Source organism: Acanthopagrus latus, chromosome 5 (genome assembly GCF_904848185.1).
Source record: "Acanthopagrus latus isolate v.2019 chromosome 5, fAcaLat1.1, whole genome shotgun sequence".
NCBI lineage: Eukaryota > Metazoa > Chordata > Actinopteri > Spariformes > Sparidae > Acanthopagrus > Acanthopagrus latus.
Window position 1 is genome coordinate 10,203,177 of NC_051043.1, and position 72,089 is coordinate 10,275,265.

At 39.3% G+C, this 72,089-nt stretch overlaps 2 long non-coding RNA genes across 4 annotated transcripts; one reads left to right on the plus strand and one right to left on the minus strand.

The window, feature by feature from the left end:
- Positions 1 to 1,383: 1,383 nt before the first annotated feature.
- Positions 1,384 to 4,827, minus strand: LOC119019942. The gene is made up of 4 exons (XR_005075193.1): positions 4,700 to 4,827; positions 4,251 to 4,360; positions 1,973 to 2,105; positions 1,384 to 1,813 (listed from the first exon to the last, which is right to left on the minus strand). It is a non-coding gene; the product is annotated as an uncharacterized LOC119019942 (long non-coding RNA).
- On the plus strand, positions 4,708 to 38,874 carry LOC119019941. 3 transcript variants are annotated; one of them, XR_005075190.1, is made up of 5 exons: positions 4,708 to 4,917; positions 5,022 to 5,234; positions 25,375 to 25,430; positions 37,039 to 37,177; positions 38,645 to 38,874. It is a non-coding gene; the product is annotated as an uncharacterized LOC119019941 (long non-coding RNA). The 3 variants fall into 3 exon arrangements; XR_005075191.1 differs by lacking the exon at positions 37,039 to 37,177 and having other exon boundaries at positions 4,718 to 4,917; XR_005075192.1 differs by lacking the exons at positions 37,039 to 37,177; positions 38,645 to 38,874 and adding an exon at positions 35,010 to 35,089 and having other exon boundaries at positions 4,718 to 4,917.
- The last annotated feature ends 33,215 nt before the right edge of the window (positions 38,875 to 72,089 follow it).

A 72,089-nucleotide genomic window follows, 5' to 3' on the forward strand; every position in this document is an offset into this window, starting at 1 on the left:
CTGATTCATCCATATGAACCAATCAATCCAGTTTAATTTTCACATAAGGTACGATGGCGTGTGTTCATGACCCCTGCTGAGACAAATCCCAGCGGCGCTGTTAACGGTGCTGACAGGTGACGGAAAAGTCTAGTTTTTCCTTCTCTCTTGAATTTTGCCCGGTAACCTTGATTCTATTGTCACATGTTTTTGTGCTTAAGTGACTAATGGGGACAGCAATTTTTGAAATTGGTCCATTATTGAGCAGGACCGATCCTGTAATCCCTGCGGGTGACCGAGTCAAAGATTTTCAATTTCGAGTGCTTGTTTGTGCCACTGACAGGCTCTAGGTGTTGTTGTAATTGTCCTCCAACATTATGGAAAGGAAGAGTGAGATACCTTTTGTTTGCCAAATCCATCTGACACCATTGCCACAAACATAGAAAAGTCATTTTAACTCAACAGAAAAACAAAAACAAAAAAACAACCAAAACCAAGTATTCTTCTTATTCACCATATTAGAATCTGACATGGTGGATAAAAGTTTTACTCAGCATGGCAAAATGAAAGTTACAGACACATTAAAATTTGAATCATTCTTATGGACATGTTCAAAAAGATTTCATAGTATTGATTACTTAAACGTTTGGGACATGTAGGAGCTGTAACACCAAGAAATGTGAAATGTACTTGTAGCTGTGTCTGCCGTGCAAGAAACAAGCTGGAGCAATACAGACTTGTACAAAGTAATTATGAGTAATATGAGCTATTTAAAAAACAGCTCTGCAGTTATAAAACCAAATGCTGTGAACTCCTTTTATTCTTGCTGAAATGATTAATTCATAAACTCTGACCGATGATAGCAGCAACAATTAATGGCAAAACATTTGTACAGCGAAGTGTGGTGAAACACAGTCTTTGTTCTTCTCTTTTCTCACATTGCTTGTTCATGTGAGTGCAGACCTGAGTGTTGCTTCATGGGTCAATGTTCTGCACCTTTGCTGGTCCACTGCATTATTAAAGAAGTGTTGCAGTTTTATGCCATTTGTGCCTACTGCCCACATTTTTAGAATACAAGGTAAATGTATTAAAAAGCAAGGTAAATGTATTAAAAAGCATTCAATACAGTGAAAATACAGTGAAACAGCAATATATATGTATATATATATATATATATATTTATATATATATATATATATATATATATATATATATATATATATATATATATATATATATATATATATATATATATATATATATGTATATATATATATATATACACACATACATATATATACATATATATATTGCTGTTTCACTGTATTTTCACTGTATTGAATGCTTTTTAATACATTTACCTTGCTTTTTAATACATTTACCTTGTATTGACATTGGGTCGGTCTGTTATCTCATAAAAACATGTTTGGCTCTTTATTCTCAGTTCTGGTGCTGTGTGTGCACTCCATCTAGAGCAAGAAGAGTCGAGAGCTCTGACTGAACAGGGATGAGAGAGACAGAGATAAGAGGTTCATTAATCATCTTACCCCGTGCCTGAGTAGTTTATCTGGGTCTGTAAAAAAAACAAACAAAAAAACCCCAAATAGAGTCAAAGTGATATGAAAGAATCTGAAAATTGATCTTGTACGATGAAACACTGGGGTGAAACGGGAGTCTCGTTCTGCTCTGTGCTGATGGGGGACTGCTCCGGCTGCTGATGGGAGCCACCTGATCAGCTTTTCTCTCCCCTCAAGCACCTGCCCGGAGGCATCAGACAGGTTGCCACCTGTCAGGTCCTGCTCCAAACCCAAGAGGCTCCTGGGCTGTCCTCAGACTGTAGATGAGGACACAGAGATGGAGGTGGGTTCCCCCGGAAGCTGTCCCATTCTCTTTCCCAGGCTGATTCATAAAGCTTGACAGAGTGTACTAACATCAGTGACACTGGAGCAGTAGTTCACCTCTACAACAGCCAGGGAATAGATGGAAAAGTTACCTTTGTCATTGTACCTTAACCTTGATCATGGTCGGCGCCCTGACGACGATGTGGTACCCATCAATCAAGATGACAGGATGGGGAAATTCAATCTATCCAGGAGCAGATCATCGATGGCCCTCCAGTCTTCCTTCTTGAAAACAGAAATGCAATCAACAGACAATCACAAATAGCCTCTGTCACAGAGGGGACAATGGCTCCTTCCAAGGAGTGGCCAAGTCTAAAATAAGCAATTTACAAATAAAAGATTGCAGTATGAGGTGAAGTAACATTCCAAATTTGTATGTTGAGAACAAACTGTGTATCTAAATGTCTGTAATATATTTTCAGTTAATATGAGTTGAGTTCAATAGAACACATAGGGTCAGACTTCAGAATTATAATAATGTTTATGCTGTTTTTTGTGAGGCAAAAACTCTTATGAAATATTTAAGATCCCTAATTATCAATTATGATTCATACTCCGAGTGTGCCGGGCAGAGTGACATTTCGAATATAATAATATGACAGATTCTTGCCTTTGACCTGTGGCTCATCATTACGTTTAATGTTTTCCAGATTTGGTCAGAGATTCACCCTCACAGAAGCATTTCCGCATTTTGATTTTCCGTCTTAGATGTTATAAAAAAAGAGAGGAATGAGATGGCATTTGCCTTAAGGTGTGCTAACCGCCATTTACATGACTTATTAAAGTACTTTCAGGACATAAAAGATATTTTCTTCATTTCAGGGAAATGGAGTATGCCATTAAGAGATTTGCACGTGACAGAATATTTAATTCCTTTGTGCTGCAGCTGGCTCTTCATGCACATCATGTAATCAGCCAAATTATATGAACATCTGCAATCAGCTACACAGCTGGAGAGCTTCATGACCCTCTCCCACACTTTGTCAAGACAGAAGTGCAACTAAACGACTTTTTTCACAGTTTGGGGCAGATTGTGACACCCATGTGTCTTGATTGGGTTTGATTGAACTCACTATTGTTTTTTTGTTTTTTTTTCATTGACAATTAAGCCATGTGGCGGAGTGACCTACAATTAGTGCAAACGAAAAAAAAAAAAGAAAGAAAAAAAAGAAAAGAGGAAACAATTAAGAAACATCAGCAGGCAGGATAATTTAAGATGTCAAGAAGAACAATAATAACAGTCTGGAAAAGCGTCTGCATCATTCTGATCACCAGTTATACTAAAGATTTAAATCGACTATCTATATAGTGCAGGTTAAAAGATGAATTTCAGTTTACTGACCTGCAGAAGTTGGTGCAGAAACTAGTTGGAAATTAAAATGGCATGATCACCAGAAGTTAAGCAGAAACCAGTTGGAGGCTTCCTGGTAATTACCAGCTGTTTATTTAGCTGTTTAAGTGCTTAATGAAAGATAGACCATTAATATTAAATCACATTACGGTAATTGTCCATTTATTTTGAGGTTGTCATTGTGGGACTTTGGGGGTAAGTTTAAAGAAATAATTACCACCTACTTACCATTAACTGTGCAGATCTGTAAAATTAAATGTTTCACATATGTTTCATACTTCAGCTGTATGTTTCTGTCCATGCTGTACGCATGTCTAGATGCAAGACCACATCTCGGAAACTCGTCTTGTTATCTCTCCTTCTTAAGAATATAATTTGTTTTACTGTGTGTAAGACTCTTTTAATGAAGGTACCAAAAATGAAAGGGCAAAGTGAGGATAGCTTCCCTTTTTTCACGCATGATTTATCACACAAATGTGGTGGCGCGCGTACTGTAATTTATAGTCCAAAATGAACTGCACACACTCCCTAAAGCTCAGCTGTGATTGGGGGAAGAAAGCCTTTGTGATCTTTAAACCCTTTTCATGAAATGACCTACATGAAGGCTTGGAACCTCTGGAACCAGTTTCTCTCTCTCAGTGACTTTAAAGCCTTAGTTAAGGTACCGGAAGATGAAACCACTGGGAATTGCTTTTACTTTGAATAAGTTGGCTCTTACTTTTTGTGCTCCACTGTGGCAGCTGAACCCACACTCACACTTTCTCCTTGTGTGTGTCTCTCTCAGTGCTCTCCCTCTGCAGCTGGATTATGGGACGGTGGAAAAACTTCTCATAAATGTGACACCTCGAGGGGTTAGCATGGCATTTTCCCCGTTTATTTTGGTTTTCATAGCTTTTAGTTCCAGACTGTGTGATTTTTAGATACAGTGGGAGCAAGCAACGGGCAATTCTAAAATTCTAAAAGTGCTGTATCGTAGGCAACTGGACTTGATCCGGTTTCTTGAGTACATTTCAACTCACATCCAAGTGGCTTCTGCAGTTCTATTTGACTGGAGAGGAGTTGCAGGCTTTTAAACTCGGTGTGGGAGTGTCCTTACTCCTCAGGTCAGGACTCTGCTGTCCAGTTACATCTAAAGGAGAGAGAAATCATTCCTTTGAGGAAAGCGATGTAAACATATTCGCCAGGGAAGACAAATAAGAAATAATCCATCTATGTCAAACTGAAACGTCTGTCCTTGAACAGATGGAGTGGCTGGAAGGCCATGCAAAAACACTGAAAAAGCTCACCGGAGTTCACAGTAAGTGGACCTTGAGCTGGGATTCGTTTTGGACCACTTTTTCCAAGGTTATATTCAACCTTGGAACTCAACCAATCAACAGAAACCTTTCCTCAAATGAAGAGGCAATAAATATAATATACTTTTTCTTCAATTAAGATTTTGAGGGGGGTCACACAACATCTGTTGTACCTGTGCAGTGTTGTTAAGGTCATGTCTCCACTTTTCCATTGTGTTTGGCTCATATAGGTGAAACAGCGCCCCCTGGGTTGCAGCGTATGTAAATAACAGTCATGACGCTATCACGCCGTGGACGTCAGGTGAAGTTAGCGCCTGTGATTGCGAACTTTCAGCGGCTGCGAATTTCTTCGCTTGGCGAGGAATGAAGGAAAGGAAACTGCGGAAGGAAGGTCGTACCACGAAAGTTAGGGATAACATTCAAGAGAAACGACCATGACGGCTCGTGATACCAGCCACCGTGTTTTTTTGTTTGTTTGTTTGTCTTGACTAGCAGGGGTGGAGGGTAATTCCTGGAATCGTGCAGAAAAAACAACTTCACAAAGTGGCTGGGAAAAAAAAGCAAAGAAAAAGCAAAGAGAAAGGAGGCTAAAACTGAACTGAACCTGTACCCTGGTGGAAAACGAAGACGTGTCAGAAGTGGACAGGAGAGTTGGACGCCTCGGTTGAAGACGCCAACATGAGGACAGCGGTCCTCAGACGCCCCCAGGTGAGCCAGTACACTCCCTCTTCTCTGTGCTGATTGTGCGGTTGTACTGACACGGAAGTTGCCCGCCGTGGCTAAATGCTGAGTTGCTGTGTAGTTGCTTACTTCATGAATTACGTGAACATAGCTGTTTGTGTTGTACTGTAGCTCAGCCTGTTTGAGTTTGCCATTGCATGCTATGCACACAGACAGACAGTCAGCACCATGGACAGAGCCTGCCGGAGTTTAAACAACAGCTGTCCCTTTGTGTCAGTGAGTGTGTGAGGGTTTAAAGGCTGGACAGAGGTCTTAGGGGTGTTTGTATCATCTGTCTCTTGATCAGGGACTAAGGAGGCCTTTTTAAGTCATGTATTTTATACATGCATCCTATTTGATATGAATGAAAACCATTAACTGCCATGTCTTTTGTTTTGGTTTGTTGTATTTTGCTGCCCTTCCTGTCTGAAAAGGTAGGAATTAACAGCCTTTGTGGGGTATTTTGTTGAGACGAGAGACAGACACGTAGATGAACATATCTGTTGACAGAAATCATATGAAATGTGTGTTTGAACACCAACCTGTCTTCTCAAGGAAGTATGAGGATACTTGCAGAGAATTTCCCTCATAAAGCTGTGCTGGTACCTTCGCTTCATTTCCTTTTCCAAGCCAGCACTAATCAGTATTCAGTCAGAATAATAATTGGAATAAGTGATTCCTCTTACCTATTAGCATAAACTTGCATATGCTCATGCTTATGCTCATGCGTTGTATCTGCTACCCTTGATTAATCATCCTACATAGTTTCTTAGGATAAATCACTTCATTGTCTTTAAATTCAGTTCAAAACACTGTTTATTTTGTAAGATTACGGTATTATGTGAACAATACCATGCTCCATTTATTATGTGTGTGTGGACAAGGGGTTTAAAGTAGACTAGTGACAGAAAGTGCAATGTGTTCAGTTAGCACCGCTGTTGTTCATCAAAAATATGTCTGCAGGGCAAAACAGCAGTCATTTTCCACAACTGAAGACATTAGGTCAATTTTATTGAATAAATTGTATTGAACAGGAAGTAGCTGTTAGATGAAGAGCTGTGGGTAACAGGCTGTGCACCTTCCACTTCTCAGGGAGGTAACAATTCATTAATGTTATCAGCCTCCCTAGTTTAAATCTGACATATTGCCAAAGAGGCGCTATGGCTGTTCCCATTGACAACAATTCCTCTGCCATCATCTAATTGTCTCCAAGCTAGAAGTTAAATGTGAGTCCTGTTATTCTGCCCTGTGACTCTACTGCTGGCCCCACTGCTGCTAGAAGTAGACGCCTTTGGCAGTAGTAACAGTAGTCATAGCATCCATTGTCCTAACACCGATTTTATTTTTTTAAGTAGAAAGACGGAGATATATAATAATAATAATAATAATAATAATAATAATAATAATAATAATAATAATAATGATAGAAATATAATCTGTGCAAGCATGACCACCCTGTAACACTGGGAACATCAACCACCGGGACAAGCCTGGTGCAAGGTTTGATGAAGTTATTTGTAAGTAAGATTATGAGCAGAATATAAAAATGTAAGCAGAAGAGCAGAACTACTGTTTGCATTTGTGTATTATTATGATAATAATGGAAATTTAAAAAACTACATTTTCCATTTTTGAATGCTGAATTGGCCCTCTTACGAGACGACAATACCGGCAGTTTAATCTGGAGCATCTTTGTACATTTCCATGAACACCCGAGCAAAATAATGTTCGCCAGTTTGTTGGAGATCAAAAAGTAGTCTTGAATCCTCTTAGCTGAGAAATCTATAAGCCAGTCTGCCATAACCAATCAACAGATAGATTTTGGTGGAGGTTTCTTGTTAGATATACAAATTCCTTAATGAATTTAGGGGTCTAGTATGAATTTCCAGTGGTTTGTTTTAAGCTCATAACAGATGCAGTTTTACCTGACTCTTTGTGTTTTTTGCAGTCCCTACCCTACTTTAATTTGCAGGCGTATTTTCCCAAAAATACAACCAGTCTTTGCTGACATTCATTCTGGCCTGAAGCATGGAACCAAAACAAATTGAGGGGCTGCTGACAGCTTGAAATAAGTCTGACATATCCTTGACTGTATTGATGTTTGACAAGATCTGGTTTTACTGTCATTTTTGATAGTGCCCTTTGTTTGAACTGATTATATTTTGAACATAATGCAAACAGACAGGCAGTATTTTGGCACTGCACTCATGTTAACTAGTTGCTACAGCTAAAAATCTTCAGTGCAATGCATTGTGTATTTTTATTATCATTTTGACTGAGACATAAGGACACAATAGGTTTCTGTGAATAACAACTTAACAACAACTGACAAATATGAGAAATGGGACTGCTCTTTATAAACAGGTTGTAGGCATTTCAAAAACAAGGAACATGACTGCTAACCCAACAGGGTTTCCATTTGAATTACAATTATTGTTTGTACAGGAATAACTATCTTCAGAACACATTTTCCACATGAGGGGAATCAGTGTTAGATTTATGCAATCCTCCAAACACCTGCTGCAAATAAGTCAAACACTGACAATAAAATGAATGTATTAGTGTTAATTTAGCTGCACAACATTCCCACCTGATATGCTCCACTGAAGTGGTTAAAATTTCAAATTAAATGTGTTATGTACACGCACGCACACACGTTCAAAAGTGTGCACACTGAGGAATTGTGGCATTGCTACTTTCTCTGTTGCCTTGACTAGAGGAAAAAAATGAAAAATGACCCCTGAGGATATTGTCACTGTGTGATGTGATGTTATGTAGTAATGTGGTCTGATTGTACTGTTAGTAAATTGTAATTGAGCTAATGACAACTCCATTCCAAATCAGTACTTCATACAAGTACTACTGTGTGTGTGTGTGCACGCACGTGCATGCCGCATGCGCATGCGCATACGTTCAACCTTTTTCGAATTACAAATGAATATGGACGTGGATGTGGAAGCCATAATGGATAAGCCCAATTAAAATAGTGTAGTGTTAATGCCACTAGTAATTTTTCCCTGCTCTCTTACTGTTGGTACCGCTGTTGCAATGTCAGCATTAGCAACATCACTACCACATGCAACCTGGCTACTGTCCAAAACAAGAAAGCAACCATAAGAATCCCAAATTGACCTAGAAACCTTGATCTCAGTGCTTTGAATAGGCAGCATAAAACACCCGGCAGTAGAAGGATTTTGTTATTTACCAAACTAGACAGAATGCCAGTTTTTGACTGTCTTATGTCCCTGTGGTAACGGGAAACACTAACCAACATGGGGGACGTACTTTGGCACAACACAGGTACTATTCATAGTGTGAATTCCCATTTGTTTACTCTTATTATAACTCAGTTTCTATCACTCTCCCTTTTCACCTTCTTTGTTGCCTTTTCTTTGTTGCAGTGTAGAGTTTCCACAGTTATTCCAGTTGTTCCACCGTTACCAGGGGATAGTGACCATAGAAAACCATGCCTCTTCCTGTTTTGGTTGCACAACGGCAGACACACTTCCTTTGTGTTGTATATAATGCAGGGAGAAAATCTATATGTGGATTATTTTTTGACAACCAGTACACAGTATAATGTCTATTTACTACAGAATGATAAGTTAAAGCAAAAACGTTGTCACTTGGGGTTAGGGTTAGGGTTAATCTGAACAATCCTTAAGGGGCTCCCCAGTAGCTCAGCTACTAAAGTGTATGCCTAATAAACTTGTTTGTTTTGCCCACTTTGACATTTCAGCTGTTCCTATTTCATATACTATTGCTTCGCCAGCATCTTTCATATCTACAGGCCACTAACATCTCACACTATCTGCTAGTTTAGGGTAAACTCAGTCTCTGAGTCTTGTTGTTAATGAGATCTGAGAGCATCAAACAAGCCTTTTAGATTAATTAGATGTGTAAGCTATGAAATTATGTTGTGAAGAAAGGAGGTGTCATGTTAAGTAATGACTTAACAGCTTCACTTGTGCACCCACATCATTCACTTTCTACTTTTTTAAACTCAGCTTAGCAGCAATAATTTCGAAGTGCCTTTGGGACAACAGGACGTCCACTTGAAACCGGACAAATTTGTGCTCAAGTTTTCATATTAACAATGTATGATATCTCAACGTATTGGGCAAGCTGTCATCTTTGCACGGGAAGATCTGGTCACACCAACAGTGATAGATATTCCTCCTCCTCTTCTTTATTGGTTTTACCGGTGGATAAAAAACTACACCACCATCCACTGTATGGGAGTATATAACATCATGCTATTCGTTGATGGGTGTGCTGTCTTGAGTGAGTGATAGCAGGATGCTATGCTTTTTGATTTTTGCTGATGCAGATTGATATTTTCAGAGTTAAAACACAGGCTCATTGCACCTCATATGTACTTTATGTACTTTGAATCCCTCTGCTGCCAGCAGACACTGGAAAATGTCCTGGACAGCACACTTTACAAAGAAAGGTGTGTGACACCTCCCCTGCTACAACTTAATCTTTCGGGAAAACTGAATACTGTCCTGTTACCCTTGAAAACAGGGCACAGCTTTTCAAATACTGTAGACTGAGATGTGGAAGCAAGAACCAAACCTTTACTAGCTATTATGACTGCAAATTGTACATTCAAATCTTTCACTGTGCTAAAAAACCATACCTTTTAAACTGATAAAAAAAGAGCAGCCTATGTACAGAGAGCTTCCTCTGTTAATGACCTGAGAATAAGTTGTTGAAAAGGGCAAGAAACCACTTATAGGCTATGTTCCTCTACAGCATATGCACCTGAAAAACTGCAATTTTATACAGTTATTTGTCAGAAAAAACATGATGCTCCACATGAATGAAACACACTGTATATCAATGAAGTGCACTTTAAGGAAAATTGCCTTCAAACTGTGAATGAGTTCACAATTGCTCTTGTACTTTATGTGGATGACTTTGAAGTAGCCAATCATTTTGGGATCATCAAAGTTGAAACAAAATGTGCCAAGTCTGTAGGGCATCTGGAAGTGATGCTCAGCAACAACTGGTACATTCTGGATTCTTTCAGTTCTGATGTGCATGAGGGGGTAAAAGACCCTTGTGTCAGAACTGTGGTGTGAAAGGAGCATGTCCTCTGACTAAAAATGTGTTACTCTCCAGACATCTTACATGAAGTCTTGAAAGGCACTGTCTCAGTTGTCCCTTCTCTATGTCTTTCAGACCTGATGGCCAAATGGCATTTTAAGCCAGATAAGCTAAATCAAGCATCAGGTCCTTTAATTACACATTTACTCATGCTGGCTGGCCTCAAACAATCAGAAAATGATTCTCCTCCAAAGGGTCTATTGGTGGAATTTGGCTTGAGACTTGTTCTGTAATCTGGCTGCTTTCCTTTTTCATTGCTCACTGTATCCCTCAGGGAAACACTGCTAGGAGTGATAATGGGCAAAGAATGGAAACAATGAAATCGATAAGCCTAATCGTAAATTATATTGTATGTAATTAACACACATTTTAAGGCTTTAAAAGAAGCCTGCAATGCCTTCATAGTGTTAAAGTCTACTACTCACGTCCTGATAGTTAGATGATACATTTATTTTCCATGCTGGTAGTTTTGGTAGGACTATTTGATCTATTTGATGTTAACAAGCACACAACCATTTTAAAAGGAAAATTTGATCCAGAGTGTAACAACAGGAACCAAGAGGCAGGCATGGGAAAATAGGGTGCAGCAAATATACCCATTGTGCCCACTAATTTCTGCCATTAAAAGCATTACTGTGTAGGGTGGGGGAGTATTTGTATTTCTAATGAGATTGACCATTAACATTATCCCTTCATCATCTAAACTGTGTTGGGAATCAATATTGATTACTGATTGTTCATTAAAATTATACTATTGATTAATTAAATTATTATAGTTGAATAATAAAACATAGGTTACTGTGATTCATTAATGAACACGGGGCACCACCCTGAAGTCAGGGATCAATAATCAAATGATATACTTTTAGTCGCAAAGCCTGAAATTGATCAAATTGTTAATATTATGAAAATATCAATAATTAGATAAGAGGGAACGCGCAAATCCGAGCACTGACCGTCTCAACCAGTCGTTATTATAATATGGTTTGTGCAAAATAATCAGACGCTGCTCAGTTATAATCAACAGTATTTATTAAAACTTTGTTTGTTTGTTGTTGTTAGTTGTTTGTTGTTCTGTACAACTAAAAGGGTAGTTGTGCTACTGAGAGGAGTTCGCCTCTGAAGTCAATAAGAGGGAATATATATCATGTGTCTCATGCTATAGCGGGGTTAGTAACTATAAGTTTCCAACAGATTGCATGTTGTGTATATCACCCAGGATGTGTGCGTGTGCGTGCGTGCATGTGCATGCGTGCGTGCGTGCGTGTGTGCATGCGTGTGTGCGTGTGAGTTAGTAAAAGGGAAAGAAGCTAAGCGAGTGCTTAGCAGACAACAAAGTAAGTAGGCAGTCCCTTCACAACCAATATAACGCAACAAAAACACGCTTTATACTATCTGTTTCTGCCCAAACAAATGCCTCTTATTTGGGTCGCTCATTGTGAATAGCATGTGTCCCATCCAATTCGAAACTCCAACTCGTTTTGGATGCGAGTGCGGGATCAGCTGTAGCGTCTTAACACCTGACGAAGCTGCGACCTGTTGCGATTAAACAGTGGGATCGATCAAATGAAAGGACCAGACCTTGGTGGTTCCGTCTCCTTCTGAAGATAGTTTCTTCATTGCAGGCAGTGAGGAATGACTGAATTGTGCAGCGTTCCTCTATGGATCCAAAACAATGATAAAGAATATTCCAACAAAAACGAAAGTAAAACAAAAACTAGGTCAAGCAAAGTGAAAAATGTCTCTCAAAGTACACCCTTACGGTAACTACTAAATGAAACCAGAGTCTCTTTACAGCATCACGTTTCCCTGGGAATGCGACATGCAGAGGCGTCCCCTGACTTTTAAACTCTGAGTGATGTCATGGTCATCTTGTCAGAGTTTTATGGCCCACGGCTACTTTAATCAAACAGGGACCAGGTGAAGGTTTTGGGGGGTGGGTCGTACCTTGAGTTACAGTTTGCCAGGCCTTATGGGCATTGGCTCAGTTCCTTTGTTCTTGAACTCTTCAGGCTGATAAGGCCCTAGTAGGTGGGCTTTTGACTTTCCTCACAGGCCTTCTCTTTGGTTGAGCCATATGGGATGAGGCCCAACAACTGTAGTATTTCAAGAAGTTATTGTCATTCAGGATCTAGGATATTTCTCGTACCTCCATTGTCTTTCCACCTTTTTTTCCTCTGTTTATGAAAATCTAAAGCTTCTTAAAAGTCCTCCTCCCCACTCGTAACAACGCTTCACCTTAGGGATCAAGGGCTTCAATGCTTTTATCTTTACCAGGATCTAGTCTCAACTTTAAGGGAAAATTTAGAGAAAAGCCTGAAGATTTGTTCTTAGAATTCTGTTAATAGGAGCAACTCTGCACTGTAAAGCTTTATGAAGGAGGCCCCAGAAACTTACCATTTGGACTGTGGCCAGGAGTTGAAATGACAAAGGCTTTGAGGTTCACCACCTCCTTCTCCAGTGTTGTTTAGAGAACACATACAAAGACAGATACAAATGAGCAGAATCTTGTCTGCAAAAACAATGCCAGCATCGATATAAGAGCACTTTAGGTCTTATCAGCTTTCTTACACCCATCTATGTGAGTCATTAAGCTGTAAGAGTTAGCCGAACTCTTCCCACCATCAGCATAAAAAATAGAAGTGAACTTAGGGTAACTCTCAGACAATTTGACATTTGCTCAAACTGTCATTGTTTCTTCCCCAGATGAATACACAACAGAAAATAACCATAAGGGTTATTGTCTGTGTGGGCAACTCAGCCGAACACAGTTGACGATTAAAAAGGCAGGGTCAGTGGTTTAATGGGAGCAGAGTACTTCAAAATAAAGACCCTGACTGTAGCAAAGCACGGTAACTTAATGGACATTTCTTAGGAAAAAAGCAAAGCCTGAAATGAGTCCAGCTTTTGACCTCGGATCAGTGGCAACGTATGTAACATACTTGATGATGTCAGCAGCCAGTCACACGCAGAGATCATATCTTCTTCATCTGCGTAGAGAGAGGTAAGTTTTCTTTGTGAAATATAGAGAAGAAACACCCTGTATCCAAAAAAAAAAAACAACCAAAAAAAACCATGACCATGACAAATCCCGTGACAATGTCCTGGTTATGGTCTTATTGACGCACCAAACCTACTTGGTTGGGGTGATGAAAAGATGATGTTTTGGCTTAAAATACTTGTTTTGGTCACCACAAACACAACAGAAAATTGTCCGAAGGTCTCCTTAAAAGTATGTGAAGGTGTAACTGTTAAAAACTTTGAAATGCCATGGTCCCCAGTCCAAAATGTTTCTCATTTACATATGTTGAAATGGCGTCTTGAACTGTTGTTAGTGGCTTGCCAGCCCTCTTGCCAGTAACTCCACCACAATTTTCTCCAATTTCTGATATGAAAATCAGGTCATAAAAATGTAGTCAGTGCGACATAAGTATATATACATTTTTGTAAATATATCAATATGTTACTATGACACATACAGACTTGACTGCATCATTTGTATGTGGAAAATGTTACCTGCCAACATTTTATCCTGGCAGCTGGGCTGCTCATCATCTGGCTGTGATGGATGAAAGAACAGTGAAGTTCAAGGTGGAAAAATACATCGCCTAACTGTGTCAGCTGCAACGGCTGAATGTCACAATGAATGCTGGTTAACGTAGAACATGCAATGGTTAATTGCCACACAAATGTATCAAAAAGCCTGGGAAAGGCAAAACCAGGTGACATGGTGACAAACGTGATATGCTACCACTGTCCTTGTGCTAGATGGGGCATTGATGGCATTTCATGAGAAGTGCTTGACATGCAAGCAGTTATAAAACAAAATGGGGGTGGATTGGAAAATTCATCTGCCTCAAATCTGACATCCATTACTTGTGACCTTTTGAAGTCTTGGCTCTTGTCTTCCCTTTTCAGCCTGACTGATTTGTCAGGTACAGAAACATGGTTTCATCATGTCTGTTTATCTGGCAAGGAGAATAGTCTGTAGTTTTTCAAGTTTTCATCTTGAATGTGCAGTAGCTCACACAGTATAAACACTGCTTTTCACACATCAAACCATTCAACTTGACTTCAATTCGATTTATGCTTGAGTAGGCAGCACTGTTATTAATGTTTGCTTTGAGAGTTACAAAGGTCTGTTGAGTGAAAAGCATTCAGCTCTCATATTGTTCTTAATCAGACTGGAATCTCATAAAATACTTTAATGCAGGAAAGGCGAAGAGGTAAAAGTACAATTGTCTGAGATTCAGAGGTGTGTGCGTTATCCCAAGAGGGTTTCTGGGAGCTCATCAAAGCTCTTTCCATCGTTGCCTGAACTCTAATTGGGCAATGCTGCGATGGATTACTAAAATAAGGCACAATGTACAGGTTCTTAATGAAAGTAATAGGAAGAAAATCCAGCCATCCTCTTTATAGCCTTGATCATGTCTGGTTTTTCCAGGAAATGATAGCTCAGCACATAATAGACTGTCTCTGCATTGTGATGTTTTATTGTGAGAGTAATGCTCCAGTCTGCCTTCGGGGTTGTGCTGCCAACTGTATCTGATATTGGGGAAAATATTAAGTGCGGTAATTACCCATTCTGGTTGAGATAGGCCCCTGCACCTATTTTTCGCCAAGTGTAATTGCTTCCTTTGGGATAATTAGGAATCGTTAAGAGATAGTCAATTTGGCATTTATGCACTGTCATGATGCACTGTACCAGACATCCAAACATTAAGTGGTGCATCATTAGCTGAGAGGTCAGCAGAGTGGTGCTACTTAAACTAGAAACCCCTCAAAGTGGCCCACCAGTAAACTTTGGCTATGTTATGATCCAGAGCAACATATAGACTGGTGCTGCTGCAAATATTTGTATGATTCCATTGTACTCTACAACTGCAAATCAGGATCTATCATATACAATACTGACAGATCTGAACCACAGTTAAGCCTCCACAACAAATAGAGAATGTGATGTAAATAGAAGTAATATTATTGTACCACTTAACTCAAGTTTGTTTTATGATACAAATTGTTTGCTGCACATTCTGGAGTTTGGTAAATGTTGCTGTCATGGATTCTGATTAATTTATCATATTTTTGTGTGTGTTGTCACCTACGTTGTCTGAGTGTCATGTTAAAATTAGTAACGTGATTATTCACTTTGCCGCCAATTTTCTTCTCTTTGATCTGCCAGATCAGATTAGGTCAGTTGCTGGAAGGGCTTTCTGTACTGTAGATTTGTTTGTATCCCTGTTTGGAGAAAACAGTATCATGGTCCATTTAGTCATGTCTGTGTTGATTTATTTTAGGGCAGTGTTCTGAATGTCAGCAAACTTACTCCTGCACAGCTTGTTCGTTAGCGAGACATTTAAGCTGAGGTAGTTACGCCATTAGAGGTGATGCTGGGTATAATGAGGTCTGCATACTGTAGTGTACCTTGACAAAGGTTGCTTGACTGCAGTAGTTACCACACTGAACATTTCTGGATAGCAAAACATAGTTGCAGCATTCTCCTAAACAACTGGAGTTGATGGGAACCTGTTGTAAAATGTGAAAAAAACAAACAAACAAACAAAAAAACCCCACATAAAATGGGTCCATATAGCTCCTCTGCCAGAATCCAAGTCCCCAAGATGTTATTTACACCCTTGATGTACACTCATGCACCCACTTTAGAGGGGTGCATGATAGCTCTTTTAGCATAGCAGCTAGGGTGATTATTTTGGATTAAAAGAGATGTCAACAACATATTTTCACATCAATTTGTGATCTCTGTGTTTCTGGAGATTTGGATTGCGCTGGATAAGCTGTATGGAGCCATTTTATGTTTTTTGTTTTTTTCAAACATCGTCATCTATTAGGTGGCTTCGAAGAATGCTGCAAGCTTGAGATATTTTCAGTGAACTACAAGACTCTACCCGATTTTCCATTGACAGGCTGTTAAGTAAATAGTGGCTGAATAAGAATTTTTTTGGTTAGCTTTTCCTTTAAATCCGTTCTACAGTGTGGCATATGCAAGAGAAGTTTCCTGCTTATGGGATGATATAATTCATCTATGTCTTTACTTTATCCCACCATTAACATTGTAATGTAAGGATGAAGGTTGAGGTTAATGTGAAGCAAAGTGTCTGCATCAATATCTGCCAGACGAAAATGGCTCTACAGCAAAGTACCTCACCTTGTGCACTGGATCATATGCCGTCTCATTATGTAATGATTTAGTCAAGAAGCTGGCAAGAGCAAGGAGAGGAGGAAGTGTTTCAGGTCCAATAAAAAATTTAGAGGATCCAATCATATGTGTCAGTTAAGAGGCTTAATTGTTACTGTAAGGTTACTCGATTTAAGCAGCAACCAGGCCTGTGTACAAGACTTTCCTTCCATATAACAGTACAACAGTTTTGTACTTTTTTGATAATGCGAGTATAGTTCTTGGTGAATTTCCTAAAATAAGTGCACTGGAAATAACTTCTGCGTTTTCAACACATCCAGCATGGCAATTGAGGTCCTGAAACTATTTGCATGTGATATCCTTGTAAATGGAGGGCAATTGCACCAGAGAGATTGCGTGGGACCTGAGGGAGTCTGCCCTGGGATCTGTGAAGTTACTGTAATTTTATGATCAAACCATTGCCTGCAGCAAATTTATCTCTCTTCACTGCCCCTTCACATTCTCCTCTCCTGTCAGTCAGAGGACCAGAGGGCCTGTGGCAAATTGTGTATGTGTGCATCCTGCAGGTATGTGTTTTAAAATGCACACCAGTGAGTGTCAAGAGGGGTCTACATGTCATCCCTGCCACTGTAAGGGATCTTACATGTTCATTCAGTCAGCATAAAAACCTTAGTAACACCAGCAAGTGGGCGTGCCCCCTGGAGCCCGAGGGGATGAAGAAACCTGAATCCATTCAATAAAAATGAAACAGATAAGACATCCGAGCTACTGCGGCTAAAATGCAAGCGAAGCAGGAGTCGTCTGATCTTGCCAGCTCTCCTGAGGTCATGCAGACCTTGGTGGTGTTGGAGCTTTAATCTGGAATAAAAGATGATGGAAAAGAATTTGGGTGCCTCGGGAGGTGGAGGTGTGACAGTGTGAGAAGAAAGTGGAATATTTTGTTTAACCATTATAATATTAGGTGTTAAAATGGCCACCCCCATACAATGTCAATGTCACTGAAACACTAGCTGAGTACAAAAGTGATTATCCCTTTTATCTTTCTATTTTTCATTTATACGGTCTCCTTACTACAGATGCAAGGAAAGCAAACTATCATTTAAAGGGTATTTAAAAAAAGCAACCATGTGGAAAGCCAGTGGTTGTGGGTACAAGTACACATGTACTGATGATTGTGATGATGTACTGATAAAGACATCAGCATAAAAAATAATAATTGAGGCAATTTCTTTGTCTTCATCAAACAAAAAGTTCTCAGCTAAAATCCAAATTATTTTAGCTACAGACAAGATCTCCTCTCAGTAATGGCTCCATTATGATGTTGAGCTCCCTGTTGGTTTCCATTATCCAGATCAGAAGAAGGAATAATTTTCCTCTCATCTGAGGTAAATAAAAAGAACTTCATGAAAAATAGTTCCTTTCCCTGTAACCTTTCATACTGTTTACAACTTGAAATGAAATACTTTTCTATCCAATGAAAATTAATACCATTGGTCAGAATATTAAAACATACAGCACTACATATGCAAAAAACACATGTCCAGCTGCTCCATGCTAGATAAACCCGCTCTGATGATGGACAGCAGGAAAAGGATGATATGTTGGCATGTTATTATGTTTATGCCCTGAGGGAGATAGTAGTGATACAGCACATGAATAAACATTAGGTTTGCAACAATATGAAATGTTCATAAATATGTGTATTTGATCACACTGTGTTAACATTAACAGCATGTTGAGGTGAGGCCCTGAAAGGGAAGCCACATCGTGGAATGTTTCCCACCAGTGACAACACTGATAATTCAGATGAACCAGTGAATTATAAGTTGTCTTTTATTATATAGTATTTACAGGAAATGCAATGTGGTTGTCAGTGACTGTAAAACAGGGATGAATTTGGCATTTGTTGACAGCGGATCCATTGGAAAAATGTAGTAGGGCAGTTTTATTCGGCCTACAGGAATCACAACAGCCACAGATTGCAGCTAGAAGAAGAGCTGCAGGCGACAATGAGGTAACCAACTACTTTTCCCTCATTTACTTTATCAGGTAACCTGTCACCACTGGATTTAAATCTGAAATATTGCCTGATAGGTGCTTTTTGCTTTATGCTTTAACCAAGATCCTCTGCTATCATCTTGTCAGTCCACTCTTGTCACGTCACGTGAGTAGTAAAATGGGATTCCTGCTACTCTGTGCTGCTGCCATACAGAGCAGATGAGTTTGTAATTGCAGTGCCCGTCATTCGACTAGCAACTGATTAAAAAAGCGAAATGGCAGTGGGGGGCCATCTGCAATTGATATAATCAGGGAATTCCCAAACACTGTGTAACACTAATGTAGCCCTGACTCTTCACCTCTCTATTGTGTCAAATTGACCAGATTCTGGTATGTGAGTGATTTCTACATCAGAACCAAAATAATGTATGCATGTATTTGTATAACACTGAAGTCTCACAAATCCTTTAAAGATGATGCCTACTTGTTTTACTACTAATCTATAGAAAATGATAGTTGCCCCCCCAACACACGCCCACACACACACACACACACACACACACACACACACACACACACACACACACACACACACACACACACACACACACACACACACACACACCCCAGTGTAACATCCTGTAGGAATATGACAAAATGTGACATTCCTGTTGCAAGTATTTAATTTTTTCAATCCCAGGGAGCAGAGCTGTTCCTCATGTATGCAGGTAATGACAGCCATCATGGAGGTGCCTGTGTTTAATTGCACAAAGTGCAGTTTGAAAGACACCAGGGGGAAAAACTGTGGGGTGGTGAAAAACAAATGAAGAAAAAAATAGGGTAGGAGTGGGAGTTATAGACAGGCGGAAAGGAATGAGAGAAAGATTTATCTGAGAGGAGGTTGACTGTGGGGAATCAAGAGAAAACACCAGAGAGAATAAAGGTGTGATATTTCTTTTTCCATGTTTTATTCCTTCAGTGACATGCTATTCTCTGAAAACTTTTCACGGCATTATATGGCAGGATGAACACTGAATCAGTCTTATAATGTAGAAGTAGGGCAGGACCTGCAGTGCACCTGTCCTTTTGATTGACTTAGAAATGTACAGTGATCCATGAATAAATGCGTTCACCCACATGCACAATCACATACGCCCAAACAAAACACTCAGAGAGGAAATAATGGATTTGCTGCCAGAACATTAATGAACACTTGCCCTTTGATACTGTTGTAGCTGTCAGAAGCTAGGCGGCATCATTGATGCAACGAGGAGAAATCCCAGCAGTTTGATGTTTATTTGTTGTGGAGTTGGTGACAGCTCAAGCCCAAGAAATTAATTTATTTCATCAGAGAACGGGTCTAATCCAATGCACAGCTACTGCCAGTGACTGTTTTTCCATCACGCCCCTGTGAACAGGACATCACATCAAGGAACACAATTCACTTAATTGAAAAACTTGTAAACGGAACAGTAAAGTAAATAGAAGAACTCTCCTCCTAAATGTCATTTCATCCACTGAAGTCCAGTCCCATGAGTTTGTCAAACTAAGAAAATCGATTTGAACCTTCCCTCTCCCTTTTACACACAGATACACACGCATTTCCGCACAAAAAGGGTAACCCACTTGCTCCCAAGCCAGAGCTTGTGCCGGACACTGTGGGGCATTCTGGAAAAAGGGTAATCTGAACCATTAAATCATCATTGACAGAGTAAGTGGGAGGCAGATACACTCGAAAGGTTACAGGACACTGAAGGCACATTTTAGTCATATCGCACACCTTGGAGCTCAGCTGGCCATTTGTACAATCAATAACTGGATTTGAAACCACAGGGGGAAAGCGTTTTGTTTGAGATAACAGCTAGATGAGCTGATTTTTATCATATTTATAGCAATACTGCATCATTTCTCAAGAGATGTTGTCATGACTACTGCAGGCAGGAGGGAGATGATTTTAAAGTAAACAAGTAAAATTCTATTAATTTTTGAGGGCACAGGGGTTTACATATAAAATTGAATAAACAACTCCTTTTCTTAAAGACTATCTGTGAAACACACCTGTGTCAAAAACTTAAACCTATGTTGTAAAGTAAATGTAGATGTTACACATTCTAGTACAAAGTACAACTACTGTCAAAAAACAGACACATTTTGTTGAAGTGTATTTGTGTGGAATTTTTATGTGATATCATATCAAATTACTCTGATGGCAAATGTTTTTGTTTTGTTTGTAAAAAAAAAAAAGAAAAAAAATGTGACAGTCATGTTAGGAAATGGTCTACTCTATGTGTTACTCTTAGTAGCAGTGTTGCCAATTTGGCGAGTTTCTCACTAGATTTAGTGACTTTTCAGACCCTCTTAGTGACTTTATTTCTAAAAAAGCGACTAGCAACAAATTTAGTGACTTATTCAGATCATCAGGGGAAAGGCGAGAAATGTATTATATTGTAATTCACATGCTGCTCAGAGTCATCACAGTCCACGGCTCCTCTGCAGCAGCACCGGGGTCTCTCCCCTCCCCTCCCGCGTGGCTGCGCAGGCGGCAGGCCAGTGTGTGGGGGCTGGCTGGGGCAGGCGGGAGCGTATGCCACGGCTCCTCGCTCTGTGGATTTGAGACCAGATAGCTGCCGTTTACTGTTTTGATCTGTTAATTCTCTGACTTCTTAGACTTTTGCGGTTCCACTGGTACTTTACCGGCGATAACCTTAAACTGCTGAGTCTAGATCTTCGCTCTCACTCTTTCTCCAGATTAGGATGTTCCTCTGTTTTGTAAAAATGTACATAGTTCATTTGATCTTCTCCCTCCCTTTACTGTTTTTACTTCAAATATATTTGTCCCTGTAGTGAGTTTGTGATTATTTGGTAAAGATTTCTCTATCAACCTTTTGTATATATGGCTTAAAATAATCTCCCCCTCACTGCAACAGACACAACCAGTAAGCATTATGCAAATGAGTACGTTATTACATCATCAATATGCAAATGAGCATATGACGTCACCTGGTGACTTTTAGACTTTTGGAGCTAGTGCTGGCTACTTTCAGTGGAAAAGAGTTGGCAACGCTGTTTAGTAGATTCATTCTCTCAGTGATCCAGGGTCAGATTTTGGACTCCAGTGGTGTCCATTGCACTGTTAGGAAGGGTTTTCATCTGTTTTGCTGAATATACAACTATTCCAATCAATTACAACGGTATTTTATTCAAAATTACTGAGCTCTTAGTTTGTGATGACAATGCTTTTCCAGCGGTTCAGCAGAACCACTGTAGTTGACTGCTCTCCAAGCCTTGTCTCCCTTAGTTACTGTTACTACTTTCAATAAAGTTGTCTTTTAGCATTCTGTGCACATTGAATGCTGTCAAAAAAAAAAAAAAAAAAACAACCAAAGAAGAAATGCAGGCAAATCATTTCTTGTTAAAGACCATTTGAGGAAGGAGCGAGGAGGTTTGGGATTCAAACCTGCCATCTGGCTGGGGTTTTGAGTGGAGTTTGTTTGTTCACCCTGTACATGGATGGATCTCCTCCAGGTACTCTGGTTTTCTCTCATGGAGATTACACTGATTGCTGACTCGAGATTATGCATAGGTGTGGCTGAATAGTTGTCTGTCCCTGTGTATCAGCCCTGTATATGACTGGGGAGATGGCCAGCGCGTACACCGCATCTTACTCAATGTCAGGTGGGATTAGCTTCAGGCCCTACAACCCTCAAAGATAAGCGGGGCTAGCAACACACAACACACTGCTTTACTTTTGCAAGGTAAAAGTGTTTGAGGATAAGAAATACCCTCTGAGTTTGTCAAACGTAAGACAAAAGTTTGGCTGTAGTTGCTGGAGAACCATATAATAGTGGTGCTACCCTTACTGTGAACTCCACTAGTTTGGCTGCAATTGTTATTGGCTTCCTAAAGGTGCAAGTTACCATCCTCCAAACTTTTAGATACAGAGTATATCTCTCACTGAAGCCCCAAGCACACTGTTATGGTATATGTAGAAATCCTTGCTTGACAAGGCTGCCTTTCCCAGTTACTTGGCTATGATTAGATATCGAGGAGGGGGTCCACAAACAGTCAATTTCAATCTCAGTCTTGACAAGTGAATGAACTTTCTCACACGGTTTTGTTCTTCGCTCTCATCCTTGACATCTCATGCCGGTAGATTATCAATCAAAAAATAAATGAGTGAGATAATTGTATTGATAGGGCAAGAAAGAACAAAAGGGGAGACGGAGGAGGATTCGGATCAACGACAAACAAAGAGGATGTAATACTCAAGTATATGTGAGTGCAAGCGTGCAACATTTTGTGCTGTATCTATATTTTCTGTGCTTGTGTGTCCGTCCACATGTGCGTTCAAGCATGCATGGGTGTGTGTGTGTGTGTGTGTGTGTGTCACAAGAGGCACCCTTGAACCTATGTTGGAACGGCTTGAAGGTGGGAGGTGGATGGTGTGACAGGAAAGGGAAAAGGAGAGTAGGGAAGGAGGATGGGAGAGGGTTATAAGGGTAGTCGGATCAGTGACAGGCAGGAGCTCCCTCCCAAGAGAGAGGCCATTACAGGGAGATGGAGGGGGGACATGTTGGCGGGGCCTGCCACTGAGCTTATTGGCAATCTGTTAGCAAGGCCGCCGGCAGGAGGGGGAATAACAGGTCCAGGGACAGAAGAGTGCCTGCGAGAAAAAGAAAAATCTACTCTCCTCAGGATTCCTGGCGAGGGGAGAGAGAGAGAGATATGTGAAGTGGGGTGGTGCTGAGGGGGTCAACAGACGACAGCACCAGAGGAGGACAGGAGAGAAGAAATTGGGGCAGAATATATAGTGGCATTTTGTTACTGTGGAGGCAGGTTTGGAATGTCCCAACACTGGGATTGGCATTTGAATTTAGTGCAGTGCGAGAGAGGGGTGGCTTTGCATTGTGAGCAAAGACCGTGAAGATGAATTGTAAAGAAAGGCATTGGGATGGAAGGGAAATGAATCAAAAAGTATAACTGTGTTTGCCATCTTAGAGAGAATAACAAAACACATCCCAGTTTTACTGTGTATTACTGAACCGTGGCTGCTTAGAAAGTCAGAAATTTGGTATGTAGTATATGTATAATGTGTATACAACAGAATTCATTTTTTTTATATGTAGCAAAGTGTTAATCCATCAAAATATCTACATTCTCAAGAACCTGAACCTTAGCCAAACTCCAGAGCCTTAAAAAATTGCTTGGTCATATCGTAAAAAATGAAATACTGGAAATAAAGACATTTGTCATTTGACTTTACTTTCTTTGCATACTGTCTATTTTAAATGGTTTTCTAGGTTATCAACCACCTATAAGAGCAGTGCAATCTGACAGAGGCTCCAGGTCTTTGTATAAGCCAAGAAATCTTGCAATACAAAAAGAAAATGCATACATTTTATCCATGATGCAGTTTAAGTATTGCAACTTGTGTGATGTGTGTCAACTCAGTTCTATGTGACATGCTGTGATGATACACTAATTAGGAGTGTCGGTGAGTATGGTTTGTCATCAAAAGAGGAGTGAGAAGAACTAGTAGACAACAAGTCCTGGATGAACACTAAAATCTCAGCCAGGTTTATTTGCATTTGACACATATCTAATCCCAGAAATAAAAACGTCACTGCCTTGTCACCATATCCATGTATATATGGTGCTGGGAAAGTAGCAATAAAAAGACTGGATCGGGAATGTAATGAAATACAGACAGCGAGGGGAAATTGGAGAAATAGCTAGCGGAGGCAGGATAACATCTCTCATAACCATTCAAAACAGGCACTTTATTTCTTCCCATCTTCACGCTGTTTGATACTGCGCTGCTTTGTGCAGCCTGTCATGTCATTGTTTCCAGTGACTGGAGCAGTTCACGTTCCTAGATGAAATTAATGATGTCCAAGGGTAAGATAAGTAACATCGATCAACAATTGATGTGACAGTCAACCTTAAAGGTGAATTACCAACATTTAATGTAGGTAATGTCACATTAACTACAGCATCTTCGTTGAACCTCCTCCTTAGAGCCACCTACCAGAGGCCAGGTCTGGCCTCATGTGCTGTCTGAGAAAACCAAGGGTTCCCAGAGAATTATTGATTCTGTCACATAGCCTAATTTTTCAAAGACCTTGCACCATGGGGAAGGCAGAAAAGGGGAGAAAGGAAACGCCACCCCATACCTCCAACAAGGGGTAATTTTTCTCCCTAACGAATGAGGAGGGAGCATATTTCCATTCCAAATGGGTTTGCAGTTATTAGTCTGGTTGGTGGGTATTTTGTCACTGTCGCTAGCACAGTGAGAATTAATTGTTGAAATAGTGCCCCATGAGCCACCTTGTGGGGTGCAAATGACATTTTCTTAACCTAAGGGCCTTAATCAAAAGCAACGAGGTGGAACACACCAAGTGTGTTAGATTAAGCAGTGCCAACAGGTGCAGCCTCACACCAATTTGGAAAGTCAGCAGGATTGGCAGCCAAAATAGGATTAGAGTGAGTCTGACTGGTTCATGACTTACCATTTGTGTCCTCAGGCAGCAACCAAAGATAAGGCTTTGAAATTGTCTCAGAGCCTGGAAGAAATGTAGGTACGTTACTCACTTAAGAACATGACAGGTGTTGACTTTGTGGGTGGAACATTTTGTTTTGCCCTTCCATTCACAATAAGTCACTTGAAATTTAATCATGTGCTTAATTAACAATTGTATACCCTTAATTGCCAATATTAGCTCAGAGCTTGTGCCTGAATGACTTTCACACTTGATAAATACTTGTGTGAAATACGATAAGTTGGGTGAAGTGGAATATAAAAAAACTAATTTGATGCTTGTGTATACCAATTAACCTCCTTGGGGCTTTTTATATTTACAGCAGGCGACAAATAACTAAAAGCAGACGGGCCAATCAGCAACCCCTGCAATGAGCTGGTATGTAATTTCCTCATCTGAAATAAATATTAAAGACATTAAGACGCTGATTGAATACACGCATTTGTAAGGATAAGAGAAGAGTGTTTCTTTATTTCTATACTGATTCATATACTATAAAATGTACCTAATTTATCACACCTTTCCAAGCTGTATTTATTTTTTTATTTCTGCCTTTTTTTCTCTCTCTCATTCCTTTCCTTCCTTCCTCCCTTCTACCTCTATCACCGGCCTTGTCTAGAGGGATAAATAATTGATATCCCTCGTCCCGCATTGTGAGAAATTTATGAATAGAAGGAGCGGAGGGATGGTTGTATTTTTCTTCCGAACTTCTCAGGAACCCTTCTCGGACTTATCTGTGTATTCGCTCCAAGGTCAAAATAAGTGTATATTTTATAAAGATGGATCACTCTAGCCAAACTCTTGTATTCAGACCTGGCCAGCACTCTCTATGCCAAGATGCTTTCTGGCCTCACCCAGCCCCTGGACACCCATTTCTCACTGTGAACACTTGTGTGTTTTGAGTGTGTAGACATGCCTTGGACTACAAAATATGAAAAATCTACACCTGATTTATGCTCTAAGCCTACCAAATCAACATCTCTTACCCAAGTGCGAAGAGGGCATATGGGTACAAATACCAAAAGATGAAAAACATACATTTGAATGGCTTTCTAACCCAGAGCAATGTCGCTATCAGCACTTTAAAAGAGTACACTTCTGTTTCTGCAATGCACAAAGCTCAAAGTTTCATCCAATTATTGTGAAGAACAGTGATATAGGACAGAAAAATAAGCTCTCCCAGTATCCTCTGAAATATATTTTTAAAGAAGGCCTCCATGAACTGTACCATGGCACGGTCTTCAATCACACTTAGCGACAGACAGGGAATTATAGATATGCCCCACTGCTATCTGCTAACATCTGTCAGCTCATGGGTGTATTTGAGGCTAGCTGTACAAAGTCGAGTAAACTCCAGCTGAGGAAAAAACATCTACAGTGCAGACATCCCCACTGAGACTCAAAATATTGTGACCCTCAGCCACATTTAATCTGAATGCTTCACAGATCATTTCTATTGTTCAGAAATTAAGTTTAGGGTGGGTGAAATTTACTTTGTAGTTGCTAAATCTGAAGAGCTGTGTTAAAGTTGACTTCTGGTAAGAAGATGAAATAAATTGTGCTCAGAGTGGGCTAGACTCTGGGATCTAGAGACATTTAAAGTCAAGTTGATGCATTGAAATACAGGCTGGATTTTGCTAATTGGAGCGTAAGTAAACAATAGTAAGGAAATGGGTACCAGCATAAAATAAAATATTTCATTTAGTCAAACAAATAATTATGGAGACAAAGAAGCACAGTGTGTCATATTTCTGGAACAAATTCCAGATGAGATTTAATGAACGCCGCCACAGCCTCTCTATATGATTGCATGTGGATCAGATTTTATTCTCTGGTTTTAATGAAACAGGGAGAAGGACGGATGATTCTAATGCTGTTGAAACTTTGGCTTCAATTGTCACAGGGGGCAGGGGCTATTTCTAGACTGTCCACAGATGTAGTTCGTGTTTTAGATAGATGTAAGACATACCGTTTTTGTATTTACACCTTTTCAGTGTCTTTTCATGCAAACAATAATTAGTATGCAGCTTAAGTTGCACAGTACAAGTGTATGTATGTATATATATACCTGTACTGTGCAACTTAAGCTGCATACTAATTGTTTGTGTTTGAGCCTTCAGGCATACCTCAGATATTTCCTCTTCTGAGCTTTCCTCATATAAATCTAGCTTCCAGCTTTTAAGTTTATCTTCTGAAGACTTGGGTGACTTATCTACAAATATTTTCTAAAGCAGCGATACATGTCTCTTCAGCAGCGTATTTCACTTTTATGTCTTTCAGCGTTGAGAGTGTAGAAAGGTAAAAAAAAAAAAAGAAGGAAAAATCTAATTTGTCATTTCTCTCACATCCCAATATCTCACTTTTTTTCTCTGGGTTTTGTTCATTTTCACCTTTAACTGGTGAAAATGAACAAAACCCCATCAGCAGCCTCATTTGCTTGACTTTTCAAAAACATTGCACCTTTTTATATCACACCTCTTAAACAGTATAAGATTACTATGTTTTTGCCCACAGAAATTGATTAAAGAAAACATTTTCTCCACAATCCCCCCTCATGCTCTCTACCTACTTCCTCCATCTGTTGTCATCCACAACTAATTCACCTAGCAGCCAAGTGTCTGGGGCCCAAAGTTGTATATTGGTAAATGAAGCATGTAACCTGCATTTCTGCTGCCTCCACTTCCTGCCCTGGGTGACATGTGCTGCTCTTCTGTGCTCTTCACTCACACCCAGCATCAAGGGCAGCAGCACTGGGAGGCAGCTTAGTGCTCTCTGCCTGTCTCAACCATTCTTTTCAAGCCATGCCAAAATGCTCCCTGGGTACTGTATGCAACACTGCTCACTGGCCAGACACAGTTTATGGAGGACACAGTCACACTAACATAGTGTCTGTCAGCACAGCTCAACTTTGTCACATAGGTACAGTGTTTCTGAAATAGTGATGGGTCAATTCACAGCTCAATTCTGTCTTTAGATGAATATTTTAGAGTGAACATACTGAAGCATTTGAAAACAGACGTTTCTCTAAATTGGCTCAGTGTCTGTGAGTAGACATCCCAGTGAGCAAAGTGCTTCCAAACAGAAAAAAAGCACCAGGGACTCTGAGAAATCATTGTCTGCATTTCTTGGCAGAGGCTGCAGGGATTGTTGATATCTAATACATATTGTGTAAAAACAGGGGGACTTAATCAACTGCAGTCCCAAGTCCAAAATCTCACAATTTTTCAGAGCAGTCCCCCCCCCTTCAAAATATTAAGTCAGTAAATGCCTTTACTTGTGTCCTATTAACTCTGCATTGTTGTAATTGAGTCAAGCATTTGCTGTGATAGCTGTTTATATTGAGGTGTTAAAGCTGTCACCCAGGAGCACATAATTAATCCCTGTGAATTCCACTGCAAACAAATGGATTTCATGTTGTTTGAGCTGTAAACAGTCACACACACACACATTTACACAAACAGGCTCATCCACAGACTAATACCACTGAAATCATGCAAAAACATGCACAAACAGAGATGACTGAAATACTGCTCTTCACTCACTGGTGTCCCTGGAATAGGCACAGCAGACAAATCCCCACATACAAAGGTGACTGAAAAGTACATGTTTTTTAAAGGTAGCATTCAGAAAAATTCAGCCTAGTTGTGGCAGTTAAAAGTAGGGAAGCTGAATCTAGAGAAAGATAGGTGATTGCTGAGTCTCGTTCTTCATCTTCGATCTTCAAATACCACATTTTAAACAAGACAATGGGACATCTCCTACCATGTTTGACAGGTATTTTAAGCCAAAACACGATGTTTTCGTAAACCTAACCAAGGACTGTAGCTAACCGGAGCATAAGATCAGCATTGCAACAAGATGCAATTGGGGAAAACTAACCGAAATAAACATTAAGTTGCAAAATAAGGCAATATAGAGTACCAACATATCTGAGGTTTGCAGAGATGTCTTTATTTAGGCGGGTTGGTAAAATCATAAGAGTATGGAATACTTTTGCACCTTTTTTTTACCTACTTTTTCCCCTATCCCTCCAATCCATTACGTTATGGCTCAGCTCCCTTTTACTGATTTGTTTACTGTGCTGGAGTCTGTGCCTGTTTGCTCAAAGGTCAGCACGCTTTAACGGTACGTTTTGTTAACATGAAATTCTGTTTCCCCATCAGTGGCAACCTCACTCATCACCCAAGCAAGATCCACATTCTAGATTAGATACCATAGCTGTCACATCCATTGTTTCCTCTATTCTGGCAAAAATACATCACCATAAAGGAGGGTCGTTGCTGTGAGATTTTTTTTAATCCTTTCATGCTTTGTCTGAGCGCGTTGGAGTGTGTAGTGTTAGCTGTGCTGTAAGGACAGGCTCTGTTGGCTTAGGTAGCTATTTCCCCCGAAGCGTGACCCACTGACCAGTTGATCCGTTTCTGGAGCTGCAAGTGAAATTCAATTACCTGTTTTTATGTTTTATTTTCAACATTAGAAGCCAAAGTCAGGCCTACTCATTTCAATTAAACTCTGGCTTATTGAACTATAACTGCATTCTATTAACTTTATCTTAATTACTTCTCAGTGTCCGCTGTAACCTTGGAGGTGGGTGGCAATGCAGTCCCATGGCCATTAAGCGTTAAAGGTATAGGTTTACATAAAAAAAAAAAATAAATTAAAAAAAAAAAGACTGCTTAAATGTGTCTATATGCAGAAAAATCAATAATTTTTCTGATAAGAGCAAAGGAGTAATGGATCAAATTCTTTTCAATGCATGTCCCTGTGGGGAATATTGGTCAGTATATGGACATTTCCTCTCCCACTGCTATGTGCAGTGAATGGTCTGGATGTCAAAGCACAGAGGTTACAGTTGAGCTGAGGTGAGATGCGTCGACTGCATGGAGCTTATTGATCTCAAAGCAGCAGATGTGTGCATGACGAACAGGCCATGAACTTGTGACCTTTAGCTGTGTCAGGATTTCTGGGTTTTGTGAATCTTTCAGGGTCATGAAATGTTGCTGGGTTAGCAATACCACCAGCTTTATAGTGGCAACTTTCAATAGTCTGAGTTTAGCCTTGATTTATAATACAAACACATGTTTTCTTCTTAACAAGGAGCAGTGCATCTTTAATAAAAAAAATATGCAGCCGTTTCATAGTTTAAAATAGCAACATATCCAGAATTCATTTCTATTTTGTTTTATTCTGTCAGTTGTTTTTTGGATTAATCAATGAGTGGTTGGGCTATAAAACATCAGAAAATTGTAGAAAATGTTCAGTGTTTCCCAAAACCCAAGATGATGTCTCTAAATGTATTCTGTCTGCAAAACAATCTTACAGCAGTAAAGAAACCAGAGGATATTCACATTTAATGTGCTGAGACTTTGACCTTTTATCCCTCAAAAGAATGCCTCAAACAGATTGATCAATTATACATTTAGTTGGTGATAAATGTAATAGACAACTAATAATCTCTGGTCTTGAGATGTCCAGGTTCTTTGTAATGTCATCTCCAAATTTAATCTCATGCTGCCCTGCTTCTCTGTTTCAATTATTCCCTCAGTAGTTTTGTATTACATGTTGAATAATGCTATTTTAAACAAGATGTCATGGTTCACATCAAATATACTGAAAGATTTATCAAAATGCATATCATAATAGCTGAAATATTATTTTTAGCTATATATATATATATATATATATATATATATATATATATATATATATATATATATATATATATATATATATATATATATATATATATATATATATATATATATATATATATATATATATATATATATATATATATATATGTTTTATACTCTAATTTCCTGAGTTTTGATTGCTCTTTTGGAGAAGTTTGTGTCATCAATTATTCATCGCCTCACTCTTTCTTTATCTCTCTCCTCCTGTCTGTCTGTGTCTCTCTCTCCCTACCTCTCATGCGTGAATATCCTTCCACCTGAGTAAGCACGCTGTCATTCAGAATGCAGCCAGTCTGGGTGAGATAAATAAATAAACCTGGCACATACAGTACATATATGCCTCATTTCATATGCTGTTTCCATTTTCTTACCCATCACTACCTGCCTCTTTGGTGGTGTATCATTCAATTAAACACCATTATCTGTTGGCATGCTTGGGGAATTCTGCACACCGAAGCTGTCCTGTATGGCTCAACCTTTAATCGGAATCAAAAAGGCAATTAATCAACAGGAATTTGTATTATGGAAAACATAGCAGGAAGAGACGGGCTTTATCAAATTTTCTTTAATTAAGCAAATTACTTCAAGGGAATGTGATGTGATTTGCAATTTAAAAAAAACAAAAAAAACAAAAAAAAAACTTTTATTGAGTCACTGAGTGGAGAGGCTTTGAAACATCACTGAGAGGTGTTAAGCAAGAGGATTTAGCCTGGAGTGGTTTGATGAGACTTTCATTTAATAGAGATCAGATGACATGTTTGCTTAACTGCTTTTCATCCCACAGGGTTTATTAAGAAATGACTTCAACTGCATTCTAAATAATCCCTGGGTTGGTTTCATATTCAACATTGATTTTACCAATGGCAAAAATAATGAAAGCCAGTCATGGCCTGGTATTTGAAGTACATTTATTAATGGAGATAGTGATACGAAGACAGAATGTTAATTCTTTCATACATCTTTGCATTTGATCTGAGTTCATGATGTTGTGTTTTACAAGCTATGTGCAAGATTTCTTGTACATTTGACAGTACAGGTACATATTCAGCCAACCTTCATCATTACATAACGTGTAATCTACAGATGTCATCACTATGTTAAAATCTCCCTGAGAGCAGTTCATCTCAGAAAGCCACGTTTCATGTAATTTCCTGTACATCTTCACTCTTCTTCTAAAGAGGTCCCATCCGCGGCTCAGAGAAGTCTGAATATCTGCTGACATTTCTTGCGTTTGTCATCTATACTTTACTAGTATTTACTAGTAATACTAGTTTTGCAGGCATGATAGAAACAGTATTTGAAATGTCTCAAAATAAACATTTTTAAATAAATTATATTAATAAAATAATTCTAAACAATAACAAATACAATTATTCTAATTGATTTAAAAATGAGATGAAACATCACATCCCCATACCTAAACAACTGAATAGGATGGTTGTCAGTGTTCCTCGACATACTGTATATCAACATTCACAAAAAGAAAGGTCGAGGCAGTCTAATAAATGCAATGTAATACAAAGATATTTCAGTAACAATGACCAATGACTACGCTGGGATGTCAAGTACTAGATCACAGACAGATGTAAATGTCAGCTTCCTTTATAAGGCTGTACAAAATAATTGATTGATTAGGCAAGTTGTAATGCTGATCTGAATTAATAGTCAAAATGCAGTTTGTTAATGTACCAGAATCTTATCACATACTATGCTACTTAGTTTAAACTAGAGGTGTAAATCAATAATTCTGTGCGTACTGTGTATGGGGCGCCGACGTTGGCTGACTGACCAATATCCAAAACCTGCAAGACATAAATCCAAATGTCCCTCTACATGCACCAATTAGACTTTAAACTAGTTAAGTTAGTTATATGTATCTGTGTATCAGCAGGCCAGGCAAAATGCAAAAGTTGCGGTACAAATACAGTGCTGTCAACGTTCCAGGCTCAACTGAAGAGGGTTGTGAGAGGTCATGGTTATGCCAGGGATCCTTAGGGTACTATATACTACATAAAACAACAAACAACAGAGCTTTACTTTGCCATGAATTATTTGAGTGAACAGAAGAGTTCAGACACATGTACGTTTGCAGAAACACAAACTCCTTTTGTCATGCTTAATCATAACATGGAAAAAAGGCAAGATGCCCAGCCAGCTTGGCAGCAGTATCTGCTGCAGTCTAAGCAGGTTGGATGGTTATCAGGATGAATTTGATTTCTTCTTGCTGAGGAAAGGAGGGATCATTCACTGCTGCAGTGACCATTGGTTAACCATTGGTTATATAATGTTCAACTTTACTTTAAGGGTACATCCTATATTAATTATTGATTTTACTGAGGGGTTTTAACCATTGTCTTCAATACCTCTATGATGTTAGTTTAATTTTGTGACTCTATTATCAATTATTTATTAATCTGCACCCACCTTATTTCTAGCGGTGATGATATATTGTGTAGATTATGGGTGCGACTTTTGGTACATCCAGTCACTGAACCAAAACCAGCGTGTTCCATGGTAGCAGGACACTAATCCTTTTTCTTTGATTGATACAGCATATCCTTCATTCACAAAGATCTGGGTTAGTGACTTTATAAAGTGAATACTGTTTTAGCCACTATTTTAGCCCATTTAGCTAGCTTATTATGCCAAACTCAGAAGTATCACCTAAGATTGTTTACCCAGTAAACTCCCCCAGGGAAACTTCCATAGTTGTTTAGTTTAGTTTGTTGTGTATGCATAGTTAGTTAGTTAATTGCAGCAGAAATTCCATTGTGCAATCTTGTTTTGGATTGTGACAATCAAATTAATTTTTGGTCTTGAGTTAATTTAACCTTTTCATTTCAACAGTGAAAGGTGATGAGTATGTGACCTGATAGCACTTGCTGTATGTGGTAGAGCAAAATGAGCTCAGATTTTCTGCTCACTTAAACTGCAGCACAAGCAGCTGATGTACAAAGGTCAAAGCCACTTTGCCCTGACAATTTAACTGAAACTTTAATGAGACCCAGGGGGAAATGGAGACTTCAACCTGGCAGAGGATAGTATAAAGATAAGACGCAGACAAATAGTGCTACATATTGGAATAATGCTGACAATAGATGCATATTTGCAAAAAATAAACCCGATTTATCTCAGGTTGTGGCCATGGAATGATATAATGAGAGAGAAATGCTAAGAAAAACAACTTGATATTTTATCTGTGCACAACTGAGTATCATAAGAGGAGCTATGATGAGAGGGTGACATGACTTGAAGTGAGTTTTGACTCTTAATTCACACAATAAGCTGTTACACATCGAGTGCAACTGGTTTATTAAAGCCTTGAGACGGTTAAAATGGATGATAACGAATATCTTGTATCAAAGGGTCAAGGCATAATTGGCTAAAATTAAATTTTATAGCTCAGAGAGAAAAGCAATCATTTTCTTGTGTCTAGTGTTATAGGAAAGCTTCTGGGGGTTTAAAGGAGCATGATAATAATTTGATTAATTGCAGAGGTCAAGCCACTCTCTTGACATTGTGTCTCAGCTTGGGGTTCTAGTAAAGTTTTCCTTCCATGGATTATTACTGACCTGGAAAAAACTTGAATTTTACTGTAAACTTTGCTCACTTTTGTTCATTAAAGCAAAGACAAAATTGTACCTTGAATTCTTCCCCTCTGCAAACAAAACAGAGGCTGTGTGAGCAAATAGAATATATAGTTTTTTGATAGTTAATGGGCTTAAAATAACATTGCAGAATTTTCTTTTTAAGTAACATGATATACAATACATGATATCATGATATAAGATAATTACTTTTTTCAATTAAACCTACAATGTGGAACTTTTGTCTCCCCCCTCTGGCAGTCAGAGTAACTACATAATCACTGTCGACATGATCATGACGTCATAGGATCAGCCAAGCTATTGCTGTTGTTAACTATGTCACTTCCGTCCCCCCCACCCCCCCCCCCCCCCCTATTAAGCAAGGACTGTGGATCAAAGCTTGCACATGATAAAAAGTAGCATTTTCATACTTCATAAAGTGTCATAAATTTTCTTTTAAAACAGTAAAACTGGCAAACAGTGCAAACTTGATCACACTGCACTGAAAAACACTTCCAGAGCAATCCAAAACCTTCTAGTAAACCTTTAGAGACATTGACTGTTAACAATAGATTCTTTTGGGACATTGCTGCACAGTAAAAACAGAGCAGATGATTGTGAATCTTCAATAACAAGACTTCTCATCTGACTCCTCTTCTTCCCTTTTTTCTTTTTAGAGCATCAACCCCTCTTGAGCTTGCGTTGCCTTTTGTGGCATCACCCATTGCTGCAAGCTAAGTTTTAATAAATTATTAAATACACCTCAGGAACCATGTTGATTGACTGACTGAGAAGTGCACAGACAACATAGGAATGAGGCACAGCCTGAGAGTAATGCCACTCATCCTTTGTGAAGAGTGAGACTAATTACACATTTAAGAAAAATAACAAAAGCTGCAACGTGTTAGAGAGGGTTGACTTTTATATATTTTAAAAACTTTGAGACATTTTTGTTTCTTGCTCACGTTGCACACACAAGAACAGAGCCTCTGGTGTGAATTTTTTGTTACTTTTGGAAAAAAAAAAGCTGAGAAGATGACGGAGAATGCTAGAGGACAGAAATCCAACACATTCCAGAACAAGGTGCGAAACATAATGAGGCAATTAGCGAACAATCCCAGATGATTATCAGTCATCACCAGACACACTGGTGTTTCACTGTCAAAAGTCTGCATGTGTTCTTTTCTTCAGCTCAAATACTCATCCACACCCTCATCCCAATCTATTCATTCTTCTTTTTTATGTCTGTAGTAGAAAAATGGCCCAGATATTTTTATGGTAGGCTGCACTTGGAGCTAAAAGATAGAAGATGTGACATTTTTGCTTTAAAATGCCTGAAACTGACCTGACCTTTGTTCTATATTTTATTGATTTGTGTACTTGGATTATACTAAATATTTCCAACAATTTTCAAACCAAGATGTATTTGTAATTTTAGCCTGGGTAAAGGTGAGTTTCATTTGGTTGCCACTATTTCTGGGTAGATTCCAGATGGTACATCAGAGAGTGAGGGAGGAAGTTGGTGAATGTGACTGAACATAAAACTTGAGTACATTACCACATATTTAAACCTAATTTCTGACTCAGTCACCACGTAGATTTTCATTGAAATTGTCGGTTGTTTAACAATGAAGACAACAACTGTCATGATCCAATGTTAATACACAACATCATCAAAATACTTTTGTCCTCGCTGAGGGACCCCCAGCTGCAGAAATAACATACTGTGAGTTTAATACAGCCATACTGGAAGTTTGATACTGATCTAGATGTTTTTCATTAACCCACAAACATTAAAAAAAAACAAAAAACCAAAAACAAATAAAAGGTCCAGTAATTAGTTTATAAAAGCTAGTTACTGGACATTTGGCTTAAAAAAAAAAAACAACAAAAAACAACAAAAAACAACTTGGCATTCTTCTCTGCTTGATGGGATTGCAGTTTTCAGACTTGGAATTTCTGTCCTGCACTATCCTTTGACTTATTGGTAGATAAATACACAGATGCAATACACAGATGATTTGCAAATGTTGACCAGTATATCCGCAAAGGAACCTCGTTTATCTAGCTAACTAGCTTTGGTCATTAGCTTTTGAGCTATCTTATCATAAACTGTTGTGGTGAGGGAGAAATCTGACCCGGTGGTGTCACTTGATGAAAAACCTGGGGATCATTGGGTTGCCATCTGCACTGCTCAAAATAGTAATAATCAATCACTGAAATTGTTTTGCTGGCTAATTTTCAGGTTTGAAAACAATCAAACAAAACACCCTGCCAGTTATTCTGCTCCAAAGTCTGTTCGGTTTGACGCTGCCAGTATGTTTCTCTCTTACCTCCCTCCAGAGATACCCACGGCTAAACCAGCAGCAGTTTCACTTATCAGGACTGTTGGAAATTAAACTTACTTTAACTGTTTTATCATGAAATAGAGAGGCACAGTCTTGTGTTTGAGATTTAAAAGTATGAGGCGTACATTTCAAGTATGGGAGATAATTACAGTTTTATCTTTTCTTCATACCTATGCTTCGGAATTCATGTATGTCAACACATTGCACTGTGAAAAGAGAAGGTGTTATCACATACACAGAGGATTTCAAACCTTTACAGTTATCAGTTTGACTGCACAAAGTGTTTTGGGGGAACTGCCCCTTCTGAGTTCTTCTGATCTCATTTAAATTGCTAAGTGTTTTTTTTTTTTTTTTTCAGAGTGTCGTGTTGACAGATTTAAACTGCTGTGTTGCTGTCATCATCCTATTACTCGGATGAAAATGTTTGACATGACGGGAAAACAAATACATATTTATCACCATGCCAAGGTGAAACTACGAAAACTCATTGCTCTGAGGTGTGTGAATTATTATGTGCATGTTTTAACTTCACATGCAGTTTCTTTGCATTGTTTAGTGGAGTACTGCTCGCTAAATAGCATATGGAGAACTGTGGGGGAAATCAAGATTCATTACATCCCGTCAGATTTGGATGATTAGTCATTAGAAATGTATTGTGGAAAGCTGAGAGAAGAGAAACACACTGCTAATGAGAAAAGAAAAGACAATGGAAAATAATGACTTAGCAAGTTTCAGCAAGAGAGATTCATGCTCAGTGTAAGAGTGAATGAATGGGTTGACAGATTAAACTTGAAGTATCAGGAAGTGAAGGAAAGGAACAGAGAGCTGAGGAGTGGTGAGAGTTTATGGGGTGAGTGACGAGGAGTTGTGTGGATTTCAAGAATTTGCACTCGGCTCAACTTTGGTTAAGAAACTAATACCTCAGTTCAGCACCTGCAGCCCAGTACAACACTCCCTTTTCACATATTCATCTCTGACATACAGAAAACCCTGAAGGAGAGGCGAAGAGAGAGAGAGAGAGAGAGGCGTAACGCTCACCAGCCCAGTTTTATTTTAGCCCCCATGAGGCACTGCAGAATTTGTCATATGGAGAAGCTGAATTTTTGACAGCTTCTGTAAAACTGTGGAGTTGGATTTTACACTCTTTTATTTGAGCGTTTTAACCCTTGTGGCTGTCTGTTTGTGAGTTGTCCTGTGAGACAACATCAGACCTCAAAGTGAATGAGAGCAGGGGCTTAAATAGGTGAGCAAGTGTTTAGGAGCAACTTTCAGCACTGGGTATTTATCTGTAAATGTGAAGGCACATTGCAACATTTCTTGGACATGTTTTTTTTTCCTTCGAGTTGGCAAGAACTTAAAACTTTCCCCATATATTATATAAGCATGGTAAATTAAACCTAAAATAACAATGATGTTGGGTTTTATCGTGATGTTTTGTGTTCAAAATCCTGACAAGGACGAGACAAGATTTGGCTAGAATTTTTGTTTAAAACGTTCAAAGAATGACAACATAACAGTGTCGATGATAGATCACAGGCATCTATGTACTGTGTTGCAGAGATACGTACTGAAGCCGGCATGCTATCCAGCTAGCTTCTGCCCCTCCTTTCCCATAATATCACTTTGCACCATAAGAGGTCCAGTATCTTCTCTTTTGCTGGGGATAAATGCCAAAAAGTCCAGTGATGAAATTCTCTTACATTACTCTTACTATTTCCATCACCAAATAGAATAATACAATCATAAACTTCTGAATTAAGTTTGTGTTTTACCGAGCTAAGATGAGCTTAAGTTTACATAAACAAAACCCACCAAAGTGGTTCTGTTTTTTCTGTCAGTGATCACCTCTGGTTGGGTCGACTTAATTCCTCAATTTGCCAAGTAAGATGTGAAAATATTGCCGCTCCACATGCTGTTTTTCACCTGCCTCTGATGCTCCACACTCTCTCTCTCCACTGTCGCAGCACCTCTCTCCTGTCCCGTTTCGTCTCGTCTCCAGTGTCATAGTTTTGGTCAGAGCTGCTGCCAATCACCACTGAATCCACTGTCTTCAAACTGGCATCTGTTTTCTCTGAGGCTGTGTTCAGTCCCAGTTTGGCCTCTGGCTGTGTTCACTCTCAGAGCTCTGTGGCCCATGATGACTCTATGGCCGGTGGCTCCACAGCTGACTGAGCCCTGAGCTGATTAACTGGTAGCTAGCAACAGCCAAGGATAGCTACCAAAGAGCAGGCGATGTCAGTTACTCTGGTGATATGCTTCCCCATATACGTTTGGAGGATATTTACAAGTTACCTTTAATGAGCATCCTTTCTCGATACCATTCTAACCCTAACCCTAACCCCCTAACCCTAACCCAATGCCAAAAGCTGTCCCACAGTATTTGTGTAATGCTCTTTCTTTGCACTGTCTCTCCCCCGTGTCCCCCCCCTCGCTCTCTGTCTAAATATCCTAGTGTCCCCCTTACAAAGCAACAATACTCTCCTGCTGGCTTATTTGTTTTGGACATTTATGGTATGTAGCAGTTTCAGAAAACTCCACTGAGGTCCAAATTCACTCAGATTGCACTTCAAGTGCAGCTGACACATTCTTACAGCTCAGCTGCTTCAACTAAGAGTACAGAGTTGTCACCTCTTTTACTAAGAAATGTATGTATATGGTTGAGGTGACTTGAGAGTTGGTATGATTCACTTCTCCCTCTTCCATCCATGGACCCCAGGAAAGGAGCCTCTGGTAATAGATCCACTGCTGCCTTATACACTGACCAACTATTTATATAACTCACAATGTAGTGTCTTACTTTGTCATTCTTTAATCTAACACACATCTACACATGGAGGGACACACCTAATATATTCACTCAGCACTCGCCAAACACGTCTCATACCCCACATACATAGATCACATTTAAACGGGACATAGGGCTCTCAGTGGAGGCTCTGTGGGTATGTGCTATATAAATGCTAATGATGCAGGACACAACGTTTCTCCCCTTTATCCTCAAAGAGGAAAGTCAAGACAATCTGCATTCACTGGTGCAGACTTATCAGCCTTTAATTCTCCTAGAACACATCCAACTTTCTATCACACATCTGTGCATGTCTGGCTGTGTCTGGTACATAAAAATAGGAGGAAGAGGGAGAGCAGAGACACTCACAGGTCATTACAGCAGCCAGGCACTCACATATGACGCTGTGTCATTTCTGAAAGGTCATTCCAAGATGGAGCTGCTGCTGGAGTATGAAAGACAGTGTGAAAGATGGAAGCAGCTTACACATAGCAGTGTTTCCAGGAGGTGTACTTCAATTATGAAATGGCACACAGATTATTGTATTTTGGAAAAGTAATGCATGTGAGTTACACTTAGAAACTGACTGCTCTAACAAACAGTACATGGTGAAACTCAGTCGCTGCATATTCTCCCGATCATCCATCCATGCATGACTGTATGCTGCACTTATCACATGACTATGTATTGATACATGTCACACAGTATTTCTACAGTACTTTTCACTTTATTTGTGGATGCAAATAATACCTACAATCCTGTGATATATAATGATGCCTTGCAAACAGCCTGCAAGGCATACATATCTTAACTTAATGTTTCAGTATGTACAGAAACAACTCAGACACTAAACAATACGACTGCAGTCTGTTCAAGCGCTTTCTTTCTCCTCACATGCTAGTGTTAAAAGTCTTTGTTAGGTGCGTTTTTCAGTCATTTTTTTCTTCCATCTGAGCAACACATAATTTCACAAGGACCTCTTTATGTCTCCATTTTATATGATTTCAATGGCATAATCAGTGCAGCAAATTATTTTCTAGTCTGAAATCACAGGTTAGCTTCTGAGGGTCTTGCAGGATGAGCGCTTTAGAGACTAGACGGTAGTGTTAATGCTCCATTTTGGCAAATTTTCCACTTAGCAGTAGCTCTCTTTTCATATTGGTGCGTACCTCATAATGTCACATTTCAAGGTATAACCATTTAAAAAGAAATCCATAACACAGTTACGAATATGTACAAAATTAAACAAAGAGGAAGAGATGTAATTTTGTCATTGCCAACAAGCAAGGTTCAAATCGGGATCTGCTGGAAGAGCTGCAGTTCCCATGCCACAGCTCAACAAACATTTGTCTTCATCTGGTAAAACTGATGCCTTTATTTATTTATATATATATATATATATATATATATATATATATATATATATATATATATATATATATATATATATATATATATATATATATATATATATATATATATATATATATATATATATATATATATATATATATATATATATATATTGACACACTAAAGAGAGCATTCCATATGATGTATTTTCCTCAGACTATCAATTATCACATTACAGCACATCATTAAAATCAATCTGGAGCAGCATGCCACTTCATGCAATAATACGACTTGTTTCTTTGCCAATCTGAGGGAGCCTAAGGAGAAAGTGAGGACCTGGGGAGCAATAAACTGCTCTTACCATGACCAAAAGGGAATTTAATGATCCAAGAGAGAAATGGAAAGAGCGTTGGGTATCTCCTGCTCTGCATGCCTGACAGAGTGCTGTGAATGAGATTTATCCCCATCAAGCCATTCAGTCTACTACTTAAAACAATCAAAGAAAGCCCTCTTGCCAATGTACATATCCCACAATTCACGCCGTATAAATTATTCCATACCTCCATCAGCCATGTGAATCGTGATATAATAAAGCCTGGAGACAAAGGGATGTGTTGTTCTGGGCGAAAGAAGTCATCACAACTATAGGCTCTGGATGAGACCTTTATCATATTTCAAAATGTCTCACCCAAATTTATCATTAAGGTCACACATGACAGCCAGCATCCTTAACATGCGATAAAGACAGTGAGAAAGGTCAGTGAGAAAGGTCTTGCTGTTGATTCAAAACTCAACTTTCGTCTATTTGACATAGATTATAGATGTGTGTTTTATAGGTATTTTCTGGTCTTGTTGTTCTCCAGTGTTCCCTTCTTCCAGTGTTTTTCGGTTCCTTTCCCTCACCTCTCCTTTCCCCGCCTCACCCCACCTGCACCTCATCCCCTTGTTAGTTTTGTTTGTATTTAAGCCTGTATGCTTCATTCTCTCTCTGTCAGTCTGCTCCCTTGTTCCACCAGCATTTCACCTGTGCATGTTCCAGTCTTCTCCAGCATCTCCCTGTTTTACCCCATGGTGTGTTTCTGGTTTTTGCTCTTCTTGATTTTACTTAGTTGTGCTTCTTAGTGTTCTTCTTAGTTGGCACTTTTATATTTCTTGTTATTCTACCCCACCTGGTTTTGAATCATATGTTTGTAGATTTTGGTTTTATCATTAAAGGCTCATTGTCAGTTCTTAATCCTGCCTGCCTCTTGTGTGTTTCTGCATTTGGGTCCCCACCTTTTCATACACCGTGACACTCCGCTTTTGATCTAAATCAGCAGAAGAAACACTCTTTCTGGATCATGTGGCTTTTGCAGCACCAGCAGTTATTTTTATCATAACCTTTCCATAATGCCTTGATTATGTTGTGAGTTTGCAAATCGGGTGTTGTAACATGGCACTGGTTAGCAGCAGATGGGCAGGAAATGGGCTGGAGGACAAAAAGGCCACTTGGCTGACCTATTGTAGGATGTTGGAGTTTTTCAAAAAATTAGTTTTTAATCTTGTTTTTATTTTATTTGAATAGTTTTTTTAAGGGAAGACAAAAAATGGTCATGACCTCCTCATTGGTCCAGTGGCTGTGATTTACTTTAAACACACAAATGGATAAGTGGGATTATCTTTGTTATTAACAAGAAGAGAAAAATTGAATTTCATTTCTGGTTCAGCTGCACCCTTTTCAATAGCCACAGGCATTCAAGAGCATTCCTCTCTTGGTATGTTGCAGGCATGGTCTAACTGTTGTGTTTTGTAATGAGGCTCCCACAGAGGCTTTTGAATTGTGGAACTAAAGGCACTTTAAGTGGATGAAGCCATACTGTCTCAGTCAGTGGGAAATGATTCTGCTGCTCATTTCTGTTCTCTAATCATAAAGTGACTTTAAATGTCTTTCATGTTATTATTATTTTTTTTTTTTCTGATCTCATTCAAAGAGATGCAGTAGATGAACAAAATGGAATACTTGCTACAACCGGATAAACATCTGCCACCAAATGAATCTCCCTTTTGTTTGCAAGCGTGAATATTTGGGACAAGACTGATGAATCTGTTTTATTTTTCATTCTTTCAAACTTAAATTCAAACAGTAACTGGATCCTTCTGATGCTTTAATTCACACTTCCATTTTTGAAAGTGGCAAGAAGAGCTCGGTGAATGTAGGGTAATGCTAATTGGGTGGGAAATATCTAGCAGCCGTTTTGCTCTGTGATATGTATATCGCATTCCTTATCATTAAGGGTTAAGTGTTGTGGTGCATCACTGAGTCTGTCTTCAGGGAGTGTGAACAATTGCAGACTCCTCAGGTCCTGCTTGGTTCTGATTCCCACCAACCAAATTAACAAATTAGCACTCCCCCCCAGCTTTTACACAACACAGAAGCTGTATGTTAGCAATACCTCCCCTGTCACAATAGCTGCTGTTATATTGTGTGTTGTATTTATTTAATCTTTGATGTTATTTCTTAAATTTTCTGCTGATATGTGTGACTGTTGCCTGTCTTTCTTTTGATGTGTTTTTTTTTTTTTCTGCGTTAACTGGTTATCATATATTTGTATGAAGATACCTTTACTGTAAATCACATCTGAAGAGTGTTTTGATGGTGTATCAAAACAGCTACGCTTGAAAATGATCCTCAAAATATGCTCTGAATAGAACCGGGCAAGTGATGCTTGATGAGAGGGATGAAAATGGGATTTGACTTCCCAGTGCATGAGGAAGAAGAGCCGGTGTTTGAAATGCCATCCCTGTGCTGCAGTTTGTGGGATGGCAGTGTGGAGTATCAACAGTCAACTTTCTCTCTCTTACATTTACATGGTAGATTCTTGTCCTCATTTACACATCAGTTACTGTTTGATCTCCACCAGCCATGGAAGTTAAAAGTGGCAGCCTTGCATTTGGTCCAGGGATGAGGAGACATGGATGTTTCAAGTGCATGCAGGCATGCATCATTATCAGTTCCCCTTCCTTCTAATTAGTTAATTGAGAGGACATCTGTGTAAAATCTACAACACATTAGTGTATCCCCATGGATTTGCTCTGGTTCTAGTACCACGTCGGTTTATTGTAGCATCTTTTGAACAATTACTGCAAATTCTGTTTTATCTTGGCCCTTAATGTGATGGAAAAAGTTAAATTGATCAACGCCCAGCCCTGTCTGTGAATACTACCATTTTCCAGGCTTATCAGATGTGCCACATAATCTGTTTTCCTGCATGGTAATGCACAATTAGACAACCAGTAAAGCAGCTGTATCCAAAAGATTCTTTTATTTTCCAGTCCTACACCAGGTCATTGAATTCTTGGTCCTTTGTGCTCATTTAATACCTCAATGTATTTCATATAGATTTTGTCGTAAGCCCCAATCAATATCTCCATGTGAGATTTGTATTTGCTGCTAAAGCCAAGCAATAGGCTAAGCCAGTAAAAAGAGCAAGGCTGCAGGACTGCTTTGACAAATGACTAACATTGAGTATGCTAAAACATTCAGTTTTATTCGGCCTAAAAGCTACCCCTAGGGTGGGACACTGTTATTTGAATCACTCATGAGTTCATAATTTTGACATCCTTTAATCAGAATAATTGTCCCATATTGTAGAAAGTGAGATTTCCATGTTTTTTTTTTGTTATAACATCTAATCAAGTCCAGTGTCTGTGCAATGTGAAATGTGAAAGTATCAGATGGTTCAGTCCCAGGACAAATGTACTCAAACTGCCTTCAAACAAGCTGTCAGGACTTCGGTTATGTTGTGATGTCACAACTTTACAGCCATGTCTCAATCGTGGAGGGGGGCATCAGACAGACGGGCACTAAAACTGAAGGTGAATAGTGATGCTACACCAATGGGCAGTATGTTTTAGAAAAAAAAAATACATGAAAGCATGTAAACATTTTGTTGCGGCACCCCCCAAAAAATGATGAACCTGAAAATAAGAATAATATGCGACCTTCATGCATTTCTTATTAAAGCATTGTTTATTTTTGCTCTTTTGTCCATCTCCATTCTTCTCCATGTCTCCGTATTTCACTACTGGCAGTGGGATGCTACTCTACCTTATAGCCAAAAGGTGTGATAGCAGGAAATGCGTTCTGGGACACACTGACACCCCAATTACCTGCTGGCGACGGCAGGGTTAGCTTCTTGTAGTGTCCTTGGGTTGTGACATTTTCCCTTTCAGCTCCCCCTCAGATTTACTGGAATGAGCGGGGTTGCTGAGCAGGGCACTTTATAAATACATCTCCTCTCGATTACTGTGACCACCGGCCCTGGGCAGCTGAGTGTAGCTGGGATGGCTTCATCCCCTGAGATCCGATGCCGTAGATCAAGGGCCCAAATGGCTGTCCTAACTCTGCTATCAATCTCTGTTATTGCCTGCCACTGACGCCAGTGTAAGGGACACACACAATGTGCTGCCATCTAATCAGTGTGCTGCAGATCACCGGATGGGAAACATGAAACAATAGCTCTTATGTCCCTCGCCACAGGTTATGTACAGACAGAAGGGTGTCATTAGTGATCACTGATGAATGTTGGTCTTTGTTTGCATCCTATGAAGGAGCTCATAAAGCATGTGGATGTGTCCTAGAACCTTTATAAGGCTTCTGAATGTAGAAAGAGCTTACATAAATCCCCCTATCATCACATATACAACACATCACATATTTATATACATATAAAAAAAATATAGGCTCTTGTTATCATTGAACAGGGACAATGCAAAGAAAACCTAGATCAAAATGTAACTGCACTGGAGTTACTCAAACAAGTTACTGTTTGTTCACTTGCGAGAGGCAAAAACATAGCGAGCAACTGATATTTAGTAGTATGTGACATTTTATTGAAGATAAATTAGTATATTAAATTTGAAAGATGATGCCATTAAATTAGTATGCCAAGGAGAAAACAGAGAAGTGATTAGTGCAATGATATGCAGAGTGAGCACAGTGAGGCATTACATATGTGGGTGATATACAGTAAGTCACGACTGTATTTTGATTGTGTAAGTTGAATGTAGAGAACAAAAGCCCTCCTTTACCTCAATAGAACAGGTTTCCTTTAGTCAAAGGTCCTGCACACTCCTGTGTCTCCAATTGTTCTCGATGGTGAGCAGTGTTGCCACAGTTACCTTGAAAAAGTAATCTGGTTACTGATTACTCCATTAAAAAGTAACTTACTTCCTTTTAAAGTAACTAAGTTAGATTACAAGTTACTTTATTAGTTACTCTCAGCAGCTGCCGACAACACCCACTCTGCCTCAGTATAAAAATGACAACTGGTTTTGCCAATGCTCACTTTATTGGAAGTGCATTTTTAACAGTAACATCAAGTAAACAATGTACCGCTTACTTTTTTTTTGCACCGAAGTCCAGCTTTTGTTGTTTGGGTGGTGGGGAGCCTCCTGCAGAAGTCGAGGCCGTGGCTTTGCTAGCAGCTCTCTGCTTAACACCACCTGGTGGGACTTGCTCCATAAACTTAACTGTGCTGCAACTCCAAATGTTTCTTCAAATTTGACGTTGTATTTTTGAAGCATGATAGCACTTTGTCGCCAGCACAGAGTGTACAAAAAACCTTAATATTCTCATCTTTAGCTGACAGGAACTCAACATAATGACTGTATTTCTAGGTTGAAAACGCGCATCCCTCTCCTCCGTCCATTGCTGTTTGGTGTTACACGTGAGTTGTCCTCTTACTGAAAACGTGACTTGTCACGTACATGATGCAACTCCCCGAGACGCAAGGAAAAAGCAAAAATATATATTTTTACTAAGGAAAATAACAACAATAATGGTAACACACAGTGACTTGAATGAGTCATTTTAATGTGATTACTGGTTTGGAAATATTAACGCGTTAGATTACTCGTTACTGAAAAAATGGTCAGATTAGAGTAACATGTTACTAAGTAACATCACTGGCATCAGTGATGGTGAGCGCTCTACTAAGGCTAAAGTTTAATTTTGCAGAGGTCACTAGAGTTTGAAGGAAGTATGAATGTGGGGCAGGAAAAATAAAATAAAACTCGATCTACATAAACCGTTGCTAATAAACTGTGTGGCTTCAGTGTACTTTTGGCTGCTGGTGATTTGAACATATCATTTTTTCTATAAGTACGTTAAGTAGAATGTGAATATTCCCACACCATGTTGAAATCGAAATGATTTTAGTTGTCATTTTTGTGCTTCCACCTTACATGCCTTTCTTGTCAATTTTTAAGTTCCTGAGACGTGGTTCATGCTCCAGGGATGTAGAGAGGTTTTGAGCTGATAATTGCACTTGTAAACACACATTTTGCTGCTACTGCACCACTGCATTATTTACACAGTTAACTCTCAGCAATAGAATGTTAAACACTGGATAAGACTGCTTTGCCCTCCAGGCTTTTTACATTCGCAATGGGAAAAGGTGCAATCTGTCAGCATGCCCAGGGTGTATTTTGGCAACAAAGATGGAAGGATAGAAGGCTGCAGATATTGAATTCAACACAAAGAGTAAGATGATTTCATGTTTCATTAATTAAATCTTATTGATATATGCCCCAAAATACCCATACCTCAACACTCAACATACAAACAGCTTAATATATGCATACAAGAACAATTTAATATGAATGGAAACCATGATACAAATCCTTTATTTTTCTCAATTTCTAGACTTTGATCTGTATGTTCCTCCAACCTCATCAGGGTTTGTAATTATAGTTCATTACAGTTTTGTTTTTAGAGCAGTTATGCTTTAAAAAAACATTCAGTGTTGCGATGCAAGACATTCCATTTCCTTTCTTGTGTTGTTTTTCAGAATGTGAGAAAAAAAAATCACATTTCAAAATCAACCTGAATGAGCTCATGAAGTTAAATGAGTCATGTGGTAAATTAAGTGAAGGAAAAAGTAAAAGGTCATGAATCCGTAGTTGGCTTCCACTTTTCAGAATGCTTTGTATTTTTAGCTGAAGAGCAACCATAACTTTTAGAACATGTTGGCCTTTTATCGGCTTTATTGATAGAACAGCTGGATATAATAGAAAATGGGATGAGAGAGGGAGAGTGACACAAGGCAAAAGGCCCCAGGCCGGGACTGAAACCCGGGGCCACTGGGCCTCTGCACATGGAACACCTGCTCTACCCACTGAGCTAAATGTCATCCCAGAGCAACCTTAACTTGATTCATCAAAACCAAGGTGGCTGATGGCAGCATACATACTGTGTCTGAGGTAACCTCTTTTCTCTGTAGGTACTGTGCAGGCACTGACAGTGCCATGTCATTAGCATACAATGCTACCCCAGTCCCAGTTCACCGAGCTGGCCCAATTTGAGTTTATCTCACCTTCACATGGTGTGACCCGAATGAGATCCAAACCTTTGGATGGTGATGAGGCACCTAAGGTGTTCGAATGGCTCAGCATTTTAAAGCCAGGTTACCTCCTTAACAGTGTCACCTAATAATCAATATATGACTATACCTCTATTTTTAGCAATGCTTGCAATGTGGCAGAGGTGGCAGGGTTGGTCCTCAAGTCTGTCTGTCTGTCTGTCTGTCTGTCTGTCCAACAGCTTGGTTCAGTGTGATTGATTGCCATAACATAGAAACATACTTTCAAATACCCAGAAGGAGGAATTCCTGTGACTTTTGACCCCACTTGATTCATCTGGTTCAATTAATGGGACACCATTTCCATTTCAACACCTTAGTTCATGACATGATTTCAGCATTCCAGTCAAAGTATACCTTGGACAGATCATCATCTTAATCACCTCTCTTTCCATCCATTTCCAAGTCTTTTTTTCTGGTATGAGCTAATGAGTTTTACGGCCCCATGGGACACTAGCTCGACGACAAACTTTTAGTCTTACAACTGTTTTTGAGACGTGGCTGATTGTAGAGTATTGGCAAGCACTTTGTGAACAGCCACAGTCATTGAAGTAGTGTCTCTGTATTTTCAAAAAGACTGTCTGGAATTAATGCTGACTGAGAAGACTTGATATTTTTATACCTTTTTCCATGTGCTCCTAAATGTTCCTCCTCCTAATGTGAACTAGTTTGACATTTTGAGTAATGATATAGTTTTATTTTTATATTTGTATTTGAAATAAGTTTATTTTACGCTGATGGCAGAGATTATTAAACTTCAGAGAGCTGTCATACTATCATCCATCAGCCATATATATATATATATATATATATATATATATATATATATATATATATATATATATATATATATATATATATATATATATATATATATATATATATATATATATATATATATATATATATATATATATATATATATATATACGCAATGAAAACGCAATGAAAAATTAAGGATGTGATAAATAAAATAAAACAGATTTCCATTTTTCAATAGATCTGAGTTTGACTGAATTTGTTCAGTGGTAGCATGAATAAAATGCAATTAAACATACAATTTAGTGCATCGTACACTTGCAGTGAACACCGCCTGTGAAAGATGGCATTTGAGCAAAGATACAATCCTCGCTCTGCTGTCAGAGTACATAACATGCAGACCAAATAAATGAACACACCATTATTGATAAAGCAGATGCACAGAGGCAAACACTATGACACTCACACACTAACACAATCATGTGCAATACAGCACTGTGGTCTAAGCCATAAAGTGTAAATTCGCTGAGCCCTATTGAAATTATATGACCCTTGTTTACCTAGGGGCTATTTTAATAGGGCAATTACTCTATCACCTAATGTGCTCATAATATCTTTAAGCAACAACATGCCTTTATCTAATACATCTTTTCAGGTTCTTTTCATCATGCTTTGCTAAGAACACTATTCAGAAGTGACAGGAAAGGGATCAATTGAAGCTGTAAATAGAGGCCTGGCAGGGATGTTGCAAACCGTTCATATGTTCACAAGGTCTTATTTTCCACATGGGCTGTATTTATAAAGCTTCATAGCACACAGAGTTGCTCCTTGTGTTGAAAAGAAAATTCTTAGAATTATGACATTTTCTAAGAATATCATGTTGGCCTTAAGATGCCTCCTACAGTGGAATTTGTTAGGGGTAGGGAGGAGGACTTCAAAGAGCCTTAGGATTTTCTTAAGTAGACGAGAAAATGGTGGAGAGTTGGGCTCATATCTGCTGTGCTATATTCCCCCAACCCTGCATCTTGACTTGCGCAGTAACACCGGGGCTGATTTCTCCTCAAACAACAGATTTATTGAATAAATATATCTACTACAATTTCCTGCTGAAAAACTAAATTAATCAAATAAATTCAAACACTAGCAGCATATGAATAGACTACTGCAGGAATTAATCCTTAAAGTATTCTCAGTAAGATGTGTGTTGTTTGTGGCCTTGGATTTATCTGGCACATAATTAGAACATGATGTCCAATGTTCCCTGGGTTAGGGCTTTGACCTGACGACAGTAGAATAGAGGGGTTAATTTCTGTGACTGAAATGTGGAACATAGGATCCATTGGAACATCCATACATATATCCATAATATACTTCTTTGGACCTTGCTTTTGGCAGTTTAGGTTATTAAGAAGTCTCTCTGACAGAAACAGATTTTCCGTCTGTAATTTGCCCACAGAAAACCACTAAATATCCTCAAAGAGTTTTCATCATAGACATCATAGACCAGAGCGGGGGAGAATCAAACTGACAAGTCACTGAGTGATCATAGTGGTGGACCACCGTACTGCCCCTTATTTTCATAATCACCCTCTTTAGAGCAAAGTCTTTACACTCAATCACCAGAAAAATGTCAGTGCAGCTGTTCCTTTACCAAGGAAAGTAATGGCACAGTTCACCAAGACTTGGAGAAACAGAATCAGGCAGAAATGATGAAGTTGTGCCTTTTGATGTCAGGCACATTTCTAAAATACTAGTATTATATTTTCTTTTAAATGTGTTATTCTGAATATGTGCTGCATTTCTTTCCAATTCGATGCACCAATGAGAAGAACTAAAGCACATTTTGAAATGTAAAGAAAAAGACAGCATCTTGAGAGTTGTTCATAGCACCTTTTTAAATTATTTGCAGTAATATCAACCCACTGACTGACATAAGTCTTTGTAAAGGCCTCATTTGTTCACAGAAGGAAACCGAAGAAGACACACAGTATTTCTTGGTCACTACGGACCCCCACTGTCTTGGCTCATGGACAGCATGATATGTGTTATTGGCCAGTGTGTGGGTTGAGGTTCCTGAGCTATTCCCGCTTTCACATGGGCGGAGAGAAGAATAACTGTCGGACATTGTAAACAAACCGCAGTAACTGACTCGGAGGCCTGATGTGAAGCCTGTTCGAAATAAAGGAGGACATTTGGAATTGTGAAAGAGCACGGACGAAAGAGAAACAAATCACATCGCTGTTACAGTGAATGCTGTTGTTTCTGTGAGTTAACGACTTGCCTCTAACAGCGAGCAATGGGTGAAGGGAGAGATGAGCCATATCCAGGACCATGAGTCATTTCCATACTAACTTAGGAAATGTGTAGCATTTGTGATCCAGCATGTAACATTAACAGCACATGCAGTCACAGGTGGAGGCTGTGAATGATTAACCCCGAACTTCCTTGCGATTCATAATATATATGATGTCATCAGGATTCAAGTTTTGCATGACTTATTTCTTTCATTGTTTTTTTAGTTGACTCAGATATTGATACATCTAATACAATGTTATAATACATATGTAATAATGAATAGACTAAAAATGTCAAATAATGATGCAGGGCTTTGTGATACTGACAAAAATTCATATCTCTATTTTTTGGCTGAGTGGCAATCCATGATACATACCTTATTAGTAGTATATTTTATGAAGTGAGCTGAATATTCAGCTGTAAATGAAAGCCACAGTTGAGATGTTAAAAGCACATTTACCAAATAAGACTGCAAAGACAAAATGTCCTTCCCTGCTAAATAAACAGCTGTAAAACATGTAAATGACCATTAATTGTCCACGTGTTAATCGGTCAGGAATGGTGTTCTTTTATCAAAATTGTAAATATAAGTATATAAAGCTAAACTGAAAAAATACCTCGATGGTCCACTCGAAGTCTATGAGTATGAAACACTATCCTTGGATAAACTCTTTGCTCTTGTAACTCCTTGATTGGGACTTTTTTTCATTCAAAAGTTGAAAACAGGAAATTAAACTCAACTAGGGATGGACATTTGAAGTCATTTTCATATTCAGGTATATAGTTATTATAAGTTTATTGTAATTACTCAAAACAACAACACAGAAATGCAAGAATCTGGTCTGAGCTCTGCTAGCATTAGATGTGATTAGGTGATGATTGCCTGTGATCTGTATCTGCTGTTTTCAGTTGTGCTTGATGTGCAAAAGTGTAATCATTTAGATTGACATTACAAAGGTTCGCTGCACATTCATTCTGTTTATTTTGTCAAAAAAATTCAGAGCAATTGATGTCTGACTAAAAACACTGAACGATATGTTGTACAGATCTTTCATTGTTGCTCTATGGATCTGTGCAGATAATCACAGAAAGAAGTTATATTACTGTATCAAGTCCAAAAATGTTAGCTGTTAATATAGAACTAGGTCAATTTCCTTTTTATATTTATAATACAGTATAATACAGTGTGACTCTATACAGTCAAGTTGTCATGACTACATTAAATGTTGAACTGCAAGGGAGGAAAAACGATTACATATTCTGAGGGCAGCACTATGTTCTGAGCAAGGACTTGAGAGCGTAGCAAGAGTGCATTTGAGGGACGGCTGTTGTGCTGTTCAAAAGCTGTAACAGCAAAGGAATAGACCCTGAGTGTTAAACTGCCAGCTGGTGTCCAATAACAAATACACAAAACACTGAAGGTTGTACAGTTATGATGGGGTAAAGGGTCATATACAGTATATAAGCACCGATCAATGCTTCAAGGTTTTATAGGAAAAAATGCCAGCACAGAAATCTGATTTTGGTTTGGTTGATATGACAGCAGTATTCAGCAAAAGCTCAGAGTTGAAATATCCGCCAACACATTACTGGAAGGTGGTAAGGGTTTGTCTGCTTGCTTGCAACTTTTCCAGCATTAATGTTTGATCCTGCCAACTCTTGTCAGTGGCTACAGTGTGTTTGCTCTAATTGTCAGTGCTTTGAACATGTATCATTTTCTGTTTACACTGAAACCTGTCAATGGCATCACTGAACAGCTGTACTTTTTTTCTTTTTCCGAGCTCAAAATGTTTGCTGTGGCCCGTGACACAACTTCAAATGGACATGTGATATATAATATTTCAGTTTCATTCAGTCTGACGGGGGCAAAGTGAACAGCTGAGAGGAGGCTATAACAGCAGCCGAACAGAAGAGAGGAAATATCGGGCTCATCAGGTGATAAATGCTGGGACTCTGACCTTTATGTGTCAAACACTGGCTCAGTTCAGCTGGGCAGAAACCACAGCTCACTGGCTTCATGCCATCAGGAACTTGCCATTGTCAGCTCCTGTTTCATGACACACTACCGGCAGTGGAAGCTGGCATTTCTATCTGTCTATTTATGCACCCACTATCACTGTATGGGACTGATATCAATATTTTTTTATAAATGTGCCAATTTCTAATTATCTCTCTTCTCGCAAAGCATCTGCCAGTGCATAAGCATGGTTTATGTAATTGCCATGTGCTGTTACAGAAAGCATTTATTTCATATCGGAAAGAAATCCTTCTAATCCTAAATGCATTTCAATCATAACTTTCCTTAACACTTTTGTTGATTGACTGGTTTGTTACCCCGGGAGAGAAGTGATGAATTTTTTTGTGGTGATAGCTGTTTGTAATTTCCTCATCATTTCTCTGAGTGACACAGAGCCGGGGAGTTCCCCAGTAATCATTTGGGGCATGAAAAGACCATGGGAAAACCTCAGAATGAGATTTAATGGATGCATTTGTCAGGATTTATTGAAATAATATAACAGATTGACCAGTACCAAAAACCTGGGGAAATGATGCAGCAGTTGCTCCTTCCCTCTTTTCACACAACCAAATTGGAATTAATGAGAATGCAATCAGTCAGTGGTCAAGCACACATTAGAAGAAAATGTAACCTCCTTCAGAAGTTGGACATTTTTCATTAATGTCATTTTTCACATCTACCACAAATAAAGTGTTATTGATTTTCCTGGCTGTGTGGAAGTCACTTTATACTGACTACTGTTGCTCATTCTGTGCCAGCACATTGACAGAGGCTTTAGTATGTGACCGTGCAGCCAACTATGGCACAGAATAAATCTGACAGTGGGATATTAGTCATTGTATTGCCCAAAAAAGAAGGGCAGAAAACAGTGAAAATGAAAGTAGTAGATCCGAGTGAAGCGTTGTAAACCACTAAGCTTGTTAAAGTTCTGACAGCTCACCTGGCGGGTGCCAGAGGCCCCAAATCCATTCAATAAGATGAACAGGAACACTTCCAGTTGTTTGTCTTTCACAGAGAATCCATTAAAAAGTTCCCTCTCCCCTGGTTTACAGTGCATTATACTCGTACCCAATAAATCATGACTCCGTCTCAGGCTTCAGCCTACTGTGTCCTCCCATTTGTACTGCTCAATGTGTCTGGTACAGACGCCATCTTATATCAGACAGGATGGTGATGCTAAATATCATTTACAAAACAACTTAAAAATCTAAAAGATTGATAAGTGCTGTCTAGCATTTTGAGATCAGTATGAAGTCAACAGGCTTCAAACTCTGCAGGAAGAAATTAGGAGTAATCTACACAAATCAATCTCCTCCCCCTAGAAAAACCCTAAATAAGGTATGAGGTGGCTGGAAGGAGATTGCCAAGGAGCTGCAAGAAAACACAACATCTCTACTTGCTGTTGACTACATTGTGTATCACTTCCAGTAGAGAGACATCTAAACATCACAGATTAAAGCCCTATTTGCACAGCACTAGTATTACCTGGGCACCTCATGTGATTTAGAAATTACCCCACCATGCTTGTGTTTTGTGTGGTGCATTTGCACAGGATAAACGAAGTCTGTGTTTTAAATCAAATGTACTGACATTATCCTCTGGATATGATGTCAAGGCTCTGCATAACCTATGTAAATCACAGAGATGCCCATTCGCATGGGACTAATATTATCACATGACATCTGTGTGTGGCGAAATATGAGAGGCAATTTCCGGTGGAAGTTTTACTTTACACATTACGGACATGGCAGATTCGCACAGGACTAAGATCACAGACAACCTCCACAGTTATTACAAATTACTAGAGGTCCTCAGGTAATACTAGTCCTGTGTGAATAGGGCTTGACATCTGTTTTCTGTTTGAAAGGAACAAAGCTCACTCATCCATCTTTTACTTGATTGCGAACATCTCCAATGTGACTGAATGTCTTCAGTGCACAGCTGATACCTGGTACCTTGTTTGTTGTTTACCTAACCGTTGCATATTTAGTGGATTCTGTGTGTGGAATGCAGTGAACAGCAAGTAACTGATGTCACTTTGCATTGGATGCTTTTTTGCAGTTAGGACATGGTGCAACTAACTGAGAAAGTTATGCAATGGCTAACTAATACTAGTTGTTTTCCAATCCAGTGGGTATGGTTTTCTGGGTACTAAGGCATTTAGGCTATTTTTCATATGTGGTCCCTGGACAGATGTCACAAAGTCAGCCTAAGACAGAATAAAATAACAGCATATAAGATTGGAATAACAAAGTTACTGAGGCCATTTAAAAGCCTGTAGCAGAAATAATGAACAACAGTACAAACAGAGACTTTACATTTCCAGCATTCAGGACACCTTGTCAGGTGCTTTTCAAAACGTGCATCAGAGGCTCATAATACAACTGAGAGATACACATATTAAAGATACATGTGCTAAATAAGATGCATGCTGCATTATTAGACAGTAACTAAAACATGACAAACAGAATCACAGACATAAAAAAGCATGCACAGTATATTAAATATATCAGTCAGCCTGACACAAAATGGCAAACCACAGTAACAGACAGGCATTCAGGTTAAATGAGGACAGACAGGTGATAGCAAGATACTAACAGGTGAAACAGACAGCAAAGGAAGTTTAACAGACTGAGGACAAGAAGGTGTAAGTGAGTTTTAGTGCGAACAGAGCTGAGTGCTAATTAACCATTTCTTTAAACGAGCCCTAAACATAAACGGTGTGTGTCCAGGTCTCTAATAGTTTCTGGAATGAAGTTCCATTCAGTGACAGCACTTAACACTGTGGGATAATGCAAACCTTGTGAACTGATTTTGGAAATGACCATATAATATATACAGCTAATATATACAGCACTGCATACCCAATTCTGTGCTGGTCACATTTACACACATGCTGCCGGCCTTCCAAAGGAGACCACCAGGGCAAACTGAAAGAAAGAAAGAAGTGAGTATTTTATGTTATTTGCCCAAAATATGTGCACTCACCAATTTAAAAAAAAAAAAGGTATGTGCACTCATTTCATTTTCAGGTCAGGGTGAGAGCCTTTGCTGTGTTTTGCCATTATTTACAGTCACACTTTCTAAGACCTTTCTGCTCTCCTGCTCTGTTTCACTGCGGGAGCAAAGACAGGACGTCACTCGAGTTGACGACAGGATCAGCTTTGTTCTGTTGCACCAAATGTATTTTTGGAGAGTTAAACACTGAGGGTAGCTGAGGATAATTAATTGCACATCTACTTTGGGGATAAGGATCCATTTTCTAAACCAAAGAGGCAAACTTTTTACTCCAGTCACATGTCAATTTCAGCTCATTACGCACAGACTCCTTACATTTTACCTTTCACAACAAGAGTCTTGGATGTACCAGTATACACTGCTTAAATGCTTAGAAGAGAGAGCTAAAATGCACTTAGACATTTCAGTAACAGATCGATAAAACAGCTTAAAATATGCTATTTTTATTAGTTTCTCAATAGTCGGTGCTTTATTACAAACATACACTTGAATACACTAAGGCTACAAAATTGTCAAGTTAAGTTCTGAAACTCTAAGAAACAAAAGAAAATGGAAATTGGTTTTAATCAGAATCAGCCTTTACTTGGCCTGTTACAATAATCAATAAATCAATCAGTTGTATGATAAATAAAAATGAACCTGATAATTTTGCCGGCCTCGATAATTTCCATTTGCATGCTTGTTTGTTTTCCTCGTGTCTCTCACGTGAACCCTCTTGTCAGTCACTGTTTGTGTCTGTGTGCGGAGGCGGGGCCCTGCCCCGACATAACACAGAGTGCAACATGAGAGCCCCGTGAGGAGTAGCAAGCCAGAGGTAATGCTAGTTGAGATTTGACAGAATAAAAACAAAGATGGAATTGGTTTCAAAGCCAAACGTGACAGCTGCAGTGTGGGAGCACTTTGGATTCAAACTGAATGACCGTGGTGAACCACTTAACCTGGATGAGCCGGTATGTCACATTTGTTGTAAAACAGTAGCACCTAAGAGCGGCGATACAACAAACATGCATCTGCACCTAAAGCATAATCATCCCATGTAGTTTTCCCAGCTGGGAAAAAAAGAAAAAAAAAACTACTACTAAAGCTACAGAGGGGCCATCTCCATCTTCCCGACAGTCCACAATCACAGGGACATTTAGTCGACAAACAAAATACAAACAGGACAGTGCAAAATGGTGCGCACACACAGACGGTGTAGTTTGCTATATTGCTAAAGAGATGCAGTCCTTTAATACTGTCGAAAAGCCGGCATTTTGACAAATGCTACAAACATTTGACAGCCAGTGCAAATTGCCTGGGAGAACATACGTGTCACAAGCGACAATTCCACAACTGTACACTTTGCTAACAGGGGCTGAGAGTCTTTTTATTTGTTCTTTCTGGTTGTTTTGTTTTTTTTTATTTTGTCTTCTTCCTATTCCAATTCCAATGTTAAATATTCCTTAGAAATAAAAGTTTCTTGATCTTTGAAAGGGCGTACTTGCATTATTATGCCATTATCATTATATAGTTGAAAAATGGTCTCAAAACGACAATATCATCATTTATCGCAATCATTTCTGGGACGATTTACCTAGCCTTTACAAAACTGAAAAATGTTGGGTTCCATTACACCATGCGCACTGATTTGGTGTTGCTGCTGGTGGGATCCCATCACAAGACATTTTTCTATTGAATGTGCTGCTACGTATACATCTACAGAATGCTGGAAAACAAAGATGTGCTGAAATATACACGGTTAATCTTGAGCTCACTGTTTCGTGTGACAATTCATTTAGAAAGGTGAAATGCAGAAGCTGTTGGTGGGAGTCTTAAGGTGCAGAAATTACTGGAAATAGATATAACTGTTCAAAGGTGGATCCCAAAGCAACATGGTTTTAATTGAAGCAACATGATTATAATTTCACCCCTGGATTGCAGACCCAGTGAGAATACTAATTTACAGCTGAGGGAGACTGGCACAAAGTGGATATGAATGTTATTAAACTCATCATTTTTTCCAACAGCCTCCTCACCCATGCTCTCTCTCCAACACACATACAATAATAAACAAAAAAGTAGAATAAAAGTGTTGCTCGAACCTCCGAAAGGTATAAAGTTTTAGACAATAGACATGTTTCATCAGCATATCTTTGCGTAGTCTAAAGTATCGTAGAAAATGTTGATGGAAATGGCAGAATTCAAGTGTTTTTCACACTCGTTTGAGGTGGATTTTATTGTGCTTATTAGGAAAACAGACACATTCCTTTGCACATGGCCAAGGCGACTGGTTCTGTTTCTTCTACTCCTTCTCCTCCAGTTTAGAGGTAGTTGGCAAACAACTGGTTGTTTACTGTTTTGCCACCTCTGCTTTCTCTGCTTTGTTGTAGCCATTCAAAACAGAGCCCGCACCACCATCTTTTCACTAAACTATGCCCTGTGTAGCCTAGATTGTTCTTTCCATACTGGTCATAAAAAAACGCATATTCTCTTCTTCTTTGCAACATTTCAAAAGTACGCTCAGATTCACCAGAAAATTAGATGGAAACACAGCATTGTAGCAGCCCTTATGATTTATTACTGAAGAGAATATTGCGAGATGTCAAATTTCGCTGCCATGGACGCAAAGTCTCCTGTGCATTATTCACCTCTCAGAAAAAAAGACTTGAAAAGGTGCAAATGCAGCCTTAGCTCAGGTCCATTCCGACATTCTAATGAGGACAGTGAATTTGGATGACTAAGTATCCAATTTCAGAATCACTAGCAATCTACCATCTCACTGATTACAGTGGCATCAGCTTGCTGCCTCACATACTTTGCACCCGCAGGGCAGAGATTAAATGTGAAATTATTGGACATCTGTCATATTAAAGAAAGTTGAAATGTCCCTGGGTCTTTTGAGACGGCGTGGAATGAAATTACAGTGACATGACAAAATGAAAGCAGGTGAGGCAGCCGCGGATCCTGTCAGTGCAGCAGTATGAGATGTATTAAATCAAATGTTTTACAGCAAATTCCTCCTTTCTCTGTCTTTTTGTCTCTGCGTCTCACTCTTCCTGTCTATCTTTGTCTTGCTCAAACACACAATATAGTTCTCTCTCTGTCCTTTGTCTCTCTTTGTATGCCTTGTTAATTCTGTCATAAATCATCCTGTGACGGTGACAGAATTGCTTTTGATTGTGATCTTGCAGCTTCCTTTTTGATAGTGTTCATCCCTTGATTTAGCCCGTTCCACTGAACATACATCAAGCCTCCCTTCTGGGTAAATGCTGAATAAGGGCTTTGGAATGGACCCTGGTTAAAACCTCCCTTTGATTGGGTAAGGAGCTGTGTGGCTTTCAACAAATATATCCTTCCATTCCCAGTCTTTCTTTTGATTTCCTTCCTCACTTACTTAAAGCTGTTTAGAGTGTGCTTCGCTCTGATGTGGAGGTGCTGCTTGGAGGATCTGCAAGCTGATTAATTACATCTCTAACAGGCTCCACCTCGGGGGGTACCGGAATAGTCTGTTTGGGATGGGCTTGATTTAAGCTCTAGCAGCATTTTACCCATGATGCCAAGAGGAAGGTCAATGCAAGGGAGTCTGCAGAGGAGGGGAGCAGCAGTACAGGGGACTTAATACAGATGATGGATGCAGGTGGTGATTCAACAACACCCCCTCAAGGACAAGGAGCCTGGCCTTAAAGTAAAAGAAAATAGGTAAATACACATCACCTAATGAGACAGACACATCAAGTCATCAACTTTAAACTTTGTTGGCAGTAAAGGTCTGAAGTAGTGAGATGTATTGCCTGTAATTGCAGACTGGTAGTCCCCTGAGTGGTGTTCAGAGAACCTATTGGGCCATTAATAAAAAACCTCCGAACCATTCTAAATTTCCCCCTAGTTTCTTTTTTACCAAAGGAGTTAACATGGTAAGAGAGGAGAATAACAGCTGTGTGTTGGCTTTATTTATAGGCTAATGGGTTTGAACACTAGCACAGAGCCAATGGGACCTCCAGGGCAGCTAGCCATATGTGAATATAATTTAGATTTGCTGGTGGATTTATGAAAGGATCAAACCCAGCGCAGAGAGGTCCTGAACGCCTGTTCTTGACACATCCACTCCCTTGGCAGTTTCTATTACTATTGTGATCCTTTGATGAGCACAGGTCCTCCACACTGGTGAGGCCTTGCTCATTCCCAGGTCAGAAGTTCTTTGAGCTCGAAAAGCAACCAGACAAAACTTAAAGGCCCGCTCTGGCAAGCGTTAATTCCTTTTTAATGGTTTACGTTTTCTTCTCAAACAGACAGTGCGTGTGTGGTTAATGTTCCAACTTAGTGCATCTCTGTGGCAACCAGATTTCCATTTTAGCAAGATCAACCACAAGCATGGATAGCAATAGCAGTGCTATAAGCACAGAGCAGCAATCACCCAAACTAACGTTCTTCTTCGTCCAAACATTACTTTTGCTCTGATTGCCAGTATCTGACCGCTTTAAGCGCAGCTCACTGTCACTCAGCTCAAGACTAGCTATGCACACATGCTGTGCACTCTCCTATTCCTTAAACAGGCCAGGCTATTCTTTAACAGTATATATACTTCAGCCAACGACTGGCATTATGGCAGATACTGCTGGTGCCACTACAGCTTCTCAGACTCTCTTTCCTCAGTGTGACTGTGCAAGCTTGACTGATGACATACTGTACGACTTGAAGATTCTTCTGTCATATGTCACTGCTCCATTTTAGTAACAGCTAAAAGTTTGAAAATGCAAACACATATTTGAAAAAAAAAAGTGTGGCTAATCAAAATTTTGTAGAAGAGAAAATGTTTGAAGAAACTGCTGCATGGATTACAGATGTTCACTGGCAATATACTGCATATAGTTTTCAGTCCACTAAGTGTTCTTGGACCAGACTGAAGTTGTAGGGACACATCAGGGTGCTGGGTGTACAAAAGTTAGGTTAGACTAAAGTACACAAAGCTGCAGAAAGAACCATAAAGTGATAATTAATTATTGATCAGCTGAGCTCATGACTGCTCTCGTCTCTTCCCCAGAGTTGATCAGCTCACCTGCCAGATCACACAGCCAGTGACAACAGCCATACAACAGCAAAGCCATAGCATAACATAAGCTAAACATTCAAAGAAAACAAGGATTTTGGGGGCTTTGACAAAAAGTTTGGAGTCTTTCTGATGTGTATTTACTTGACTTTTAAAAGAAGTTTGTTGTAGTTAAAGACATTCACACGGCCAGTACTGTACTGGCGGTCTGTGACATCATCCATTTTGCAAGGAGACAGAGCATTTGCATTTCTAATCTGCCTCTTTTGCGCTGAGCAGTGAAATGTTTCTGAGAGGACCTCTTTAAACTTACAAGGGCTTGTTGTATAATACACGGCGATAAGGAATGATTTATTTGGATGCACGCACAACCTACACGTTTTGAATAGCACATGAATGCATGAGATAGCTGCGTTTACATGTGCTAAACGGAAGTAGTGCACAAATAATTCATCATTATTCTGACACACAAAGAAGCTATAAAATGGGGATAGACAATGAGAAGCGCTAAACTGGAATCAATGCCTTTTTTTGCCACATAAGAAACCATTGTGAATGCATATGTGCCAGTTTTTATATTTTAAGCATTTTTTCCTTGTTCGGATTTATGTCAATTTAATGTATTGTTGTAGAGACAAGTTGTTACTGAAATGTTACTATAGCCACGGTCTTTGTTTCTAAAGAGCACAAAGAAAATGTAATTACTTTGTTCACACATTATCCTCGGGGTTCAGAAACCAATCAATGTCTTACTTCACCTGCCCCAGGGGATCTGATCCGTCAGCCTCTCCCCTCTTACTTCTCAGTGTGTTTAATGGCATTCAGGCTAAATTAACTCTTGAAAATTATAAATGTGATTGCAGGATGAAACGGCATCCTCTGCATTGAGCTGCACCCAACTGTAATACTTTTCAAGTAGTACTTTGCACCTACACAGTTAAAAACACAACAAGGGTTTCAAAAAGTAAAATCTTGTTGTTTAGTTCAACTAAGCAAAGCATTTTGCACATTCCTTTGAGTACTGTGTGAGAAATAATTTCAGGAGAAAAAGATTTTGAAATGTGAAAAATAAACTGCAGCACTTGAAAACACATGAGTAAATTATTTATAAAAATCTGGTCTCTGAATAAAAAATTAGTCCCTCTATTACCTGCTGATTGCATCAAGTACTCGCATATAATTTTCTTTTACTCCATTGCATCCTTCCAGAGGTTTAATGGGAAATTCACAGGGAAAATTGCATGAGTGATCCAGCTGATATTTTTCTTCAATAAATAAATAAAGTATTACATTAATGAAGTTTTCTGCCTCACTGATGTGAAAGAGAATGAATAAATTCCTCCAGTGTGGCACACTATCTGTTCTGCGGTTCAGGGGGTAGACACAGTGGGTGGATATGTGCCAGTGTGAAACCATGAATATGATCTGGATGAGAGTTCAGCCCTGGTATTCACACGGCTACTGTAAATTGGTCTCAGAGCAGAACATAACGGCACATGTGGCACTGCATTAAATCACCGTGCTTAATTTTTGGTGTATGAAACAACAAAAGCGAAGTGTTGTTATTTGCGCAGAACAAAGATCATTAGTTGGATGATTAGCACTTGTGTACTGTATACTGCAGTCATGGGAGACAAAGCATCTCCGCAGTACAATGTCATTAAGATCTTATTAAAGATTAAGCGTCTGCCTCCTGCTCGCTGTGAGTTCATTCTCTCACTCACAGCTGTCACTGCCAAAAGAGAGAGAGAGGTTTTACAATGCTTTCATCCTGCAATTCAAAAGGTTGTGAGTTCATACCTTTGAATCACCAGCCACAAAGAGAACATGCTTGTATCTAACTATAAAGCATGGACTGTTTGTCTGCCTGCCTGTCTGTCTGCCTGTATGCTATTCGCATATTTCAAAAAATGTTAAACTCAGTCTTCTCTGATTCGTCAGGTCTCACACGCCTGAGCCTGCACTGCAGAAAGTACCTGAGCTAAATTGGCTTCTACATGCCATAATGGCTGCTAGGAAAACATGACATATGTGTGACATGGTTTGATGTGAAGAGGTCACTTCAGGGGCAGTGTTTTCTGTCGGAGTCTTCAGTTAACTGTCAAGATCATTTACATGCTGAGGGAAACTCTGAAGGAAAGGGGAAAAAAAATCAGACGGACACTGAGAAAGTTTTAATGCTTTAGGCGCTTTGTAACTTTCTTAGGTGTGTTGTTAAGGGCCATGTTGTCGAACTGTGGGCCCCAGGCAAATGTCTGCTCAAGGTGGAACTTTAATTCTAATGTAATGCTGAATAGTTCAATGAATAATAATGCGTCATATGCTATATTTTTGAGCAGCATGTCTTGAACAAGCTCTGCAGTCGTAAACAAATGCACCACATCAAAGCAACTGTAGAATGTCCCATCTGTCAGCTTACGTGATGCATGCTTGTAATGTAATACCTTGGAAATATGTCAGAGCTGAATTATATTGGAAGTGCAGAAATGGTCCTTTTAACATGGATTCTACCAAAGACAGTGAGACAGGGTTAAGACATGCTACTGCAGACCACACACATTGCTTGAAGGCTTGTATGTATTCTATGTATGTAGAATCAATCAATACAGGCTTAGTTTATTTTCCTTACAGTGCTTTCTCCATAGGAGCTATGGAGGTGGGTGGTGCAGCCAGCCTGCCTGCCACTTCACCAACAAAGGGAGTGAGTGGTAAAGCTTGCCTGCTGGCTCTGTGTTAACTGCAGCTGGTGTGGGGGTCCCTAGAGCAAGGCAGGCCTCCTTTCAAGCCATCTGCGCCGTGCTGACAGGTGACGTGGGCATGTAGGGTGAGTCAGGGGAGTGTGTGGAACTTCAGGGATCTGTAGTCTTTGAGTGAAAAAAAAAAAAGAAAAAAAAAAAAAGCCCTCTAGTGCAGGGGAGTCACACTTGAGTTCACAGAAAAAAAAGAAAAAAAAACTGCAATTGAGAGAAATGAAAGAAGAGGAGGTATAAAGCAGACGTCATGAATCAGGCAACCACCAGTCAAAGCAAACAAGCACAAGTTCAGTATCTCGTCGTGACACCCAGCACCACCAGCCAGACATTGAATAAATAAAAAACACGGACAAATTGTATGGAGCCAGTTCATGTGTTTTCTTTGGAGGGTTATGCTGTGAAGCTCCAGAAATGTTACACAAAATACAAAACATCACCCAACTTTCCACTGGCCTTAGGCTGAGTAAATAAGGCCTGAATTTTCAGTTTTTGGGTGAAGTCATCAGATTATAGCTCTTGGTTTGTTTGTAAGAAGTCGGTGTGAAACCTAACTTGATTAAAGGACATAATGTTAAAATCAGCTCCTGAGCTTTTGAAAACGCGATGCCAAAATGTCTCGGTACAGTTGTCTCATCCACAGCATGGTTCAAAACCAGCCAGAATGGGCCATACTGGCAAATGCACCAAGGCTTGTTTTACCTGAACCAAACAGGTTTGGTGTGAAAGCACTCTAATAAACAAGAGAAGTGGACAGCCACAGCCTTGGTTTTAGAAGGTAAAAATACAGCCTCTGTATTATTTTTACCAGGTTGTTATCAGTGTTTTTTGTCCCACCAGAAAAAAGGAAAAACAGAAAAACAGGAAACATTCCACTCCAGTGTCTGTTTATGAACTTCTATATCTTTATTGTTTTTAATTTTCAACCCTTTTAAAAGTGAGAGTAATTGACTTGTGCCATTATAATTACCAATGTATAAACACTTGACGGGGTAAAGGCTGTGGAGCTACAAGAGCATGGGTACTCTTCTAAGTTTGTGTCTCTCACTTCTGTTTTAATATCCACTTTAATTTTGCCTACTCACTGGGATGTGAATTTTTGCTCGGGCAACAAATAAGTTAATAAAACAACAGAAGAACAGGAGCACCCTAATGTATGTAAATATATTATGTTCAACTGTATTCGAAGCAGTTATTTGCAAAAGCTTTGTTTGCATTATACATCTGAACTCCTGTGTACAGAATTCAACTTTTGAATTGATGCTGGGTAAATGTTTAAATTGAACATCATTACATTTAATTACAGCTTCATCGATTAACAGATTTAAGAAACAATCCAAACTCATGTTAAATGATTATATGTATTAATATTCTTACTATCTCAATTGAGCAGATTATAAAAAAGAAAAGGAAGAAAGTTCTTTTGTCAATCTTTGTCATGTTTAGATTTGCCTGGTGGAATCCTTCCACATTAGTCTGCAGGTATTTTTCTGAGATAAGATTGAATAATTCACAACCTTTGCCAAGTGAATTTTTTGTAAAGGTTATGCTTGTAGAGAACAGATTGTACACAAATGCCGCAGGGGAGCAGAATTTAAATGAACGGAAGAGGAACAACATTGTCGGGATTTTAAGTTCCTCCGCTGGGTCGACAGAGTCATTATGTTGCTCAGTGCCTCTGTGTCAGAGTTTCATTTACATCCACAAATCCAACTGGGGTTTATCTATAATGCCTCTATACAAATGGACATCACATAATAGGATGGATATCTTTCGGGCTTGTGAAAGTAAAGTTATTATGCAAAACTCTAATTATCCTCCAGGCTAATTTTGCTAAGAGCAACCCTTCAAAGGTTAATTTACTATGCCACTCTGTTCTTTCACCTGGAAAAATCAGTCAGTGGTAACACAGCAACTGAAAATTATTGTCAAACCAACAAACAAAAAGACAAAGGAGGACCAAAAATAGAAACATCTATCTGTCTCCCCTGCAATATTGCCAGAGATCTTCTCATAGTCTGTATCATCCTTCTCACTCCCTCGGGGTTACCCAGGAACAATTTGTCAAGCTTTCTTTCCACGTCATAGCCTCCAAGAGCTATAATTTGCCCCAGACAGTGGAGCAGCGCACTGATGGGCGAGTATATCCACGTGTTGAGATTTGCTGTTGGGCCAGGTCGGAGCTGAAATGCTTGTTCGCGCAGTATACTGGGTACTGGGGCCTGGAGAAATTGGCCAGTAAATTCTACCCAAAGCTCCAGCAGCAGACCGGCAGGGCTCATTCAGTGAAAGAACAGCTGTGACAACAGCTCACAGCTGATGTGTTCAGTTATCATACTAAAGACTTCAGAGTCTGTTGTCATGGGCTAATCTGAGAATTGTGGAATCTTAGAAGCCATTCAAACAAATTTGATGTCTAATCCATTTTTTTTCACTATATTTACTTAATTTTCTACAAATACTGAAAACAAGAATTCAGCTATTTTCTTGTAATCTCTAAGTATGTTACTGTAAAACAGCCACTGTATACTGCTGTAAATGCACAGCAATTACAGGCCATTTATTTACTGTGAAATTACAATAATAATGCAGTCATCTTAAAGCTCACCCTGTTACTTTTCCTTGCATGCAGTGCTGCCTTTCAGAGCCAAAGTCAGCACATTACTGGCATATTTTCATTTTGTGAGACCTGTAAATAGAATATTACATTTCTTACTTATGCCAGATAATTGCTTTTCAGATCAATATTTTACCATCAAAGCTAAGAATAGAGTCATAAACTTGAATGTGTGGTGCTGCATCAACTTAACAAAATGTGACGTAGTACATGTGCAGATTTACATACTGCTCATATGTTAACACATCAATAATGTAATGCTGCATGGGATTATGCCTCATAAGATTCATTCTTGGCTACATTCAAAAAGATCCCTGCTTTTACAAAAAGGGAACCTGCATGTAGGTTAACATTAACAATCATTAACAATTTAGCGGGTTTACCATCAAACATCCCAAAAGGTAAATGAGTAACTTTTACCAATCCAACAAAATAAACTGTCTGAGGTTTTCAGTATTTCAAAACACCCTTAAATCACAGACATCTTGCTCAACCAAAAGGATCACTCACAGAAACAGTAATAAAAGCTTTGAGAAAATAAAAGTTATGAGAGTTTGAAGACAATCAGGGGAAGGGGAGAATAACTATCCTTATGCAAAATAATTGTCAGTCGTCTATTTTGTACCTCCTCTTCACACTATAGTCCTTTGTTCACTGCACATCATTCTTGTCGGTCTTCCATTGCCCCTCTTTGAATCAAAATGCACAGCATTCGTTGTTGGTTTATTTGGTTGGAAAGCAAACTACTGTAGCCCTGTAGGTGAACTTTTATACATGGTTGATTTAATTTTCATAGTAAAGATTTTCAGCATTGAAGGAAGTGGCATTAAACAACCGTTCCACTCTGTATGTCTTAAGCTATGGTTCTTTAAAAACCCTTACAGTCCCTTTACATAACTTCAAACAACAATAATGACAACAGTGTCCTTTACTTGCATTTTAAAAAGGTGCATTCACTTCAGAAGACTTTGCTCGTCACAAACTGAGGCAACTTTTCTGTGCAGATTACTGTGCTGCACACATCTCATCTCTCCTTTGTGTATTTGGAGGAGAACAACAAACTTCATCTTCTAGCTGAAGCTGCACGTCCCCTGAGGTGTCTCTGTATTTCAGCATTGTGCTTCTCCAACCGCTCCAAACTTCCCCACAAGGATTTTCCCTCTTTGTATTCTTTACAATATGGTTGTCCTGGTGGAGACAAGCAGTAAATTCTCACTCTGAATGTGAATATATCTATCCCAGTTGTCACATTGACAGAACTGGCTGTTCCACAGTATATAACATTTTAACTTGCGCCATGGGTGTTCAGATCAACAAGTCTCAGTCCTAACTCGCCAAGTATGGCAGCTTGGTCAGCGTTTTGAGCTTCAAACTATGACGCTCTGCCTACCCATGTAGAGTTACACTTTCAAAGTAAACCTTGCTGACAAACAGTTCATATTAGGCATATTAGGACTTATGGAATGTTACCAACAGCTTGGTTAATATAACTACACTCAGTTTAGTAACTTACTTACTATATGTAACTAAAGTAAGGTGACTCTAATCACGTCGCGTAAAAGAATTAAGTGCACAGCTCCCATATTGTTTGTACGTTACATAATTTACGTGTGTTAACTTTCATAACATAACTTAAAAGTAAATCTGGGAGGGAGTCATGCTATGCTGGGTCAAGGTGAAGTCTGAACAGATGAGTCTTGAGTCTTTTGTGGAAGATGGAGAGTGATTCCACTGTCCTGACATTTGTCGGGACTTCGTTCCACCACTGAGGTGCCAAAACAGAGAAGAGTCGCGACTTTGCTGAGCGGGCTTTGTTTGATCTCAACGATGGAGTACCAGCCGGCCAGCTGATGTAGATGAGCGAAGTGCTCTCACGGGGGTGTGTGGTCTGATCAGTGCTTGGAGGTAGACGGGTGTAATGCCGTTGACGGCCTTGAAGGCCAGCACCATCGTCTTGAATCAGATTCTGACTGCAACAGGAAGCCAGTGGAGGTCGCGGAGGTTGGGAGTCCAGCCAAAAGGGAGTTGCAGTAATCCAGGCGGGAGATGACCAGGAGTTGCGTTGCGTCTTTTGTGAGGAAAAACTGGATCCTGCAGATGTTGTAGAGGGCAAATCTGCAGGATCAGGCCACAACAGTGATCTTGGGAGCACAGAGCAGTCTGTTGTCGAGGATTACACCCAGGTTCCTTGCCATCGATGAAGGCGATACCATGACATCCATGACAGTGATGTCCAGCTTATCAACCCCCACCCCCTCTGAAGTTTCTCACTCTTGATAGAGTACTGTACTGTAGTAATGAGTCCTGAGTCAGATATTTAAATATTTTGTTCTACACCAAAACGTATTAAATACATTATTAAATGGCCCAAAATGTAACTGTAAAGCACTTACTTGTCTTAATAATGGTGGTTGATAACAAGTGGCTGAATTAGACTACAGAAATTGTCGGGGATAATTAACGAACAAAGAGACTCATCCACTCACCAGTGCATCTTGACAGGGAGACTATAGATGCAAATTTTTCTAACTCTAACTTCACTACATGTAGATTAATCTATTTATAGGAAGCACTCAGAGTTAAGTTAAGTCATGCGACCGCAGTGTAGTCTGTTTGTAGCCTAACATTAGCTTTTTTCTTCTAAGAATTTAATTTATGCTTTGAAAAGCACAGAAGGAGTAGATCATCTGTGAAGATTATCTAATTGACAAAACAGCCACATCCAAAACCTAATGGAAAAAAAAAAAAACCCATAGGCTCTTTGACGGGGGAATGAGGGTGATGCTAGCTTCCGGGTTAGTTTACAAAAAATATGTCTTCCCCACAGAACTTAATACTACAGCTCACCATTCTGAGGCGTACGGCCGCTGATCAGGTTGCTCTGTTTGAGGCTTTGAGAGCGAGAACAGGCTGGTTATGATATATGTACATTTAAATGATTATTATGTTTACAGCAGCTATAAATAGGACAGATATGCAAATCGGACACATTATATATATCTTTTTACATCTACTGAATATGTTTAATGGAAGTGGAAAAAAGTATAATTTGCCAAAGGCTGATCCCTGAATGGTAAACAGAGCTATTGGCCCTGCGAGCTCCTTTATGGATTATGAGCTTTGCCTTATCAGAAGATTGGAGCACCTCGAGCTTCAGAATTATAATGCAGTTGGGAGTGTGTGGGTAGAGAAACCATTATAGCTCGCAGCTCATGCCAGATAGATCTGTCAGGTGTAGCGTGCACACACATCCACACAGACACACACAGTCACACATGTGCATACAGAAACAGGCTCACCTGTAACGAGAGCTTGACAAAGGCTTTTATTGTTTCATATTTAGTTGAAAACAAATAATACAAAGGTTAATTAAAATACTGATCCTTAATTCAGCTGCTTTAGGGAACGCGGTTGTGTGGTTTCTCTTGCAGGTCTCAGGTAAGCACTTGAGCCAAACATTATGCTCCATCGGACTAAAAGCCACAGGAGGGTTTCTCCACTCAGCATTGCAATGGCTGTCAGATACGTGGCACCGGCCCACAACGTTCAGTGTATTTGACGTGTACAAAGGTGAAACCCTGACTCTGCTCTTTTCCCCTGCTCCTGCTTAATATTTCAAATGCCGCAATCTTACGTTGTTGGACAGGGGGCAGGCCTTTGAACAGAGTGCAGGACCCCGAGCTGAGGCTTGAGCAATGACAGACGCCCCAGAGCTGCTTGCTGCAGTGTGCCCTGGCCGTCCCAAGCAGATCGATCACGGCTTTAGCTACAGCACTGGCATGGCACTTTTACAACTCGCGGTGAGGAGAGATGGATACTTCCCCTATGCTCTCTATTTACATGATAGATTGTTTCCTGGCATTTTCTCTCCTCATTCTTTATTTTGGTGTTTTTTTTATTTTTATATATATATTACAGCTGCACACCTGTGTGTGTGTGTGTGTGTGTGTGTGTGTGTGTGTGTGTGTGTGTGTGTGTGTGTGTGTGTGTGTGTGTGTGTGTGTGTTTGCTGAGAAAGACAAATGGGGATCTCTTTAAACACTATTTTATAGTGGCAATTCAGATAAACGTTTGTAAAGATTTGTGAAATCTTCTGCGGCCATGGTATTAACCACGGATGAGACTGTGAGGCATATGAATATTATCTGGTACAGATTGTCTGCTCCACAAACAAAACCTCAGACTGATTTTCTGCTCTAACAAACTCGATGATTAAAATGAGCCATTAAAAAAATAAAATAAATCTACTATAGAGCAGGTTGGTGTTTGTAAGCCACAACAAGGGCGAGGCAACTTTCTCCTATACTGAATCCTGTGTAGTGTACAAGACTCATACTAAGCCATTCCCTCTCAGCTTCCTGTCCAAGTGTGAAACTCAGGTGATGAGGAAACTCTAAATTGCCACAGGTGAATGTATTTCTCTTTCTGTGAAAGCTCTGTGATACATTGCCAACCTGTCCACAGTTGTCCTACCATATTTCACCGAGTGTTTGCTGGGAGCACACTCACGCTCCCCTGTGAGGACAACAGGAACAAGCCGGCAGAGAGGATGGATAGATGGATGTAAGACTGCACATTGTGTTGTTCCAGCATTGACATGGCTGTGTGCGCAGGTACAATTGTCACATGTCACAAGGTTCTCATCTTTTATGGATTATTCATCAAAAATAAGTTTTTCCAATATTACACAATTTAAAGTTTGTTTAAAAGTTTATTTTGTTGTTTGCTGCTTATGCATGGCGTGCAGTCTCTGTATGCACAAAGAACCACAATCATTCTTGATTTATTTAACGAACAAAGCAGGGCTGGCTGTGGTTGTTAAAAAAAAATGCACTCCCTTACAAAATGAACTCATCATTCTATTAATTCTTTCCAAATAGAGCTGTAAGATATCTGGAGGAAATTCCGGTATTTTTTCTTGTTGCAACATACATCACAGAAAACAAACATACTGCAATGTCAGTTTAATGTTGTGCAGCCCTTCATTGATGGGTGGATGGCATCACATGTCACACATGTCACTACTGCAGGGCATTATTCACTTACCTAAACAATGCAGCAGTTGCCCGTTTGCACAGAGTAAAATGGCAAGATGTCTCACAAACACTCGATGCAGTAAATCCATCACTCCGGTCCCGGCCAAATTATATTGGCTACCTTTCCATTACAGAATTAATTTTAGGATTTGACTGATTACTTTTAAATCCCTGTACTGTATGGTCTGACTCTGCTTCATTTCTGAACTAATAACCCCTTATTCTGCTTCAAGACCCCTTAGATCAAATGGTATTTATAGGTTTTAATCACAGCACTTTGGAACATACTCCCCCTAAACATCAGATCAGCTATGTCAGTGCCTCGGTTTGAAAAACTTTGATGAACCCACCTG